This window comes from Melopsittacus undulatus, chromosome 2 (assembly GCF_012275295.1).
Source record: "Melopsittacus undulatus isolate bMelUnd1 chromosome 2, bMelUnd1.mat.Z, whole genome shotgun sequence".
Classification (NCBI taxonomy): Eukaryota; Metazoa; Chordata; class Aves; order Psittaciformes; family Psittaculidae; genus Melopsittacus; species Melopsittacus undulatus.
Window position 1 is genome coordinate 113985557 of NC_047528.1, and position 57777 is coordinate 114043333.

A 57777-nucleotide genomic window follows, 5' to 3' on the forward strand; every position below is an offset into this window, starting at 1 on the left:
GTTTGCTGATTAAAGACGACTGAGGGACGCAGAGGTGGGGATCTCCATACAAGGGCCAGGCTGCAGATCTCTTGGTGAAAACGCTGCCGCGGGCACACTCCAGATGCCCGAGGGGAGCACGGGTCGGTGAGATCTCAGAGGTTATACAGGGTCGGAAGGGACAACCCGCTGAAAAGGGCAGTTTCAAGGGCAATGACACAGGACCCGTAAGGAGACAGGCGAGACACCCCACAAACAACGTACAGCCTGACAACTCCGCTCCCGGTCGCCCCTACAACGGTCACGCCTGCGCTAACCACGCTCAGCGGTGCTCAGCTGTCACCTGATCGCTTGCCTTCCGCTGTCAGCATTACGCATGCGCATTCGCATTAAAGCCAACTGTGCGCCCGCTGAGTAGCGCATGCGCGGAGGCTTTAGGGCCCCTGCCCTGTCTTCTTTTACCCCTTCACCCCCCCAACACCCTTCCCGCCTTTGCCATGGCGACACCGAGTGGCCTGATCCGGGCCCTGCACCGCGGGACCCTCGGCCAGGTAACCGGCCTGGGGCATCAGGCACGTCCCGTGGGGTCCCTTCCAGGGCTCCCCGGCTTCGGCTGAACCCTGCGCTCCGGACGCGATCGGTCCCACCATCAACCCGCCCCCTGTGGAGCAGACTGGCTCCGCGCATGCGCGGTGAGGAGGCCGGGGCGGTAGCTGCGTGGGGTCGGGCAAGGCTGGGGGGGGCTGCTCCTCTCTCCGCTTTCACCCTGCCCTTCAGTCTGTCCCGTCCTTTCTGCTGTCCAGGCGGTTGTCTCTGGCGCTTCTCAGCCGTATGGGCTGCTGCTCTGCGGGCACACGGAGCTTGGGGCACGGGAATGAGGGAGGGAGAGAAGTCTGAGCCAGCGAGTGAGATGTGGGGGCTCGCCTGGTCCGTGCCCTCGGGGTAGTTCAGGCGCTGAGTACTGCGGGACGTTATTTGAGGTTCAGCGTTGGTCTTTACGTTTTCCTTAGAGCATCATTTTCCGGCTTTAAATGTACCTACAGGCCACAACCACCCGTCTTCTCCAGCAGCATGGGTGTCTGAACATCAGAGCGTGTATGTCAACCCTAAGCCTTGCTACTTGCACATCCTTGATGGGGTGTAGTAGTAGTTAAACTTGCTCAATGCATATGGGATTTGCATTGTGAGGAGCAGGAGCTTGCCTGTCTTCCCCCCATTCAATGACAGATTTGAAATAGAAGAGCAAATGGTTGCATTGGTCTTATTTGGCATGATACTTCTGTATGGGGAGATACCCTGAGTCAGCCGGTTTGGGTAGGAATGTATTCAGTGAGTGTGTATTTATAGGCAGCCTTCTTCATAGAAACTTTTCTATCTGTGAATGATTTGCCTTACCAGTCTGAGTTTTTATGTTGCTTGTAGTTTTGCTTTTAAAATTAGTCAAAGAATTAATAAGCTGATGACAATAATACTACATGTTGAGTCATTTTACTGAATGTTTGTTTCTCTTAGCTGGACAATTCTTTGTCATTAACATTGTGCTTACATTCATGTATCATCCAGATCCTGAATGGTATACTATGTTTCTATGATGGAATGCTGTCCAGAATGGGGGCAGGATAGATGTGTCTCATATTTATTGCTTGTAAGGAGACACAGAATAAGGAGATCAAAAGTGGCTTTTGGTTTCTTGCTGTAATCCCTGCTAAGTGTAACCTTACAGCAGCTGAATTCTATCTGTTAACCACAGGGCTGTTACTCTGAGAATTTCAAGCTAAAGCACAGCACTCATACACAAAAGGTTGGTGTGTATAGTGGTGAGTAAACTACAGGTTCCAGAAATGCTCGAATTATTTCAGAGCTAGGTTTTTAAGGGTAAGCATAAGAAAATAAGGCAGTTACGTCTCAAGACAGCTAATAGCATGCGAATGACCTTGATTCTGCTCTGTTGAGGAGGTGGAGTGAGAGGAAAAAACGTATGTTTTCCCATATGAAACTTTCCTAACCAGTTTTAACTATATAGAAGGCCTAAACAGTCTTCATATGACAAACTCAATCAGGTTTTGGGTGTTCCCATTCTCTTAGGTGTTTTGATTTCATTTTACCTAAATCTTCCTAGGTTTTTAACAACATTTGAACAGTTACAGTGTCCCTATATTTTGTTTGCCAAATCAAACAAACTGCAGCTGTTGCAAAGATGCCTCAAAGAAGTCTTTAGTTTTAGACAAGAACTACAAAATGCCTTGAAAAATATTGAAAGGGCTTGTGTATGCTTATCTTCCAGTTACTCATGATGGCTCTTTGAGATCTATTCAGTGTCCTAGGAGGTGGCCTCCCCTGCCTTCATTCCTTTAGCAAAGGATTCCAGTTTATCTTACATAATAGAAAAATCTGCTATGAGTGAACTTGACTCTGTTACAACTTAATGTTTGCTCTGATATGAACTTCTTTGTCACTTCTGAATCACCCATCAGATCAAGTTTACTTCTCAGGTGCTTTGTCACCTGGTTACTGTTACCTGATGTCCTTTAGATGTGATAGGTCTGAGAATGGACTTGCTTCCTGCTATTCTTCAAATGTTTTCATTTAAAACCCAAGAAGCCCAAAGTTAGTGTTGGTGATGTGACTTCCTACTGCCTTCCCCCAGATAACAGCAGTGATCTGAGTTGCTTCTCTGTAAATATGCAAGTCCAGTATACTGTGGGCTTTTGTCACTTTTCTCTCACTTCAAGTGCCTTCTTCTGTCTGGAAAGAATTGCACTGGAATTGAAGTAGTACTTCAGTGCTTCTTCAAAGGAATTGGAAAAAAAAATCGCTTCCTAATTTATGCTGGTTTTGTTGCCAGACTGGACTTCAGAGTATTTTTACTATTAATAACAGACAGTTTGGAATACATCATGTATTTGCTGTGTGCTAATGAGGAATATTTAGATTTCAAGCTGGATATACATTTTTCTTCTAGCTTCAGCAGTCTATAGCTACTGGCACCCTTATAGCTTTAATGTTTAAGCTTTCACTAATGCAGACAAAGCTGTTTTAAGGAGTAATTTCTGTGGTTTCAGCTTTGTTTCATTGTAGTGCACAGTTCATCCTTATGCTGGCTTTATTATGCTGTGGAAAAGTTCCTCTATACTTTTTGTTGTATGTATTTTTAGTACACACTAAAATTTGTAGGCATAATATATGTGATTAAGAAAAAAGTAACATTTTGTTGGAGAGATTAGTTATATTATGGGCATCTTGACTTTTAAGAGCTTATTTTCAAACTCTTTGATTTACTTCTCTTAAGTGGTCTCTAAACTAGGGTTATACGAAGTCATTTTGTCAAGTCTGTTTCTTTGATAAGGCACTCTTAAAAATGGTAACTAACAGGTACGCCATGAAATAATTGATAACATGTTGAAAAAGCCAACTATGGTATAACCTGTCAGTAGGAAACTTTAATCCAAGGTGATTCAGTTGGTGTGTGACATGATAAAATAGGAATTAGGTTTAGTCCTGTCAACAAAGCTCTAGAATTTGCTGCTCGGTTAAATCTTACTAAATCAGGCCTCACACTGTGTCAGCCAGTGAATTACATCAGTATCTTCAACTGATAATCTCTCTGGAGCCTTACTGTTGCAAAGCCAAATAATTTAAGACCAGAAGCGGCCAGTAGTCAAATCCTAGCTTGTGTAGGCTTTCTTTTCTCCAGTTCAGACTTTAATTACTATCATATCTGCTGATGTTAACAGCAAAATCCTACGTGAATGAAGTAAAGATAGGGACTGTTTGTGCTTAGGTGGTTACAGAAGAAAATCTTACCTGTCGGCAGTACTACCAATGCCAGTGACTAAACTGTGGAGCATCTTTCTACTGTTGTGAACTCAAAACTGTTGGACAGGGTATCCCTTTTTCTTCTCCCTACTCCATGATGGACTTCTGATTTGCCATGGATTTGGGTTTGTGACTGTCCCCATTGTAGCATCTCTTTTTTTTTTTTTTTTCTAGTCAGCATAAAGTTTTGAAGTAAAGTGCTTTTGACTGAGAAAAAAAGCTGGAAATGCAAATAACCTGTTAAATGGCTGTTTCCTGGTGCACAGTATGGTGGGGTTCACCATGTTCTAAACTATGGGACCTTTAGGAAAGATCTAAGTGACTTGAGAAGTGCTTTCCAAATACAAGTGGCCTCTGTTGTGGATTCATATGTAAAAATTGGTAGCTTTTTTAGATTTACTTTTCCTGTTTTCCTGAATTATAACTTTTTTTGCTACTGTTGTTCTTGGGCACAAATACTAAAAGTTATTTAGTTAACCAACTTCTTTCAAAACCAGCTGCAGTTAGAAAAAGTTCCAGTCTTTGGATTAAAGCTCTTGTGTCCCCTGTCCAGCTTGGAATGCAGGTCTACGATTCTCTGATTCTTTCCTAATCAGTCATTTGTTATTATTTGAATCACTAATTGTTTTATATTTAATTCTCTAGGGAAACTAAATCTGATCTTTCAGTAAAGTATTCAAAACTTCTCTAGGCCAGAATGAACCCGTTAGTTGTGTATCATTTTCAGAGCTAAAGGGAAGTTAGTCTGCACTGTGAATATGTTTCTTGGGTCTTCACTGGGTTTGACAGAAATCGGCTTTCCACACAAATTTATTAGAACCTACTTATCTGCCTTACTTAATGCCTTGTCTCTGATGGATTCTGGACTCTGCTGTAGCTGCACAGGAGAGAGCACCCACTGTAGACAGAAATGAAGGATCTTTGAGGCGTGAACGGGTCCTATTCATTTCCTTAATGGACTTCTAACAATAAAGTCTGCCAAATGTAGATTGTTTTAGTAGGAAACAGCCCCTTCTTCTGGCATCTTGGCAGGGCTTGGGTAGAGTCCCACCATTCTTTCTGCCTCTGGCCCTTGTTTTCAGTCTCTTGGCTGAGCCTGTTTTTTCTCTTGAGAGACTTCTGGTTTTATTAACTTGCTTTTGTACAGTGAGGTTAGTGAAAGATGCAACTCTGGCAGTTCTGGATGCTGAAGGTCTGTGTAAATCTCTCCAGTACGTATGTTGGGCAAACATATTGTGAATTACACAGTCTGTAGTGGATCACCTCTGTCTCTACACCGCAGACTGGGGGTCTTGTTTCACACTGCTTCCTTGGCAGCTAGAATACAATTTACCAATACAACAAATGCTATTCTAGACATTAACAGTTCATTTTTCCATGACACAAGTTGTGGTTTTGCTGGGATTCTAGGTTAGATGAACAAATACTTTGTGGAGTTGACTCAAATTACAGGAGGATCAGAAGCTGACGTGAAGAAACCCCCTTACCACGAAGTCAGTTAAGTCATAGATTAGAGCACAGATCTTTTTGAGCTCTGCTGAGTTCGTAAGTAGTGAATTGAAATTGTTTTCCTTTTGGTTATTTGAGCCGTGTCTATAACAATGGCATTCTTGGAGTCCACAGCTCAGACAGCTCACAGAGAAGATCTGATGTTTTCTGTTGTATAAGACAAATCCGTATATCCACTGGACAGATTAAACACATTTTTGCTCATGGAGATAGTCACTTTGAAAGCAGGCTGAAGTTCTCACCACAAGGGAAAGGAAATAGATACATATTTGTACATATGTAGACATACAAATGAACAATGAAGTATATATACTTTTCATTTCCTTCATTCTTCTGCTGAAATGTGATGATTGCTAGGAGAAATGAAATGTCTGCTTTTACTGTTAACTTGGAGTTCTTTGAATTACACTTCTTGGAGCTGGCAGAAGTCATGGAAAGGTGAAGATTACCCCATTGCTTTGGTAATATCTGCGTGATATCTGACTGAAGAATGAGTGTTGTGTGGAGGGAGCACTACTGGGGTTTTCTCAGTTTTCATGGTGTTGCACATAGGTCAAGCACTGTGTACAGTTCTGGTGTCCTTAACGTAAGAAGGATGTGGAGCTGTTGGAGCAAGTCCAGAGGAGGCCACAAGGATGATCAGGGGACTGGAGCACTTCCTGTACGAAGAGAGGCTGAGAAAGCTGGGGCCATTCAGCCTGGAGAAGAGAAGCTGTGTGGAGACCTTAGAGCAGCCTTCCAGTATCTGAAGGGGGCTACAAGGGTGCTGGAGGGGGATTCTTCATCAGGAACTATAGAGATAGGGCAAGGGGTGATGGGTTTAACCTTAAACAGGGGAAGTTCAGGTTAGATATAAGGAAGAAGCTCTTTACTGTGAGGGTGGTGATGTGCTGGCACAAGTTGCCCAAAGAAGTGGTGAATGCTCCATCCCTGGTGGTGTTCAAGGCCAGGCTGGACAGAGCCCAGAGCCTTGGGCGACATGGCCTAGTGTGAGGCATTTCTGCCCATGGCAGGAGGATTAGAACTAGATGATCTTAAGGTCCTTTCCAACTTAAAGCACTCTATGAATCTATGTTATGAACTATTAGCAGGATGCTGATGTTATCTTCATAAACAGGCAATAACCCCCTTCTATGCTTCATTTTTATTTAGATGGCACTTTGAGAACTGTATAGACTAGGAACTTTTGTTTAAATTAACTTCTTTATAAATATGGGGTTTGCAGCCTTAGCGTGCATATTGCAACATGGATTGTGTGCTGCTTGTTGATATTCAAAGTGGGGTAAGCCTGTCTAGTTCACCTGCTTAGGTGGGTGTCACTGTTTAAATTCCTGTGCAGAAAAATCTCAGGGTTGGGTAATCCTGAGTTTCCATTTTTGAGGCTCAGAGCTCCTGTATAACTTCTAATTCCCAGAAGTATTCAGAAGTGGAAGTGATAGGAAATTCTATATGTACTTCCACTCTGACAGGTAGACTATCACAGAATCATAGAATAGTTAAGGCTGGAAAGTATCTAGTTCCAAACCCCCCTGCCATGGGCAGGGACACCTCACACTAAACCATGTCACCCAAGGCTCTGTCCAACCTGGCCTTGAACACTGCCAGGGATGGAGCATTCACAAATCCTTGGGCAGCCCATTCCAGTACCTCACCACACTTACAGTAAAGAATTTCTTTCTCATATCCAATCTAAACTTCCCCTGTTTAAGTTTTAACCCATTAGCCCTTGTCCTGTCACTACAGTCCCTAATGAATAGTCCCTCCCCAGCATCCCTATAGCCCTCCTTCAGGTATTGGAAGGCTGCTATGAGGTCTCCACGTAGCCTTCTCCAGGCTAAACAGACCCAACTTTCTCAGCCTGTCTTAATATGGGAGGTGCTCCAGCCCCTGATCATCCTCGTGGCCTCCTCTGGACTTGTTCTAACAGTCCCATGTCCTTTTTATGCTGAGAACACCAGAACCACACACAGTGCTCCAAGTGAGGTCTCACGAGAGCAGAGTAGAGGGGCAGGATCACCTCCTTTGACCTACTGGTCACGAACCTTTTGATGCAGCCCAGGATACGGTTGCCTTTCTGGGTTGCGAGTGCACACTGAAGCTGGCTCATGTTCATTTTCTCATTTACCAACACCCCCAAGTCCTCCGCAAGGCTGCTCTGAATCTCTTCTCTGCCCGACCTTTAGCTGTGCCTGGGATTGCTCTGACCCAGGTATAGGACCTTGCACTTGTCATGGTTGCACTTCATAAGGTTGGCATCAGCCCACCTCTCAAGCGCGTCAAGGTCCCTCTGGATGGCATTCCTTCCCTCCAGCGTAACAACCGAACCACACAGCTTGGTGTCATCGGCAAACTTGCTGAGGGCACACTCAATCCCACTGTCCATGTCAGCGACAAAGATGTTAAACAAGACCGGTCCCAACATCGATCCCTGAGGGACACCACTCGTTACTGGTCTCCAGCCGGAGATCGAACTGTTGACCACAACTCTTTGTGTGTGGCCATCCAGCCAGTTCTTTATCCCCTGAGGGGTCCACCTATCAAATTGATGTCTCTCCAATTTAGAGACAAGGGTGTCATGTGGGACAGTGTCAAATGCTTTGCACAAGTCCAGGTAGATAACATCAGCTGCTCCACCCCTGTCCATCAGTTCCATAGCCCCATCATAGAAGGCCACCAAATTGGTCAGGCAGGATTTCCCCCTAGTGAAGCCATGCTGGCTGTCACCAAGCACCTTGTTGTTTTACATGTGCCCTAGCATGCCTTCCAGGAGAATCTGCTCCAAGATTTTGCCAGGCACAGAGGTGAGACTGACTGGTCTGTAATTCCCTGGGTCATCCATTTTCCCATTCTTGAAAATGGGGGTTATATTTCCCTTTTTCCAGGAGTGGGTCATAGTCAGTGGGACTTACTAGACCAGGCAGCCTCTCTGCAAACATCCCTGATCTGTGCCCCTGGTAGGCAACACACCTCCCTTGAGGCTGGGTCAGGCTGACAGATGGGTTGGGTGCCTCTGTGCCTTACAAAGTAGAGCCCCTTACTACTATGACCTGCCACTTTTTCCTGGCAGCACCAGAAGTGATCTTAACCAGTGCATCAGCTGGTTGTTCATGTATATGTGGCTTTGAATCCCACCACTCTCGCTTCTGGTCACATAGAGTCAGTGACAATACCATACCTTGGTCTTCATAGTGTCTTCCTCACAATCTGGATGCTGAACTATTAATCTCAGTTGGAAGGTCATTGGCCAATATTCAAAAGCATGAAGTTGCCAATTTCTTCACAGCTCCCTAGGCTCACCATCTTTCCTTTGCCAGGTGAATGGCTCTGACTGGAATCCACCACATTAGCTGTGCTTGGGAAAAGACAGAGCAACATTTCTATGTCAATAAAAGACTCCAGGCTTCCTGGTGCCACAGATTCACATGGCAGCTACTTCTGTCACTTTCTTTAACAGTTGGAGATGCTCTAATAACCCTGTCCTTTAGCAGTGAGATTGCTAAATGGCATGTTTCAAGCTTATCCAACAGCAAGAGCAGGTCTTTTCAGGAATTCTACCTTAATCCTAGGTCTCATGGGCATTTACTTCCCTGCTCACCAACATTGCTTTTTTACATTAACAGCCACAAAGAAATAGAGGGAGGTACAAACTTTTGATGACAGAACCACTTTCTGCTATCATTCCTAGAGAGATATAGCCACATTCTTATAGCCACATCAAAGTTTCTTTCAAAGGTGGTCTTTGACTTCTACTTGAATTGAGTTATCCATTTGCAAATATTTTTCTTGAAATTGCATACTTGCCAAGATGTGGGAAGACTTTACCTAATAGGAGTCCATAGGGTGCTTTCCGTTTGCGTGGAGGAACAAAACCATTTCAAACATTTCAAAGCCTCTTCGTTGCTTATGTAAGGGGAGGGAAGGATCCAGCACCCTGAATTCCTGATCGAATCTCATTTTGCATCTCTGCTGGCAACAGATTAGCCTGTGCAGTTTCTGTCAGCAGGAATGAGTGCACATTCTGCTCTTCATACATTTCCACTAAGGTTTTTGGGGTTGTGTTTTGGGAGTTTTTTTGTTTCATTTTGTTCTGGTTTGTTGTTTTGGGGCTTTTCTTTTCTGGAAGATGTCCACAATTAAGGTCATTGCAGAATGGAAGTAATGTTAGAACTTTGCATGTTCATCAAGCATTAAGCCAGGTCAGAACAGCCAAAGGTTCAGTCACTCCCTTCAGAGGGACGTTGTTACAGCTGGCCATGCAACATTGATTGTAAGTCTCAAGTAGAATACTCACCAGTACTCAGAGTATTACACATCTCTGGGATACCTGCAGTATGAACAGCTTCTTTTACACTGACATACTCCAAAGGGTGCATCCAAACTGGGAGTTAGTCATTTGCCTGGTTTGCTGTGGGCCAGTCTGAGTAATACAGGTAAGTTAGCAAGAGGGCTCTCATCTTTGTAAGAGAGCAGCAAGCCTCACACACCAACTAGGGAAGTTTCATTTGCCATTTCTGGACTCAAGGTGTGTAAAGAAGCAGTTGCTGTGACTTGGCTGGCGTGTGCTGTGCCCATTCTAGTATTGCAGGTAATATGCTATAAACTTCTACGTGATTTAGGTCTCAAACATGATAAGAATTAGCTGTACTCCTATAAATCCTCCCATGTACTGCTTTTTGGTTTACATTCCTTAGACATTAGTGACTGAGGGACAGACTTGTTTAAGCAGTGGTTTATTGTACTAGTGCCTGAAGATGCCCATCAGATATCAGTCCTACAAGAGCTTCCTCTTATATAAGCAAAGAATCTGCTCTGTATATAGAAAACTTCATCAGTTATAAATTCATTCTGCTTGTTCAATGGCAATACAGACACTATACTGATCCTGGTTTTAACTCAACCTCAGATTAAATTCCTTAGGGAGAGAATATAGCTTATATTGACTTTTGGGGGTCAGTGCTTTTATCTAAACTAGGGCATCCAGATGAGCTTCTGTGCTCCTAGACACAGAGACATGCCTTGACCACATTCTCTTTGAGGCCAGGACGTGAGCACAAATGAACACCTCTGTGCCCCTCATTTATTCTTTAGCTGGTTTTTGTCCTTTGTGTGGAAATAGCACAATCTGGTGATTTCAGAACCAACCTGCACTGATAAAACCAGTTTAAATGTAGTCTGTGAGTACTGTCTGCCTTGAGAAAACATTTGTAAAATTCTCTAGAAGTCCCTGATACAAGATTGCTTGTTAGGTCTAAAATATTTAAATTGCTTGAGTGTGCTGTCAGCAAGTTTGCAGATGACACCAAGCTGAGTGATGCATGCAGTTGACACTGCCGAGGGACAGGATGCCACCCAGAGGGACTTGTACAGGCTTGAGAGGGAGCTCACGAGGTTCAACTGGGCCAAGTGCAGGGTGCTGCACGTGGGTCAGGGCAACCCCTGGTATCAATACAGGCTGGGGAATGAAGGGATTGAGAGCAGCCCTGAGGAGAAGGGCTTGGGGTACTGGTGGATGAAGAGCTGGACATTAGCTTGCAGTGTACACTTACAGCCCAGTGTATCTCAGGCTGCATCCAGAGGACCATGGCCAGTAGGTCAAGGGAGGTGATTTTGCCTGGCAAATAGCATCTTGTTTTCTCAGACCACTTCTTTGCTTTGTCAAGATCATTTTGAGGCTTTGTCATACTTCCATCTTTGTGAAATCAGCTGCAGATTTAATGAATGCTCTTTATTTCATTTATTTCAGTTTACTAATGAAGGTATTAAAATATCAAATAATACTGGACCCAGGACAGAACCCTTCAAAACTGTTTATCTTGCCACAATCACTGTAAGCCATCAGTAAGTTCTAGTTTTTTGGGGGGGATTTTTTCTGTCCAGTCCCACCTCCAGCATATAATACCATGTTCTAGGTGCTATTTCTCCATCTTGGTGGAAACAGATAATATTGGAACTTTGTGAAAATCAGGGTAGAACCTTTAGTACTGCTTCTCCTTGTGCTATAGAAGGGCATCACAATGATCTGGTATCACTAGTTCTTGAGAAATACATCTGGCTGCTGTTAAGAGCTCTAATTCCTTCAAAGCTCACTGTGTTTTCCCAGGAGTTAGAGTTGAGCTAACTGGTACAGAGTAGCTTCCCTTAGGTGAGTTCCCTCAGGAGTGTCTCTGCTCCCTCCCCAGCCCTGTTGCTACTGTGCCAGGACTGCGTCTGGATCAGCGGTTCTTAGACCTGGAGAGAACTGTTTCCAGAAGGCATTTGTGCCCTCAGATTTGAAAGTTTGCTTGCTGCTTCCTCTTCGCTTGTGCCACCTTCTCCAAGCAATGCCTACAGTACTGTAACTATCAAATATTCAGTTTCAGGCACTGTGTGCATCATCTAATGGACTTGGAGGCAGCACATACTGAACTGGTGTGACCTTCATGCCTTGCCTGGCTGGGCAGGATGTTCCTGCTGATAGATCAGGACACTTAGCTCCTGCTGCAATGTCCTGTCAGTGAGGCGCTGATTTAGTTTCTCTCTTCACACCTTTACTTGTGTGGTAGCTGTGACAACATAGTGTTATTAAATCCTTTGCCCTTTCACTGAGTCTGGGTGAAATGGGCTCTTAAGGCCTGCACTCAGTGGCAGTGCTTAGGTTGTTTGATTGGAGAAGCTTTATTGCCTTAGCTTAAGAAATACCAGTGAATGGTTTGAGAATAATTAATGCAAGGTTAAGGCTAATAGGCTGCTGCCTGTCTTGGACCATCTGAGACCATTAATTGCAGCTCTATATGCGTCTTTGAAACTCAGGAGGTGCAGAAGGAATGCATGTGTCAGCATGCATTGGACTTGCTCTGTAACTGAGCCTCTTTGTGGAATGACTGAGCTCTGAACAAGAGCCATCACATGCTGGCCTTCCAGTTGGTATGGAGAAGTGTAGGGAGCCCAGCACAAAAAGAGTGAGTTTGTCAGGCTGTGTCCTTGCTATGGAAGACATTGTGGTGTAGAATAAGATTGGTGACAGCCGCTGGGCTGCACACAGACCCAGTGCTTGATTCCTTCACCACCCCTGTACAAACCTGGCCTGCTCTGTCAAATGTTATCATCACTTCTTGTCCTGGGACCTCTGCAGAGTGATTGAGCCAGCCCTTATGTTCTGTAGACTGCTGGCTGCTTCAGAGTCCTTTAGGCAGGGTTTGTATAACCCATTTCACACAGTGGGGAGGAAAGGGTCTGAACTTGCCTTGGGTCCAGAGGTACCTTGTCTTGTGTGGCGGTGTGAACTGCTGCTGAAGATCACTGTGTCTGTCAGTACAGCTGTTGCTGCCACAGTGAGTGGCACGTGGAGCTCATAAAGGCAAATGAAAGAATCCATTTGTGGGACGCAGCATACCACATTAAAGGTTCCATTTGCTTAGTCATCTTTAACAAGGCAGCATGAGAGGGCAGCCTAACCCAAATACAGTTATACAGTGTTCTTTTGCTAGCCCTAGAGGGCAGAGTTAAATTTATAAGGTGGGGTTAGTATGCACTGTAAATGTTCCTCCTTTAAATGTGTTTCTCATTTTAAATATAAATATTAAAATCTTACATTGGTTTAAATATAAATGCATTTGACATTCAAGAAAGGGGCACCAGGCACTGCTGTTTGAATCTTAATTTAGTTCAGTTTCTGGGCAATGAGTTAATCCTTTCTCAGAAGTTGTCTGAAAACCTGCTCTGGTCTAAATATGTTTCTTTCTAATTTAAGATCTTTAATCCTAATTTTAAGAATTAAGCCTGATGAGATAACACTTGTACGAGCTGAATTTGATATATTGAATTACCAGATGAAGGTAAACATGTTTTAAAGGTTTCTACAGCAAGTTTGTGGACAAGAAATTACTTAAAGGCAATAACTGAAGTAAAGTCTGTCGTACATAGACTGCTTCTAAGTTTCCCTTTTCTTACATTTGTTTTTTTCTATCCCTAATAACATTAACACTTAAATTGTCCAAATTAGGCTTTAAAATTTATGCTTTAGCTAGTAAAATCAGACTCCTCTGTTTTCCCTTCACTTTGCTGTTTAATAACTATCTTAAGACAGGTTTTGCTAAGCCAGTGTTAACAGACAAGCATATCATTTTAGCAGCAAGAGCTTTGAAGTTGCAAAGTATTAATGAGGGAAATAAAAAGCCTTGTAGACAGATGCCAAAGATGCAGTACTTGGGGACTTTTGTCAGCCAAAGACGTTCTTTTGTCTCTGAGGTTGAGGTGCAGGTTTGGGGTTTGATTGGGTTTTCTGGTTTTGATTCCTGTTGGGAGGATCTTCACATTTCAAATGTCAACTTTTCCCATTTGTGTGCTTTACTCATCTCTGTTTGCTTAGTGCTGCTCTTTCCTCCCTTTCACTTTGCCATTCCCTTTTCCTCTGGCAAATCTGAACTCGCTTCAGTTTGGAGCAACTGGGGTGAAATGAACCGCCACGGATAAAAGTCTGACAAGAGCAGCAAAGTCTGTGAATGATCCTTTGCTGTTTCCTGAGTCGTTCCAGTGTCATTAATCAGCACTGGTGCTGTGGAGGCTAGGTGGTGTGGTATGTCGCCAGCACAGCAGCTTCTCCATCCCTTTCCTCCACCCCCTGCGTGCCTACACAGTGGGGAAAACTAGAGAGGGAAGCCATCAATCTTCCTTGTCCTGGATGTCAGCAGTGATTCTCCCATCGACTTCCTGCTCTCTCCATCGTGCCCACCACCTGTGTTTAGAATTAGCTCTGATGTTGCTGGATCTCACTTGGCTTTTCACCTGTTCTGCCCCAGCTAAATAGCTGTTAATGTAAAGCAGAGTGGCTAAATGCTATAACATGTGAAGAGCAACCACCACTGTGGGTTGGGAGGGAGGGGGGGCAGGGATGTCCTGGTGCAGCTGCTCTTGTAGCACTGTCATAATGTTCACTAACAGTGTGCAGTTTGAGATCTCCTGCTTGTGTTTCAGCCCAAAGGTGAGCTTCTGAGCAAGTCTCTTCGTTTTAATTCAAAGATGAAAATGTTTATTAGATATATTATAGCTAGAAGTATAACCTTATCTCCCAAGAGTTTGCTTGCTGGGATAGATTTATGAACAAAGTCCAAAGAAATTAATTAGTCTGAAGTTCTGTCCTTCCCTTCAGTTACTCACAGGGTACAACTGGCAAAAGACTCTTTGGGATTTGATTCTTCTATCTCTTTATCTCACTAGTTATGCTCTTGAAAACGCAAGACTCCATCTCCTCCATCACTTGAATAGATTGGGAAGCTGAGATGTAGTGCCTCTGTACTTCTAGGGCAGGAATAATGTCATCACCTTAGGGTCTGTTGTATTAAGCAATAGGTCTAAACTGGACTCTGACTAGCCAAATTTTGATGTATACTTTCATGTGATTGTGTAAATGTTTTACTATACCAAACTAGAAGGAGAAAGCAATCCTAAGAATTGTCACATTGCAGCTTTGTCATACCTCCTTGAATGGGTGTTAGCTTTTTCTGGGTTTAAGACCCACAAAGTGATAAAAATGTAGGCAGAAGGTTTCTTTATAGTTGTGGGTTGCCTGCTGTCATTAAGTGTAGGATGGCAATATTTCTGCAGAGTTACAAAGAGAGGCTTTGAAAATGGATCCTGTGAGTGCTTTTACTTGATTCTGTTTAACTCCTTTGTGAAGTGGAAAAACTATATTATGACTGATCTTACTACAAATTTGAGAAGCAGTTTTCTGTTGAAATTCAAGGCAAATATGTGTATTCAACAGGTAAATCCTTGTATTCAGTCCTCACAGAATTCATAAAGCTAAACATGAAAGGTATAGTCAGGATACTAAGAATTGACAAGATGACACGAAATGATATGCATGGATCTTTTCCTTAACTCTAGCAAGTTTGATGTGTTCTCCAGTTCTGGCACATTTGTCTCATGAGCAGGGAATGAGTGTGGCTTTGACTGCTGAATTGAGGACTTAACAGTTACAGGTCTCCTTATTACAAGCATGACATACTGAGAAGAGTTCTGCTTTGGTCCAAGAGAGCAGCACTGGATTTTGGAAGCTCTGGGTTTTTTCTAGTATACTGTTTTGCATTGAAAATAAATGTGCCCATACTTCAGGGTATCTTAAGCCATCCTACTCTGGAACAAGAATGTAATGCTTATTCCTCATTATTTGAGAGTATTTGAATATTGACAGTTTTTCATTATAAAGAGCAGAAGTTTATCTCATCATGAAAAAGGAGTTTAGGGAAGAGAACACCTGAATCTTAATGGGGTTTTGGCCAAGCTTCATTTAAAAATGCTGATGTGAAATGCACTGTGGTGTCTGGAATTGCCTTGCAGAAGTCTTATTGAGAGGAAAATAATAGATGTCAAAACATCTGTCAGATACTACGCTCTTACCAGGAGTGAAGATTAACATTCAGCACTACTGGTGTAGGTGCACACACCACACAGAGTTAAACACAAGAACAACAGGCTCACACTGTGCTTACTACAGATGTCTGAATGAGTGAGTGCCTGTGGGCTGGAGCTGCATGTCTTGTGGCTTTCACTCTGCTCCACTGGGAAGCCTTCACTCCTTTTGTTTTTATCCTTTTCCAACTCTAGTACTTGAGAGCACACAGCTCCCATCCCCTGACCTAAGAGCTCCATTGAAGTGCATTCCAGCCCCATGATTTCATGGTACCAGCAAAACTCCCCTGCCACGCTGCTATGCCACCCGCTGCTTCTCACGGAGTGAACAAACAGGGAACATAAACTCTCTCCAAAGGAGCAATGTTCTCTGTATATTTTTAGTGCTAGAAGTCCAAGATTCATTTAAGGTTGGGGTTTTTTTCTGGGGGGGAGGGCTTTTTTCAATATAGACTTCTGCTAACACAATGGAATATTTCATACCACCCCATTTGCTGTCATATCTTGTGCTTTATGTTGTTAAATGGAATCAAAGGAGTTAAAGATGAAAGACTTGTAGTCAACTGGTCCCTCAGCTGGGAGCCAGTGAGGGTTTGTTCTTTGTAACTTATTTGCTATGCTTTATCCAGGTCCAGCCTTGCTCAGTTTTCATTATTGGATTTGCTTGTTTCGGCAAATTCCAGACTTCAGGTTAAGTAATTGCTGAGTTGACTCAGTACAATACTGCTACTGTTTGTTGCTCATGTTTAACTTCTTACCTACTGCCCATATACTGAACAAACCTTTTCTAAGTAGTTGTTTACCAGTTGAACATACAAGCACATTAAAGATGCCATGCTTGCTTTCACAGATATTCTCCTTACTGGATAGACAGGGAACTTTGTTCTCTCTTTATATGAAACTGCCCATTTTATGTTGTACTTGGGTGTTTTCTTTCCAACATGTAGTGTGGCACAAGATTTCAGTTTACGCAGTATTACAAAAAACTTATATTTAATCTGTTTAATCTGCTTATTGTTACCCTTCATATCTTTGGAGTTAGTACAGAATTTGAATGTATAATTTATGTTGAAATTCTGATGTCTTGTATTTTCTTGGTGAAAAACATTCTCAAACTGCCGATTTAAATGTCAGTATTGTATCTGTACCAATATTTGAGTACATTATACTCAAATTAGGGAACATAATTTTTGCCAGTGCATCCAGTACGTCCACAGTGACATTATCTCCAAACTGGGCAGTGATCTGAGCAGGGGAAAAGGGGAAAATGGCATAGGAAGCATATGAAGTGGGGACTGTGGCTGCAAGGGAATGGAGTCTTTGTGACTTGGGGACTGACAAGGTTTGTGGAGTCCACAGGCTCAGAGCAGGAACACGGGAAGCAAAAGACAAATGTTATGCCTGTAAAGTACTTACTGCATTGCCTAGCAAGTGATCTATGCCCTTAGTAACAGACCTACAGCTCTGAAGCCCAGTGCATCCAAAGTTCCCGGAGTTTCTACAAGACTTCATCTGATATATGGATGTTGAGACCCTTCTCAATGCCAACAAGAAGCTGGTTGCAGCCCTTGGGTCAGGTAGTAGCCTAGTGGGAGGGGAGTGGGTTCTGTGAGTGGTTACAAATACTCTGCTGTAGTTTCCTGTAAAAACAAGAGATCAAATGGCAAAAAAAAAATTAAAAATAGAGTAACATAGTTCTATGTTTGTGTAATGCAGAAAAAAATCACGGATGGTCAAGGACTGGAGCACAACAGCTTGAAGTTAGAATTGCTGTTGGAGGAAATCGTGTGCTTTTCATTGCAGTGACTAGTTTGCAGCTCCTGTGCTGGAAGTTCTAGAAGAGATCTTAGAAGATTAATCAAGAATATACTAGAAGTCAAGAAGATACTTAGGATGGGATGAGGGGGGTTACCACCTGCACTGAAATGTGTAGATACTTATGTGAGCAGGAAAAGCCAGCATCACTGCTAGCCCAAACCTGCTCTTACCTGTCAGCACAAACACTTCAACACTGGATAAGAAATTTGGCTTAGCTGAAAACCAGGCTTACTTTGAAAGCAATGAGAATTATCCAGCACATTTTGAAGGACATGGCTGAACTGTAGATCATGTTTAAAAACACAAAGTCCTATCTACTAGGAAATTCTTACTACTTTTTTCTAGAGTCTGAGTCAAAACTAAGTCAATTTGAAGTTGGTTTGCAATTTTTTTTGGGGGGGAGGGTGTGGTTAATAGTTAATGGAACTTGGCCTTGTCTTTTGCTGCCTTTTTTTGTGGTTTTGTAGTAGTATGTAAGAGATTCACAGCAATGAAAACAGACTACCTTAGTCGCTCTACTTTGGTATCAATGTGTCTTATAAAATATAGCAGGAAAAATGTCATGTAGCCAGAGGCATAATAAAATTGGTATTCCTGCTGTACAAGAGACTGAGGGTTTGTATTGAGCAGCTTTGTGACTAGAGCTCCTTGCTGGGGTTGGTGGGACCCCCATTTGTGAGTCTTACATGCTCTTACATCTTGGCATGTAGCAAGCATTTTCACATGGAACATTGCTGAGTTACTTCTGGATATAGTGGAAGTCTTTGGGAAGGTCAGGGAGGTAATCGATCATATGCTGACAGCTTGGGGCTCTGAGAAAATGGTCAAATAGAGGGCTGGGATGCAGGAAAACAAACTTTCCAAGATGGTAACTGTCACTTAGCCAAGCTATACATTTTTCAAGTTTTTAAACCTCTACTCCCAGCCTTAGCTTCTTCATGATTTTTTTTTGCTGCTTCTCTGTGAAATCTCATCAGATGTTGACGTTTTACTGGTACTGGTGCATCTACAGTATTCCAGGTGTGACCTTGAGCTATAGCAGTATTTCTTTGTAGAGCCCTTTCAGAAACTCTACTGCTGCCAAGATGGGAAGTTTCAGGATTTTGATAATCTCTTCATTATTCTTTGACCTCTGGGACAAGGACTCAGTTTCTTTCAGGAACTGTTCAAAACGGTCTTTGCAGCTAGAAAAATAAGACTTGAGTGTTGGTGGGAGTTGAGCTGGCCGTCTACTGGGATACTGCATATGTTTACCACAAAAATGTTTGCATTTCTCTAGGCTGTGATCCTGAGTTTCTGTATCAGAGTGGATAATGTGCTGAAGAGAAACATACAGCTTTGGTTCCAAATCATAGACTCATAGAAGGATTAAAGATGAGGATCAAAAGGATCAAAAAAGGATGAAATAATCTATGACTTGTTTTCTGAGATCTAGTTTTCACTGACCTTATTTACAGCTGTGTCAGTTTGTATATGCATTCTGACAGCTTAAAATCAACTCTGGTTGTCAGCCTCTCTGCAGTACGATAGAGTATTAAGACTGACTTACTGCAATTACTTTTAGTTAATTCTGAGGTAATTTATAAATGAATACACTGATAGGAGCAGAGACAGGCGTGAGGCTTTATTAATGACTATGAAATGTAAAAGAGTCTGTCCCAAAATTCACTTGTTAATTTTACCAATTGTTTGCTAACAGAATATGGTCGTGGATCGGATTTTCTCTGGTATCCAGCCAACGGGGACGCCTCATCTGGGTAACTACCTTGGAGCCATTCAGAACTGGGTGAATCTGCAGGAAGAGTGCAGCTCAGTGCTATATAGCATTATGGACATGCATTCTCTCACCATGCCCAAGGAGCCAGCTGTCCTGCGCCAGAACATACTGGACACCACTGCTGCCATCCTTGCCTGTGGTGTTGACCCAAAGAAGTGTTTCCTATTCCGACAGTCACTGGTTAGTGCTCCTGTTACATGAGGTTTGTTTCTCAGTAAGTGGCTTTCCACACATGTTAATGACTGAGTATAGCATTGATCAGCTTTGTGTCAGTGTAGAAAATGTTAGCAATGTTGCATTGCAAACTTAGGCCTTGCTGCCATTTCAAAGTGCTGAAACCATGTTTGAGAAGTCCATTTAGGGATAAGTATACTTGAAATTTCCCAGGCAGAGCTAGGAGTTAATGAAGGTTATGAGTAAAACACTAAAAAAGCCTGTTAGGAGTCTGTTAATTTAGCTCTGTAAGTCCCACTTTAGTCACAAAAGGTTAAATCATAAATGCATAAATGTAGTCTGTGCAACCATAGAGCCAATAAAGGCAAGTAAAATACATTCCTGTGGTTTCATATCAGCACTTAGTCTGCCAGCTGCACAATTATCTCCAGCAGGTAGTTGGCATGGTAAGTTTTGTGTAGGTTCCATCACCAGGGAGTTAATGTCTTCTCTGGCATTTTTTTTTTCCCTTCACTGTAACCTGCTTTACATATGTACCTTTTTCCACCTGATCTGGTAATTTGTATGTGAGATATTTGCTTTTACTCTTGACCACCCCAAGGGGTACTGGGCTTACCTTCCTACTTGGCATATGTCAGCTTAGTCTATCACATGCTGCATTTTCCTGTAACGCAACTTCGTTTCTTGCTTCATTAACTTTCTGCTATTGACTCTAAACTGGCAAACTTATATGATTTCCAACAGAGGCAGATGTGTCATAGCTTCTGCTCTTATGAAGACATCTTTAACGGATGTCTGACTTGCAACAACTGCGAAGTTGATATGCATAGAGCCTGAACTGTATCAGTGCAAGATGAAATTGTGATATTAAATTCCTTCTTTGAACATGGTTCTTTACAGGCAGAGTTTCCTGTGGTTGTCAAACTTCAAATGACAATCATAGCTCTATATCCCTAGTGGATATTGAAATGATGAAGACAGATACACTTCCTGCTTCATTTTTCCTCTTTATTAAAAAAAATAATCTAAATAGGTTAGCTCAGAATTCCAGTGGAGAGAAATGTTTAAATTCATTTATCCTTTATTCAAATTTGTTTATTATTCTTAAGAAGTTACCAGCTTGGGTTTTATTTTGTCTCTGCTCTGGCTTAAATTCGTTCATATTGAGGCTACATAAACTGGAAAGCCAATGATGCAGTAAAAAACAACGTGGAGTTTTGTTTTTAATTCCTTTCAAGCAGTTGAATGATTCAGCTAGTTACAACACAGACTAGATACACAGACAGGACTCTTCAGCCTAGGAGATGAAGAAGGTTATGTTTAGAGAAGAATGAAGTAAAGGTTTATAAAACAGCGAGTAAAATGGAGAAAATAGGGAACGTGTAGTTTATCCATTGAAGAACATGAATCAAAATCATGTGTCAAAATAAATTAGCACCTGGTAGATTCAGCTGAATTTCATGAAAACCACAATTAGGCTAGAAAACTCCTTGGCAGAAGATATGGTGCATGCTGAAATGTGTATGAATTCAGGAAAGGACTCACTGAATTCATCTGAAATATCTGCAGAGGACTGTTACATACCTGAGGTACCACTTCTGCAGGTAGTGATGCTGTTTTGTACTTAGGCTCATTTCTGATGGTTGCTCTTGGAGATGAATATTTGAGCTGTTCCAGTGTTGCTTTTCTTACATTCTTACATGTTCAAAAGCTAAACTACTGCTGTTCCAGGTCTTGCTAAAGCCAGCACACAGACTTCCCTTGAAGCCAGCAGATTATCAGTGAGGCTCTTACATTACAGTCATTAGAATCCCAGACTAGTTTAGGTTGGAAGAGACCTTAAAGCTCATCCAGCTCCAACCGCCTGCCATGGACCAGGTTGTTCCAAGCAACCTATCCACTAGACCGGGTATCTCCAAGCCCCATCCAACCTGGCCTTGAATACTGCTAAGGATGAGGCAGCCACAGCTTATCTGGGCAACTTGTGCCAGCGTCTCACCACCCTCACAGGGAAGAACTTCTTACTTATATCCAGTCTCAATCGTCCCTCTGGCAGGTTAAAGCCATTCCCCCTTGTCCGGGCCCTACAGGACCTTGGAAAGCCTCCCTCAGCAGCTCTTTTGTAGACACCTTTAAGGTATCAAAAAGCCTCAGTAAGGTCTCCCCAGAGTCTTCTCTTTTGCAAGCTGAGCAACCACAGAAAGCATGCTATATCTTCCAGAATATAATAATGCAGAGATTGAGTCTTTGAGTCCCTAAAGATAAAGTATCAGACTCGGAAATGATGGGAGGACAAAACTGTAACTGATGCTTCTACAGAACCAGTGCAGTCAACAGCCAGTAAAACTTTAGCTAGCTAGGCTTGGAAAATGTTCAGCTTTAGCAAACAAAAGTTTCCAACACCAAAAATTAATCTGATTTCTGTTAATGGTGGTTAGGCTGGCCTCTGTTAAAGAGACTAACAGAGAAAAAAAGTTGTTCATAATAGCCAACCTAACTCTCCCCTGGCACAGCCTGAGGCTGTTTCTTCTTGTTCCATTTCTTATTACTTGGGAGAAGAGAATGATCCCACCTCACTACAATCTCCTGTCGGGTAGTTGTAGAGTGTGATAAGGTCATCCCTGAGCCTTCTCCAGACTAAATCCCACCAGGTCCTTCAGTCAATCCTCATCAGACTTGTGCTCCAGACACTTCACAAGCTCCATTGCCCTTCTCTGGACCTGAAGGTCCTTTGTCTAGTACCAAAGAAGGTCTTTTACAATTGTTTGTGAATCCAGACTGTTTCTGAAGTGGTTCTGGCTGAAGTGGTGTGTTGCCTACCACAGAACAAGTCTATTCAAGCCGTATGTAGTAGTCAAGTATACCCAGAGATGCACTATGGTCTGTTACAACCGCATTGGCAGGACCAGATGTTTCTCTGGAAGCAATTAAAAGGAATATCTGTGTGTAGTGCTTGATGCAAGGAAAGGAGACAGGAACCTTGCTAATGTGATTATTGTTTTAGTATGATAATGAAATAGTATAGTATGGAATGTCATAATATCGAGATGATTGTTCCTAAAAACAAGGGTGTGAAATGGATTGCAGCTATTGCTAATCAGGAAAGTTTATGGCTTGATCTTGGCTTGGTAACTGCTCCATTTTCCAAAGGAGCTGGCCTCCCCTTTCCAGCCACTGCAGCACTCTCCAAGGGTGGTCTGAAACCCCCCTATTTTGTTTACAAACATCTGGCTGAGGTGTAAAGCAAAGTGACCCATTTGTATCCTGAAATAGGCTGTATTTCCAGAGGTCCTCAGGAAAGCAATGAAAATCCAGCTGCAAATAAAGAACTGCTTTAGGTACTTGCTTATGGGCAAAGTAAATGTCTCTCTTCAATACCAGACCAAACTCATAAATGAGAGATTTCTCAGTAGATTGACTCTACAATTATTAATGTATTTTGAGTTCTATCTTGAGAATTAGGATAACTGTAGCTCACAGAAGTGCTACTGCAGTTTCTTCTGATTAACACTACAACTAATGGCTGGTAGTACCCTGATTCTGGAACAGTAACAGCAGAATTCAATACCTGCACTGAAAAAGGATGCTGGTAGTAGTAAGCCCCATGAAGGCAATTGCTCAGGCAATCATTGAATGCTGCTGTGGCCTCTTAACTTTCTCTGGATTAACCTGGGCAAGAATGGTCTACAGTTACTGAAGAGGAGGATGTGTTGGTTTGTTTGGCTTACTTTTTTTGTACTTTCTGTTGGCACTTCTGTTGCTTCTCTGGAATGTTTGTAATATGTGAAAAAGAATATTGATCTCTTTTTCTCCCAAAAGGTTTGTGCCTTTGGTAAGGGTTTCACTGCCAGTAGGCTGTTGTTTACAGCAGCATTTGTGCAGATTGAATCTGTAATGCAGAGCTCCAGACTTTTCCCACATTTTACCATCCTTTCCAATACAATCAAGAGATGGAAGGCTGTTTCTGATGTATCAGGTATACAGCTAAATTACCATTAAAGTGCTAGTTTTATGAAAATTAGTTTTGTATGCTTCAGAATCTACCATTTATAAACTACAGGGTTTATAATATATATAAACAGGAAGTTAATGGCTGGCTGTATATTTCGTGTCCATACATAGCAGTTCACCAAATGCCTCCCACACTTACATTAACATGTACAAATTTGAACTCCAGCTTAGGGGAGTAGTAGCTACAAAGAACAAGTGATGATACCTTCAAAATATTTAAAAGCAAGGAAGATGATGCTCAATATTTAGGGGAGTGTTTGGAACTGCATTGTCTGTGAAGGGTTACAAACAAGCACATTTTATTAGAGTATCTAGGAAAACCCAGTTGTTGGACTCTGGAGTGGCCTCCCAGTGAGAGCAGCTCTTCTGTTACAGCTTGTTCAATCCTATTTTCTGAAGTAAGAAGACAAGTCAACTTGTGAGGCAAGTCATAGAAGAGGGACAGTTTCTAAAACAATACAAATAAATGCAGATTTCAAGATGATGCCTTTTTCTTTGGAGCACAGCTGTGAGACGTGCAAACCCCAATTTGCTCTTAGAGGAAATAATGTCAAGATATGCTTTAACTGCCTGCCTTTGCTTATCAGGCATAAAAGAGAAGCAACAGAATAATGACACATCCAATATATCCTGAAAATCCTAGAAGAAAGAGCAAATATATTCTTTAAGTTGTACCATAACTAATAAAAGCTGTACCAGTTGCCTTTGATAAAACTTAGACTGTTTTATGAAAACTAAAAAGGACTACAGGGCAGAAGTAACAAAGACAGTAAGCAATCTGCACACATGGGAAGCTTATATAGTATAACCCATTTTCTCTGATTCCTGGTGAGTACAATACACATTTCAGTTCTTACCCATAACCATCTTGTATCTCATCTGCTTCACAGTCAAAACAACAGCAGAAACTGCAGTTGCTTTTATGTGGTCTCAGGCTGTTCTTCCTGTCCACCTACCTATTGTAGCAGACATATGCAGAATGTCCCAAGAGAAACTAAAATTCCCTCAGAGCTGATTTAGCAGCAGTGCCTGTTCTGCTGCACTCACACTTCTGTGAGGAGCATTGTGAGTTTCTGGACAACATAACATTCTGTTTCTGGGTAGAAAATTGCAGTTTTCAGCCTTCTGGAGGGGGTGATTTATTTCCTGAGTATAATCAGCTGCAGTATCCTTGCAGTGTGCAAGCAAATTGAAGAAGTAACTCTGGGATGTGGGAATTTGCCAATTTGTCTTAGCCTTGAAAAGCCAAACTACGATAATTTCAATGTGCACACTCTTTCCCTGCTATTATTTTCCAGAAGTATCCAGCTGTTTTGTTTTGTGGGCAGAGCTGGAATACATTCATGCTACTTCTTGTCCAATTTTCAGAGGGGCTGAAAAGCTTCCATTGCATCATAGCTTATAAATTCATTAAAGTCCATAATTTAGCATGGTCCATTGAAAACTTCCTGTCAGAAGAGGAAGTATGTAACTGTTTAATTTAGAAAATGATTCTGCTTCTCTCATCCCTGTTTTCTCCCCCATAGGACTGGGCTAGATGTAATTGGAGCTCAGTGTGAAGAAAAGTCATGGTTCTTTTTTTCCCTTCCTTCTTCATTAATTTACCTGGTTTATCTTATGTTGTTATGTAGCTGTTGGGTGCTCCTCTCCCCACCAGTCTTACGGCCACACCAAACTACATCCTCAGACAGTATTGTCAGTTAGACTAAGAGCTTGTTTCTGCAAATAATTTAATTTGAGAATGAATAAAGGGGAGGGAAAAGGGCTCCTTGGCCAAAACACTGTGTCCCATCTGGGTTTATAACCAAGTCACCTGATTCCAGTTGGGGTATTTTTGGTCAGGGTCTTATTCTGTAAGTTTTAACTAAATATACATAAAGATAAGTTGTGAACACTCAAAGGTAACAGTGAAAAGTGTAAATACTGATAGATAACCACCCGCCAGTTCAGCACATTGCTTCATGTGTTCTGTAAATCAGATGTTGCCTTTGTAACCATGAACTTATTCTACCCACACCTGAATTATTTCTTTGAACAGGAATTTGGGATACCACGTAAAATTTTCTGTCATGAAAGTACCTTGCTGGGTGTTCAGTTGCTGTGTGCATTTGATTCAAGAGCAGTCTATTTTGTTTTGTTTATGGCCCTCTTATTCTCTAGCTGTATGATACAGAGATGCATTACCAAGTGTCCTGGACATACTGCTTGCAGCCTTAGGCATTAATAAAATCCTGCCTCTTATTCAAAAAAAATAAATGTGAGCAGCACCTTCTTCTAAAAGGCCTTTTGGGAGCACTGGTACTTCTGGAAGAGACAAAAATCCTAATAAATAAGGTTTTGTTATGATTCTTTCTTTAGGACACTTTCCTTCCTCTGGTCAGATTTCTTTTCATACACAGCTATCCAAATTACCTCTCCAGACTTGTTTGTCCCCTACACTGTCAAAGTCAACTCTGATATTTATTGTCCATTTAAAATGTAGCCCTTCATGAGGTTACACTGCTGAGGGGAAGCTGGCTCCACATAACAGATACACAGTAAATTTGTAATTGTTTACAGAGAAGGGCTGTAGGTTGCAACTTAAGGAAGTCCATCTTGAAAATGGAGCACTGCATCTCTCCTTGCAGGTTGATTGCCACTTCAGCTGCTGACACACAACTATGTATATGAGCCTCAGAAAACTAAGTTCCAGTGTTGCTGGTTTGCCAGCTTTCAGAGCTGCTCAAAGTATCCATGTTGTTGAACCTCATTGCTTGCTGTCCTCCTGAGCTATATGTCTCAGCATGGAAAGTCAGCTAGAATTAGTTGCACTAAAAGTAGCTTTTGGTTATCCATGTATATCATCAACTGTGCTTGTGGCCAGGGAGTAGCAGCAGTAACTTGATAGGGAATAGCTAAGATCAAGGACAAAGTAATGGACCTGCAAGAAGAAGCCCTGAAGTTGTACTTCAGCATATAACATCTCAGAGGTGGTCCAAGTATAACTTGTAATCTGAGTTTAATAATGTCAAATGGCTGTAGGAGTGAACAACTGAGAAGGCTCTTTGACTGTGAAAAGGGAGGAGCAGGCCACTCAGCCAGCTGACGAAGCAGAAATGGTTGTGCCTTCTAGACAACTGCTTATTGTCACTTGTAAGTGGCCACCTCTGCTAAACAAGTGTGCTTTAAACATAAAAGGAATTTGACTGGGCAGCCTTGGTCTTGTTGGGCCACAAGGAATGGATGTAAGTAGTTTGTTCTGGAAGTAACTCTTCGATTAGTGATTAGTAAGCCAGGTTGTGAGGGATGCTTAATGCAATAGAAATTAAGGAGGAAATGTGGTACTGGGAGTAGCAGAGAGATGATCATCTCCACCCTTTGAGAAATATTGATGGGTTTTACAGACTTGGAACAAATTAGGAAAGAAAACTGTTAAAGTGGGCAAGAGCACAGGACAAGAAAAAGTTAATGATTTGATGTATTCACTCAGCAAAGGGTATGATTTGGGGTTACTATATGGATCTGGTTAAACTTGTTTGTGAAAACTGTTGATGGGAAGTAGTTGGCTTTATAAGGCAAACAATAAACACAGGACTTACAAGACTGTTAGTCCTCCAGAGATTTTCAGCCAAACTGCAAGAAATATTTCTTGAGAAAATAATGTTTTTATTGAAAATAAGCTATTATATTATTTCAGAACACAAAAGCTGGAATTGACACAAAATGTTTAATGGATTAAATAGCTAGTTTTCAGAATTAGAAGTGATTGTAGCAATCTTGGAGGTTGGTTGGACATACAGTTCAGGAACTGTCACTGGCTGCAAGTTCTGTTTGTTGGACATAGAATTATGGTTTTCTAAGTTTTGTAGGACTTCTATCATGGGGGATTTTGGGGAGATGACTGCTGAGAAACTGCTGCCTCCATTGGAAAAGCGCTAAGCTGCTTATTAGCTGTTCTCTTTCAGGAAGCTGGGGCATTCCTGAGGTATGTCATAGCTCCAGAGGGTACTGCTCTTGTCAGATGCAAACTAGATTCTTTACTGGTTCAAGTATATGCCGAATAAGCTGAATGGATTGGAACCCTGTATATTTTATTTCCTAGATACCTGGTTAGATTCTGAGTGAATCCTTTAAAAATAAAAAAGCAGAAGAGCTCCTACATTTTTAAATGAAAACTGGGTAAAGAGAGACCTTTGACAAAGGTTTTCCTTGTGGCACAATAAATGCAATCTAACACAATAGGAAGCAACTGCAAATCAGTTGACAGATTGATACAAAGATGAGATGTCTTTTCTGTTTAATTTCTATTTCCTAGAGCGATTGCCTCTCTCTGTGGTACTGTGGGAAAATGAAAGTCCTTGTGGGATTGAATCCAAGAGAAAATGTGCTACTGGGATTGTTACTGACCCACACATCAAGACGATCATAGTAATCAGAAGATGTTAAGTGAGATGGTGCCTTATGCTAAATAAAACTACATGAAGCATTTGATTCTTTTGGTTAAAAAAGGCATCTTTAGGGAAGGAGACCTTTTCCAATTAAATACATTTTTATTGGAATCCAAAAGATTCAAAGATTAATATTTAGTTCAATAAAATGCATGAGGAAGGTCAGGCTAAGATGTAGATGAATTAAGCACAGTAGTTTGTGTCCTTTTTGAAGATATTCTTACAAATGAAGGGAAAACAGTCTGAATAAAAGTGGTCACACTGACTTTAAATAATTTCAGTCCTGAAAGAATTCTCTAGGATTCTTGAATGGAGTCTTCTTTTGAAAGTCTTCAAAATCGGGTTTTGAATAGGAAAGTCATAGAATCATAGAATAGTTTGGGTTGAAAAGGACCTAAAGATCATCTAGTTTCAAACTAGACCATGTTGCCCAATGCTCTTCCAACCTCACCTTGAACACTGCCAGAGGTGGAGCATTTACCACTGCTCTGGGCAGCCTGTTCTACTGCCTCACCACTCTCACAGTAAAGAGGGTGAGGTTCCTTATATCTAACCTAAATCTTCCCTGTTTCACTTCAAATCCATTACCGCTTGTCCTACCACTATGGTCCCTGATGGAAAGTCCCTGTCTGGCATCCTTGTAAACCACTTCAGATACTGAAAGTCTGCTCTGAGGACAGAACACAATGATTCATTACACCAGTGTGTAGTAACATGTAGCACACATACATGCCAGTAACGAGTGGTGTCTCTCAGGGATCGGTATTGGGACAGGTCTTGTTCAACATCTTTGTCGCTGATATGGACAGTGGGATTGAGTGCGCCTTGAGCGAGCTTGCTGATGACACCAAGCTGTGTGGTTCGGTTGTTACACTGGAGGGAAGGAATGCCGTCCAGAGGGACCTTGACACGCTTGTGAGGCGGATTGATGCCAACCTTATGAAGTGCAACCATGACAAGTGCAAGGTCCTATACCTGGGTCAGAGCAATCCCAGGCACAGCTAAAGGTCGGGCAGAGAAGAGATTCAGAGCAGCCCTGCGGAGGACTTGGGGGTGTTGGTAAATGAGAAAAAGAACATGAGCCGGCTTCAGTGTGCGCTCGCAACCCAGAAAGGCAACCGTATCCTGGGCTGCATCAAAAGGAGCGTGACCAGCAGGGCAAAGGAGGTGATCCTGCCCCTCTGCTCTGCTCTCGTGAGACTTCACTTGGAGCATTGTGTGCAGTTCTGGTGTTCTCATCGTAAAAAGGACATGGGACTGTTAAAACAAGTCCAGAGAAGGGCCACGAGGATTATCAGGGGCTGAAGCACCTCCCGTACGAAGACAGGCTGAGAAAGTTTGGGCTGTTTAGCCTGGAGAAGAGAAGGCTGCGCGGAGACCTCAGAGCAGCCTTCCAGTATCTGAAGGAGGGCTATAGGGATGCTGGGAATCGACTGATCATTAGGGACTGTAGTGATAGGACAAGGGCTAATGGGTTAAAACTTAAACAAAGGAGGTTTAGATTGGATATGAGAAAGAAATCCTTTACTGTAAGTGTGGTGAGGTACTGGAATGGGCTGCCCAAGGATTTGTGAATGCTCCATCCCTGGCAGTGTTCAAGGCCAGGTTGGACAGAGCCTTGGGTGACATGGTTTAGTGTGAGGTGTCCCTGCCCATGGCAGGGGGGTTTGGAACTAGATGATCTTAAGGTCATTTCCAACCCTAACTATTCTATGATTCTATGCCAGAAAGGAAGTGTAGAATAGGCCTTTATTTTACTGGTATCATATACGTCTTTACTTCTTCCAGTTTCTTTGTATCTGAAGTTATGCAATCAAAGTGATGGAGTACTATAGCTTAAGGAGTAACCACATTCGAGCTGATGCATGGTAACCAAACAGATGCAGCAATTACCTGCCCCTCTTGCCAAGTAAAACACAGTAGCTTAAAGCATGATTAAGTCTGATAAATGATTTGTAGTTTAAGCCTAGTACCTCCTGATTCACATGCTAACATACAGTCAGTTACTGCAGTTTGAGTGATGAATGTTAACTCATTAGGCTCCAGTTCTGATTTTTTTTCCCAACTGAAATATCTGCCCTTCTGTGTATTTCTCCCCCTTTTATATTCAGTAGTTTAGCAAAGGACTCTGTGTGTTTGAAAATTAAAAGTGAATGTAACTTGCTAGAACTCAGAACTGCAGATTCAAGTCTACAAAAGCTGTTCAGAGAATTTGGTGGTTTGGCAACTGATGTAATGTCAAAGCCCCTGATGCCATGAAACACACATGCTGTCTTGACTGTGGAAGCAATGTCTGACGTAGCTGGATCAGTGGGCGCGTAGCTTTTTAAGGGAGTCCTTGTCAGCACAAATGCAGCAGAGCACCATCTCCTCTCTGTCCGTGACTGGAAGAAAGGAATGAGAAACCACTTTGAACCAGATGGTGTTGTCTTCTAAATGAAATAGGGGTCTTGAGCTTAGTATTTTCTGTAAAGTTCAGTTTACCGTTTGAGTCTTGCAGAAGGTACATTTGGCGCATCTTGTTGCACTTTGTCTTGTGGCAGAGAAAATCAGCATGAGGAAATTAAAATTAAAAAGACTGCAGGAAGGGCAGAAAGAAGGGAAAGAAAATCAACCTGGAATATTTCTTATCTTTAACCACTGAGCTGCTGCCTTGAAATCAGATACCCTTATACAACATTGACAATGATGTCTGTTAGCTAGGAAATTACTACACTTGAAATCTGACAACAAAGGAATTGCCATTAACAGTGCTGGTAATTCTTGTTTGTAAACATTTTCTACTGCCTTCCATCCGGGTTGCTATATACTGTTGCAAGCATGAAGTTTTGAACATCTTGGAGATGGTTTTTTAAGGTGTTCTTAAATAACCCAAACCTGCCAATACTGCGAAGAGTGAATCAAACATTTAAGCAAAGAGCAGAACATGGGTCATCATATATATAGCTAACTAATAATAGACAAAATGACACAAAAGAAACGAAAGAACTGCATATGCATCAGCAATACTTGCCTCTTTTACTAGTCCTAAAATGAGCATTTGAAATGCCAAAGCTGAAGAGTGTCTATCAAGAAGTTAACAGGTATATAGACATCCAATCCTTCTCTTTCACCTGCAGATCAGTATTAGTTTTGATAGGATTGCAGAACTGAGAGACAAATGGACAAATTAAGCCCCAGTTCAGGCTGTAGTGTAGTTTGGCTTCAGCTATTCCTGTTTTGCAGACAGGTCAGGTTCATTCAGACGTATTGGCACACCCAAAGCCCTGACAAGCTTCACCTCCACTCAGGCACTTTCTGCCCAGTGCCCCCAGTGCTCCACTTAGGTTCTTGTCCCCTGTCTTCATCTGAGCTATCTTAGCATGTGCCTGTGTATAACCCTGTTCTTGCTGCCCCAGTTTGCTCACTGGGCTTCCTGGGTTGACCTTGCTATGTCAAATGATCACCACACTCTCACTGTCACCACCCCTGTCCTGATTAAATACTGCAGGACATTGTCCTGCTCAGGGAGGTCACTGTTTTTGCTTGGCTTGGGGCTGTCTGCAGCCACAGCCTTGTGGAGCAGCCCAGCTCTTCTTGTCCCCTGACCCATTAGCTCAGGCTTCTGTGAAGGACCTGCTACTATTACACCACCAGACATCTTGTGGTTCAGTGAAGCTCAGGCAAGGATTACGAGCAGTCCAGCCTGACCTTAAATGGGTCTTGAGTCTCCTGGGGTCTTGGGCAGAAAATATGGGTGGAGGGCTCAGGTGAAGCTGGTAGGGACAATTAAGGGAAATGAGTGCATTCAGGTCCCTGGTGCAGAAGACAAGAAGCTTGAGTATCTTACTGGCACTGGAAATGAGAAAGGCAAAGAGGTTTTGTAACTATTCATGTGTTATCTCAAAGTGTGGGGATATCTCAAAGTTTTGGCATAGTGGCCAGCAATTGGGTAGTTTACATGTGTGTTCATCTCTGTTACTAAAGCATTTTCTTTCTCTTTTAGAAAAAGAGTGGATAGGATCAAGAGCCTTTGTATGCTGCTTGACTGTAGTGTATTCAATTTATGCAGTGTCCAGAACTTTCCATTAGCTTGTCACTTCACCTTACTGAAAAAATAAGACAAAAATAAATGATTTTCTGATCTCTAATACTATTTATCTCTATTGATTTTGGGAAAATAGACATATAAATGCAGAAGTCTAAATTCGATCCTGACTTTGTACTTCCAGGTTCCTGAGCATGCAGAACTTGCCTGGATTCTTGGGTGCTTAACTAACGTGCCACGTCTGCTACGCTTGCCCCAGTGGAAGGTATGGACAGTTTCATAAGTTCAATGGAATTATATGGGAATTCAGTAGAAATGCTGACCTTAAAATACTTGTTATCTGTGAAGTACCAGCTATATCTTCGTTACCCTTGCTTTACGTTTAAGTCCTATGGCAGAAAAAGGAAAACATCTTTCCAGGTCTGTTGCTATCAGTAAACGTTTTCCTGCTGGAAGCTACAACATAATACTTTTTGCAGAGACTTGCACAAACTGTAATAAATAGGAGGTTTGTTCAGTCTAGTTAAAGTCATTTTGCTAGATCCTTGGAGTTATTTCAATGCTTTTTTAATATGCAAAAACCCGACAAGATATTGTAGTGGAAACCATGAGCCTTGCTGATGAAGGAGTTCCATAAACAGCTTTTCTTTTCCTACCACAAAGAGTGGTGGCTCTGTACTTCTTATGGAAGAGGATGCAAAAGAAGCATATGTTGGAAGAGGAGTATAGAAATTATAAACATTAAAAACATGCTGAATGATAAAGTTAATGCACCTTAAATGTTTGCCTTTACAAATTTCAAATGTTCATCTTCTTAATCTTAGGACATCATCAACAGGACTACATCAATGGAGTTCTTGCATTTAATTTCATTGTATTTTATTTTAGCATTTTGTAAGTAGAAAAACCAAAAGGCAGGAGAGAGAAGTATCAAAAAAGGAAGAAAAAAACACTATATTAAGAGCAGTTTGGCTTGCAGAGTTCAGAGCAGTCTTAAATACCTCCAGATGTTTTGCTTTCTTAGTGTTTTTCTTCTTAATTAAATAAAAACAGTAAAACTTAAATACAGCAACCAGCATTAATGCAGGGCATAGATTAAAGCCAACCTTTTCAAACCTCAGGTTCTAAAGTTAAGCTTTTAAATCCAACTTTGACTGGATTGACTTTCCAAGCCCACAGATAGGTGTTACAGGTGCTAGGCTTTGCAAATTAGGTCCCCTGAATCTTAGGCACTTAGCCATGTGGACAGAAGACAGAGGATGAGAAAAAAATAAAGATATTTGAATAGTAATGATGAAATAATGAAGATTCTAAGGAGCTTAATATATTTAACTGTTATTTGTTAAAAGCAAAAAGTAGATATGCCATTTCTAGAACAGAATTAGAAACAGTAGCCTGACTACCTTGAATTAATGATACATATCCTAAAGCAATGTGGATTTGAATTCATTTCTATATCCTAAAATGTTATGTATATGAATTAATTAAAATCACAGCCTGGGATACTATTAGCCAAAAGCATGATTTTGCTCTGTTTTTCGTTTGCAAACAGATGAAGCGTGCCAGCCAGAATAATGAAGGAACTGTTGGGTTGTTGACCTATCCTGTGCTTCAAGCGGCAGATATTTTGCTGTACAAGTAAGAGGCAGAATGTGAGCCCATGAGCAATGTCTGTTCAGCTGTAGTGGAATGAATGTCTGTCAGGTCAACATGGTAACTTCTGAAGTGGGGGAGCTGGGTGTGATTAGATCAGAAGACTGGAAATGGATGACAGCTTTTTACCTCTCAAGTGGCTGGTTCAAATCTAGCCTGGTTTGAAAGCAGATGACAACGCTGTAAAGAGAAAAAGCTGATCGCTCCAGAATAATTATTAGGGAATTTTAACCCATTGATGCTTAATTATATATATTACATGCTCACACACATACATATACTTTTTATTTAAGTAGCTATGCCTTATGCAGTATACTGAGAGATACTTAAACTGGTTGGATGAAGCCTTGGGTGATATGGTTTAGTGTGAGGTGTCCCTGCCCATGGCAGGGGGGTTGGAACTAGATGATCTTAAGATCCTTTCCAATCCTAACTATTCTATGATTCTATAGCATACCCATATTAGTGTGTAGGCCTGTTGATACTGGTGAGTAATTTACTGCATCTTGTGGTACCTGAGCTAGTTCAATTTCTTTTGTGGTTTCCCATGTGCGTGGAAGTACACCCTGGTTAGGGTTAAAATTCTCTTCAAAGCAGTGACTCCCATTTGATTGTCAAGCAGCATTTAAGAATGAAATTTAGACAACTTTATCAGAAATCACCTTTTTTTTGTTGAGGTCAACCACCTATGTTATCTCTAATAAGATTGTGTGATTCCTTAGTGAAGCCTGTGATTTGTTTGCTACCATGTGTATTAACAGCAGGCTGTCCAGGCAGAGCAAAAAACAAGGAAGTGAAAGACAAACAGTATCTCTTTGAGGAAATTTGCATAATATCTCTAATAAAAAATGTTTTCTTGTGAAAACATAATATAGGGAATAAGAACCAGGAAGAAATGGAAACACAGGAAAAGCATGGCAGTCATGAAGAAGAGTTAAGAACTGGAGGGTGGGCAAAACAGTACTGATTCAGATGAACCAAGAATAAAAGAGACATTAAAATGGACAGAAGGTAAATATATGACAGAAAAGAATAAAAATAGGACAGAAATATATATATAATATTTATATATATATATAAAAGCATCAAGGAAAAAGGCAAAGAATCATGCAGGAGCATTTATAAAGATGTTTAGTGGCCAACTTTGTGAATATGGAACCATTTTGGCATATGGAAACATTTCTTTTGACCTCCTTAAAGTATATTGATAATGGTAACTGATTTTCTTTCTGTTAGTTGTAGGCCACTGGGATTTCCTATTGGCTACTGTAACTGTTTTTAGGTTGCCTTGCTGATTGTTTGGTGGGGGATAAAGGTGGACAAATTGATTCCTGGATGTCAGCCCAGTAATTCAGGATCGGAAGGAAGGAGTGCCGTGTTGAACTGAAATTTTCTGGGAATTTAAAAGATGCATAGTGAGCTTTCTTACACTGGAACAGATCCAGGATTCAGAGCTTAATACCCGACAAGCCTTAGGAAAAAATCAGCTGGGGAAGGGAGAGTAATCAGAAGCTGGCAAGACTTCAAGTCTGCCTCATCTCAAAGAAACAGACGTTTTTAGTGAGCATGATTAACTGTGGGAAAGAGTCACCAGGGGAAGTAATGGATTCTTCACCTCCTGATGTCCTCTGATGCAGATTGTGTTTTCCTTCAGACCTGCATTCAAGCTATTCTGCATTCAATGCAGAAGATCAATTGATCCTTTGATCCTAACAGTCCTCATCTATGAATGATAACACTTGTGGCAATAGAGGCACTGGCCCACATGATACTTATACAGTGGTGACCCATGAGGAAGAACTGCTCTCTTCTTTCTTTCCCTTGATAAATCCACAGTATAAACTTCTCAACCTGAGAAAACAAGGCAAGGTGCTTGAGCTTTATGCTTTGCAGATCTTTCTTTGTTTGCAGGCTGTAACACATGCTCTTTGATCTCTAAAGAGACAGCAGGAGATAATACAAAAACCTTTCTTTGAGCTGAATTTAATTATTTGCTCTTATTGCTATCTTCACTGTATATGTTTTCACAAAAGGCTATTTTTGCCCTTGGAGATGTGCTTCTGTTCAGCACAAAAAGCAGGCTCATCCTGGGATACAGTCAGTTTGGGATTTTGTTGCCACATCACCTATATCTGACTTTGACTGTGTGGCTTAGTCTGGCCCTCAGTCATGGCAGTTGTGACAGTCTTGAGTGACATTTCAGCAGAACCAGAAAGCTTTGCTGAGTTTCCTGTATCTGTCTTTTATTAAAAGGTCGACACATGTTCCCGTTGGAGAAGATCAAGTCCTGCACCTGGAACTAGCCCAAGATATAGCACAACATTTCAACAAGAAATATGGAGAATTCTTTCCTGTGCCCAAAGCCATTTTAAGTGAGCTGGTCTTGGTTATTTTTTTTTATTTTCCTTCCCCCTTAGCAGAACTTCAGGGTTGAAGATGGATTTAAATGTTGTAGAAGTAGTTTCAGAGACCAAGAAGAGGGAGCAAACTGATGCTAAGGGAGTGGAAAATTAAAAACTGACAACAAGACACTAGAAGCTGTGAAACTAAACTCCCAAGATAGACATAAGGCATTACAAATCCCCAGTAGAAGAATGTATGTGACGTCTGGTATTCTGGTCCCGGGGGGGGGGGGGGGGGGGGCGCAGATGCACTCTGCTGCTGCCTATCAGCCTTGCTCTTCAAGTATTGAACCTTTTAAGAGTAGGGTCTCTTCTCCATGTTGCTAATTCAGCAGACATGCAAGCAACAAGACGAGACCTCTAGCAAGCAGAATTCTTCAAGGTCTGAGTGGTAGATGTTTACATTAAGCATGCTAAACAGCTTGGAGGTACTAAAAATCTTTGAAGTATTTAATATATACTTGCATATTTCAGTAAGGGTCTCTTACAGAGCTTAGACTTTTGGGGTTTGATCTTAGACTCAGGGAGACTTACAAGGAAAATCTTCTCAGCCATTAGGTCATAGGCCGGGGGGTGAGGAGGAGTCAGATGGCACAAATGGCATGTTTGTTAAGAAACGTGAAGAACTGGGCAAGGAAGAAGCATTGCATCTTTGTTGTAAGTAATGTAGAGGAATGCACAGCAGAGACCTTCGCCCCAAAAGGGCAAGGAGCTCTCACCTTAGAAAAGACAGGCAGTAATAAACCTTTCTCACTTTTCAAGCCTCAGTGACAAAAAGTGTTAGACTCAGAATGGAGCTCAGAGAATACTCAATATTGCAAGCTCTGCAGTTTCTAATAAGCAATTCAATACTGAGCACTGTAGTGAGGAGCTGAGTGTAACCTATGGTGCAGGTGAGACTCTTTCCTGGGAAATAAAAAGCTCAATTTGAAGAAAAAGAACTTTTCATTTTCCTGTGCAAAGCATACCTGCATAGGTTCACAAGTATATATGCAAAGCAATGAAAATCTCCTTGATGAGTGAACTTAGGGACCTATTCAGACTCACTGGCTGCAGACAGTTAGATTACATGGATTCCTTCAAATCTACAGAAAAGAGGCAGCCTCTTCCAAAAGCTTATTCAGAACCGAGCACTTCCTAGGGCAGTCTGAATTGGACCCTGGAAGAGCACTTACTCACTGAGTACATAAGGCTGTCTATGAGGAGTGAGTAATTTAGTTGGCTATATTAGATGTCTAAAAAAACAACTGGTGTGAGTACTTTCTAGATGAGTGATACTTCATGTACTCTATGAGTTATGTTTCTTGGTAAAAGATTGAAACAGTTTGGTTTGATGCTCATAAAGTACTTTGCAATGTTCCCTTAACACTGCTATTTCATGTACACACATACATCTCAATAGATTGTACAATACCCACACCTTTCTAAGCTGAACAGAGTTTTCCCTCTAACAGAGCTGTTTAGTGTTTATTTAGGGAACTTTTTAATAACTGTCTTTATTAATATTTAGGAGAATAACCAAGAGAATTTGGGTGAAAGAGCTTCCTCAAGTAAGGAGATTAACTGTTCTGGGATTCTTTATTACCACTGGATTTAACCTGTTTCTCCACTGTTAGAGAATCCTTCAATAATGTGCAATCTGCTGTCTAGGTAGCTTGTCCCCAGTGCCAGAAATACAAGTGAGGAGAGAGTTTTTGAGGAAAATCACTATGTAGGCACAGAAAATATTAGGAGCTGGCCCAGCAGAAGTTTCTGCTTACCAGGAGGGGAGAAATGCATTTAGGTTTACGTTCAGTTTATGGGAGGAGAAAGGTAGCTTAGGGGGACAGAGAGGGCATATGGACTAAATAGGAATATATGTGATTGCGCTCACAACTCATTTTTAAGCAAGGAGGGCTTGCCCATGGGGTGCTGGTCAGGCAGTGGAACAGGCTGCACAGGGCAGTGCTGGAGTCACCATCCCTGGAAGTGTTCACAAACTGTGTAGATGAGGCCCTCAGTGGCAAGGGTTAGTGGTGGCCTTGGCAGTGCTGGGGAACGGATGGACTTGATGATCTTAAAGGTCTTTTCCAACGCACTTGATTCTGTGATCATGCTGTTGCAGTGTTCTTCTAGCAATTGTCATAGGAAAACATTGTCTCGGTGTGTTCGGAATTGTTCATAATTATTCCCTTTTCTTTTTTCTTAAGGTACAACAAAGAAAATAAAATCCCTCAGAGACCCAGCAGTGAAGATGTCCAAGTCAGACCCGCAGAAGTTGGCCACTGTGAACATAGCAGACAGCCCTGATGACATAGTGCTGAAATTCCGCAAAGCCGTGACTGACTTCACCTCGGAGGTGACCTATGATCCAGCCACTCGCCCTGGTGTCTCCAACCTGGTGTCCATCCATGCTGCAGTTACAGGGCTTAGCATTGAAGAGGTACTGCACCAATCCGTTGGTCTGGACACTGCTCACTACAAAATGGTGGTAGCAGAGTCAGTGATTCAAAAATTTGCACCTATCAGGAATGAAATCAAGAAACTCCAGGAAGACAAATCCCATCTGATGAAGGTTTTAGAGGATGGAGCACTGAAAGCCAAAGAACTGGCTGCCCCCATCTACCAAGAAATAAGAAGACTGGTGGGATTTCAGTAGACTCTGATGAGTAATCACAAGGACTTGTTTCCTGGGTCACACATTTTGATATTTGTATCTTCTTAATGATTTTGGTTTGAAACAAAAGCTTTTTTTCCCTGGAAAATCCAAGTAGGACATTGAAGGTGTTTGCATTAAAAAAGGTGCACAAAACTATATTTCCAGTGGGACCAGCATTAGGCTTGTCTGGATAGTCAAAGAGGGAGGGCAGAAGGAATCACAATTCATGGAGAAATCATGCAAAACCAGAATAGAAAGTTGCCCAAATAGGGTTTTGGTTTTTCAATTGGCCACTGCAAGAAGCTGAAGTACAGGTGGGAGATCAGAATGTAGCAGAAAGATCTGTCATCTTCTGAAAAAACATCCTTACCTGTGCATGTGAGCTCATTACAAACACACAACTCTTCCCATTGGTAGTTATTCAGCTTTGATATGGTGGTTGAATATGTTTGTGGATAACCAGAATAAAAGTACAGGTGATGAAGAGAGAACTTCCTGCTTCTCCCTATTTTGTCTTCAAATTCGATGTGATTTTATATCTGCATCTAGCTGGTGTGAAGTGTGTTATACAGATTTCCATACTCTAAACCTCACTGTAACTACTGTGCTAGATGGTCCCTTTGATAGTTATGCGAAAGAACACAGAGAGTGGACATGAATTCCACTTTCTGCCACCTGTGCCATCCTGCTGATCAGGTCTAAGGTACTTCAGTGAGAAAGGACATGTGCTTCAGCTGCTGCTATTTCACCCGGTGTTCAGTTTGGCAGGGAGCTCCAGGATTTGCAGTTCAGCATCCTTTAGAAAAGGTACAGGGGGAAAGGATGTAATTCTGTGTGAAAGGAATATTAGGTTGAGAAAATAGTTCTTACTTGCCTGACCTGTTTCCTTCAAGTAAGGAAACATTCCTGGTTTTCCTTCCTTAGGACAGTTAAGCTTGTGAAAAATGAATATATTCACCTACTGACTGTTGACATAGCTTTTTATTTTCATAGCTCTTGCAGAGGAATTCTCAAAATGAAAGCTGTATCTACCCAGTGAAATATCTGAAGTACATATACAGTCATTGGGATCTGCAGTATCAGATCTAGCATCTCCAGGTAACTGAAGAGATCAGCTTACCTCTAGAGATAAACATCAACTCTGCAATAAATTACTTTCTAAGATCTCACTAGAATATTTATACACTTGAGACATTTATCTTTGTGGCTCATGGTTTGTATGAGGTCGTCACTTGCAGGAAGATAGTGAGTCTCAGTTCTGTGCTCTGGAATTTTTGATGCAGGGACAATGTTTTCTTCAGCAGAGATGATAATTGGCATTATAAATTAACTCTGTCACTGCTCCAGGATACATCCCTACCTCAAGTAAATTGAGTGTATGTATACTTTATAATGGAATTTGTAACTTTTAAAGGTGTGGGTTAAGTATCCTTAGTTTTCAAACACCATGATCTGGGCTCTTAGAGTCTCCAGGCCTTGTGCATACTTCTGATTCACTGTGTGTTTATCTAGAAAGTGTTTAAGCAAAACTCCTTGGCAAGATTGTGGTTATCTCCATTCAAGGTTAAGGAAATTCATATGGGTGAGCTGAAAATTTAAGTAAGGAGAGTGAAATGGAACCCTTGAGGACTGTTCAACTATAGGTTACCAGAGCAAATATTTTCTTATCCTTGGTGGGGGTCCTCATGATCCTGACAACAGTACAGCAGTAAATACTGCTGGCAAAAGCCTTTATGTCAGCTTCTGTAGGAATTCTGATTTGTTGATGACAACCATATCCTAGATTGCATCAAAAGAAGCATGACCAGCAGGTCGAAGGAGGTGATCCTGCTCATCTGCTCATCTGCTCTGCTCTTATGAGACCCCCCCCACTTGCAGCACTGTGTGCGGTTCTGGTGTCCTCAACGTAAGAAGAACATGGACCTGTTGGAGCAAGTCCAGAGGAGGCCATGAGGATGATCAGGAGCTGGAGCACCTCCTATATGGAGAGAGGCTGAGAAAGTTGGGGCTGTTCAGCCTGAAGAAGAGAAGCTGTGTGGAGACCTCAGAGCAGCTTCCAGTAGCTGAAGGGGATCTGCAAAGATGCTGGAGAGGGACTCATCATCAGGGACTGTTGTGATTTGACAAAGGATGATGTGTTCAAACTTAAGCAGGGGAAGTTCAGATTAGATATAAGAAGTTCTTGACTGTGAGGGTGGTGAGGCACTGGCACAGGTTGCCCAGAGAAGTGGTAAGTGCTCCACCCCTGGAGGGTTCAAGGCCAGCCTGGACAAAGCCTTGGGCGACATGGTCTAGTGTGAGATGTGCCTGCCCATGGCAGGGGGTTGGAACTGGATGATCTTAAGATCTTTTCCAATCCAAATCATTCTATGATTCTATGACTGTACTAAAACAGGAGTCTAACTTTTTTGGTCTCCACAGTTTGCTAGCTATTTGTGGCAGCAGAAATCTGTCTAAAAACTGTTAGCCAAGCCAAACTGAATCTTCAGATCCAAAGCCTTTCGGTGTTTTTCCAAAGTGGGCATTTCCCAAACCACCTTATTTTGATTCACTACACCACCAATTTCAGTAGCTGCTGTAAAAGCAGTAAGGATCAGTAAGAGACAGAGATCCATTCTGAATGATTCATTTATATTTTTCATTACTTCTATAATGCATGTTCTATTTCATATGGCTCAAGGATCATGACAAAGCTCAGAGAGGGTCATGTGGTTCTGGTAGCAGCATCAATATGGACCCATGTGGGTTTGAGTCTCGAGTCTAATGAGTGTGCTCTTTCAGTAGTCCAGGTAGGTTAGATTTATGTTTAAAACTACAGATGGGTCTTTCACCTTTACTAATAGCTCTGCATTTGAGTTCACTCAAATGAGATGCTGCCTACCTGTTTGCTTATGACTGCTTTGCAGAGAGAAATAGTCTATCAAGCTAGCACAGAGAGTCTAATGGAAAAGGTTTTCTGTTCAGGAAAGATGATGTCTGTTCTTGCCAGAAAAGCTATACTGGACTGTCTAATTTCCATAAACTTGACAGTAATAGCTGCAAGAATAATGTATGTCATGGTGGAGCTAAGTAAGCCATCTCATCTAAGTAAGGCCCAATGCAACCAATGGAAAGAGAATATGAGCCTCGTCTGAAGGGATAATGGGTCAACCCTTACAGGTGGGAAGCAACAGCTTATGGGCTGGTGGTACCAGATCTCTCTTGGTGTCCTAAACCATTCTGAAAGTAGGTGCTCACAGTTCAGGAGGAGACTTCAGGTTGTACAAAGCGTAGGCAGGATCCTGCATGGACAGTGTAACTCATCCTCACGTGCTGTTGGATCTATGACTCTGATGGGTCTGACACATGTCTTCATTGCTGTGTGTCTTCATTGTCATCCATTGATGTGAAATAATGAAATTTCTGTTAAAAACATTGAATGTATGTTCTCTACTATCTTTGGTGAAAACTTCTTTCCTGATGCCCCAGGATTTATAGAAACATATTGTAAAGCTTAGTACAGACAAAACTTACCAAAATAAGGCTGCTCTCTGGCATTACCCAGTGTTTCCGATGTAGGTGCTTTCTGGCTTCAATCACCTTCATGTTTCCTTCCCTAAACCACATCCCTCTCTGCGTAAAGTAAAATCTTATAGAATAGTTTGGCTTGGAAGGAACCTTAAAGCTCATCCAGTTTCAACCCTCTGCCATGGGCAGGAACACTTTCCACTAGAGCAGGTTGCTCCAAGCTCCATCCAACCTGGCCTTGAACACTGCCAAGGATGGGGCAGCCACAGCCTCTCTGGGCAACCTGTTCCAGTGCCTCACCACTCTCACAGGGAAGAACTTCTTCCTTATATCTGATCTACATCTCCCCTCTGGCAGGGATTCCCCCTTGTCCTGTCCCTACAGGCTCTTGTAAAAAGTCCCTCAGCAGCTCTCCTGTAGACACCCTTAAGGTTTTGAAAAGCCTCAATAAGGTCTCCCCAGAGCCTTCTCTTCTGCAGGCTGAACAAGCCCACATCTCTCAGCCTGACTCCAGAGCAGAGCTGGTCCAGACCTTTCCTATGAAGCATCTTCATGGCCTCCTCTGGACTTGCTCCAACAGGTCCACATCCTTCTTCTGTTGGGGGCTCCAGAGCTGGACGCAGTACTCCAGTAGTCCATATCTTGTATGTTGAATGCTATGAGACTGAGTTTTTATTGTGACTGGAAACAGTTGTTCAAATGCATTTCAAGACTCTTCGTGGTGTTTGCTGAATGAATAACAAATATCTCACTAAGTGCCTCTTGAGTGTTCAAACCAAGAAAGACGTTTCTGAGTGGGCTGAGTCTTGCTCTGCCCACACTTACTCCTTCACTGCCTGCCTGGCAGATGTTCCTACAACAAGAAGGGGGGGTAGGTGGGAAGGAGCATTTTTCTCTTAGGCTTTGGGGCCAAATGTAAATGATGAGTAGCAGTATGGAATTCATTCTTTTTAGGCAACCTTCATCAACTTTCTGTTGCTGACATAAGTGCTTGCAAACCCCCAAATTGAAGTTGTGCTGATATCTTGGGGGGGGAGGGAGGGGGGAAGGTGTGTATTTACCTTATAGTAGCTATGTTTCTTCAGGACTTGTTATCCATATGTGTTGTGTGTCCTGCCTTCCATCTGTTCTGATCAGGAAGTTACTCCTGAGGTTCTTACTCTTAAATATAGGTTATACTTTTTTCTTGAAACAGGAAGGAAGGTATGCAAAAGTTAATGCTGAGCTTCAATGGCTTTGTCTCTTCAAAGAATCCAGTCATACATTCCTGGGGCATATGTGGAATCCACGTGGACAAGGCATCCCAAAGGTCCGTGGTTTAACTGGTTTTGATGCACAGAAAGCTCCTCCCCATCATACCAAGAACACTTCTCAAGAAGCTCAGGAGTTACTGTCTATGTATGCACTGGATGTGAACAACTAAACCCATCTATCTCTCGGAGTTAGTGCATTCCTGCATGTTGGCATGCAAGGCAGAAGGTCTCTGGGAAAATGTTGGTTGGGAAAGGATTACTGCTGCTGTTGAGACAGCCGATCCAAGCTGCGGCACTCCTGGCTTGTGTTCAGCAACATGAACCCTGCTAGAAGGAAACTGAAGTGGATGAATTTACTGTATGGGCTGCATGAAGGCTGCAGGTTGCATAGTACAGATGTTGGGAAAGCATCATTTTGATGTTTAATAGCGGTTGCAGAAGTGGCTCAGGGATGTGCTGGGATTCTGAAGATCTTGGATGCAGGTGTGTTGCTGACTTTTGTGAGGGAGCCAGTTGTTCTGGCTCCACTAAAGGTGATATATGCTTTTGCAGGGGCTTGTTTCTATTTGGGGCTTAATTCTTACAAAGAAACGGTGTTGTTAAACTGGACTTCAGGGTTAATATATATGTTTGTAGAGTAACACTGCAATTGAGGTGGTGAGCATCACCATTGGTTTAATCCATTTTGCTTACCAGCATCACATACTGGCAGGAAGAGAAACTGCTTTTTTCCTTCTTTAAACCGGCAAAGTCCTGCCTCAGAGGGCTTCACTGCTCTCTGCTTGCTTTTGGGGAAGATGGATTAGCTGAAGTGTGAATGTCATCTTTGTGGCTTATGAGGACGTTGTAGCAGATGATAAGCAGGTTGTCAAGGGAGATCTCTGGGTGGCCTGGGAAGGTTTAATGGACGCTGGAAGGTTGGGGGGGGGAAGGTGTTTTAGTTCTCTTTAGTTAAGAAAAAAATCAAGTGTAATGTATCTGCAGCTGAGAATTAAAACTAATAGAGAGGATTTCCTATTTCCTGGACTGTTTTGCTACAGCTTCATAGAAAACAACAAAATATGCATCAGTAAGACCATTTTGGTCCATTTTTAATCTGGTTTGAGCCTTTGTCTGTTCCTTTGGTTTTGTTTCTGAAGGAAGAGTTTTGTTCATTGGTTAATCAAAGGAAATCTAAAAACATTTTTTACTTTCTGTTTCTTTGATGCCTCAGTTTCCTTTGCTATGAAGTGAGACATAGGAGACTACATTACACACGTGTTGGGAAGCTAAACTAGTATTTGCTGTGCATTTTGAGCCTTCAAGTTGAAGATACCCTCACTGAGTGCTGAGTTACAGTATTTCTTCCTGAGATGCTCTATTAGTGGTGCTTGTGGCATAAATAAAGAGAGTGAAATGTGCTTGAGGGCAGATGGTTCAATCCAGAGTAATAAATAACGGATCCAGTGAAAGCATCAAAGCTGTCTGCTCCGCAGAAACCTGTAGGTTATTGCTTAATAACTCAATACTTTTTGTTCTGCTGAAAAAAAAATGTCTGAAAGTGTCCCAAAACAAACTTTTGCTGCGGTCCTACTGCAGCTCCTGAATCATTGCCTCCTCCCTGCAACTTAAAGGCAAGGGTAATGTCAAAAGAAGGGTAGTGCCACTACAGTGAGGGGGGAAATAGTTTCCTGGATTGCAAGCGGTTTGGTTTTGTTTGTTTTGGTGGAGTTTTATAAGAAGCTGGTCCCCCTCCCCTTCTGGCCCTCTACCTGCCGGCGGATGTCTCTAGGGTGGATGCCCCTCTCCTCCCTCACCACGTCGCACACAGCAGCCAGCGGAGCACAGGTTTGACGGGAAGCTCAACGGAGCTCAGAAGCAGCGGCTAGCGCGGCTCCTGCTCTCCAAAGGGGAAAGCGCTCGTCCGCCGAGGAGAGAGCCGCAGCCGGAGGGCGGGGAGCGCAGTGTGCGGCGGTGGGCGCCAGGGGGCAGCCGCGGGCCCTGGGGGGGGAAGTCCTGCTCTGCGTGTGCTGCTGCTCGGGAGGGCTCCCAGAGCCTCGGGCGCAATGAGAACCCCCACGGGGAGGGAGCCCTGCTCGGCCCCTCTGTGCGGGGTCCATACAGGAGGTCTCCCGTCAGCTCTGCGGTGGGCTGTGTTCCCGTGGCCACTAGGCACGCACCGAGCCCTCCCAGACGCCAAAACCAAACAGGAGGCGCCTTGACTCTTCGCCTCTCCGAGCCCCGGTTTCTATCCGTTCCTCCCTTCTTTCCCTGTGACGATGCTTGTTCACTGCATGGAGCAGAGCCCCAGCACTCAAAGCCATCCCGACAGTTCGGCATCCTGAAGGGCTCTTTCCTCGCCTTCCCATAAACTTCAGAGCAGAAAACGGAGCAGACCCTGCCCCACCTTAGGGGTACTGAAGTTCTGCGGGGGAGACGAGGGTGATTCTCGGCCTTTCCCTCTCCCGACGATTATCCCCCAGCGCTTTCCTTAAAGTGAGCCAGAGGCTGGGGATGATTTCAGTGGTTTGAAAGCATACGGGAGGGCAGCGATCAGATTTGTTTGTCGCGGGTTATTTGCTAAGCACTTCCCGCTTCCCTAAACACGAAAAATACTAGGCGAGCCAAAGACTGGCCCCTAGCCGTCGCCTCTGTAGCGTGGGGAAAGAGGGAGAAAAGCATGCTGCACTTTGTTGTCGAGACTGGGCAGGAGTAAATACACCTGATCCTGCTAAATGCAGCGAGGACAGGATGAATCCATCATCAGATAAAGACGGCCGTTTTCTGTAGTTGCAGAACGAGCTCCGAGACACAACCTTTTTCTTTTTCTCCTCTCGGCTTTATTCTTTCGCCGCTGCTTCTTGCTGGGGTTTAGCTAAACATCCCTTCTAAACAAAAGCAGAGACGCGGGGTTTGGAAAGGCACGTCCGACCCTGGCCGTGTGTCCCAACCCTGAGCCTCTTTCAGACGTGCAAGAGGCACGTGTGACCCTGCACCTACTTCCTCGCCTCCACCGGGTAGGAGCGTTGCAAGTCTCCGAGCCCAGCAGAAGCGACGGGGAAGAGGGGCTTGATGCGGGGCCTCCTTCTCGGGCCCCGCACTCGGGTGCGCAGAACTAAGCGCTCCTGCCTCCCCATCCAGGCGCTTTCGGGGGAGGCTTAGACTAAGGCAATGATTCCCCTCGCCCGATTTCTACTAAAGCGAGCTTGTTGTGCTGAGTCAGGGAATAAATTTCGGAGCTGTCGAGCACTCCGTCATGTCATATTCCCCGCAGTGTTGCGCTCTTTCAGATGAGCGAGATGTTAAACTCCAGGTTCACATGAAAATAGCCCGGAGACGCCTTGCCGGGGTCGGGAAAGGATTGCATTGCTCTTTCTTCTCAAGCATCTCAGTGGGGAAAATTGCAGCAACTTCCCTAAGACGAAAACCAATTTAGGAGAGAAAAGAAAACGGAAAACAATTAGTGAGTTGGTACATTTCGAGAAATGAAGCCTTGAGCGGCCGGCACGTCCCTTGCGGGGCGCAGCCTTGGCTAAACCCCGCTGATCGTTTCCACTCTTCTCTCGGCAAAGCCAGTCGGGTACCTGCGATCTCCCCGTGCTTTCAGGGGAGGCTACGGGTGGTGAAGCCGCAGCGCATCACATCACTCGGAGCAGCCGTTTTCCCCCATCTTGTGTCCCGTGTGTCCCCCCCCCGGTCTGTGCTCACGCCGAACGGGAGGTTTCCGCTCCCGGCTTCTCCCGGGATTGCGTGGGGATTGCGCCAAGTGTCTTTTCTGCCTCTTTTATTTCAGGAGACTGAGGTGCCTGCACCAGCTGTTTGCGTTGTGCCTCGCTAAACTTCACCGAGCCTGGCTGTGTCCGAGATGTTTTAAACAGCATTTGATTCCCAAATACAAATATAACCTTCCCGGGCTTTCTTGTTAATGACTTCCATTGAATCAATGCTGCAAAGCTCTTTATCTTATAGTGCAATACTGAATGTGGCGTTGTACACATATGGTTTAGTTTTTTCCCCCCTTAATTCTTGTGAGCTGGGCAGCTTTGAGCCAGGAAAGGCATATTTATACATATTTGTCTCCTTTCACATTCTAAGGCGCTGCAGTGGTATAGGATGGTTTGGGCAGAGAGATTAAACTAAGGCTGGGCCGGACGCACTTATAAGCGAATTCTGAGGAACCCGCTCTAACCCTAAGACAGAGCCAAAAATACTCTGGAAAATGGTTATTGCTGTTGCTGAAAATTCGCTGAGGAGCAAATTGTCATAGCAAATAGAGCGAGAATGGGAAAGAAAGTAAGAGAGACCGACGGAAGGTCCTTGTGAAGCCGCGTACAGAAGAGGGTTTGTGCGAAGCCGGTGGCGCTGCTGGGAATGGGTGCAGGCAAGGCCGGTAACGCTGCGGGGTGAAGGCAGGGGCAAGCGGGGGAAAGGTGTTGGTCCGCCAGCCCCTGGCCGCGCTCAGCTACAGTCACACCGGAGCCGTCAGTCCCATTGCCTTTCCTGATAGAACCGGAGGCTTCTCGCTGGGGCAACCCCGCAACAGACACAAAATCACGCCGGGAGAGCAAGGGGGCTGCGAGGGCTCCCGAAACTCATCCTAGCTCGGAGCCTGCACCCAGGGACTCGGCTGCTTCTCAGCCGCATGTGTCGCTGTGTGAGTGTGTGTGGAGGAACGTCCCGTATGTGTGTGTGTGTATGCTGCCGTGTTCGTGCCTGGTTTCTGTTTGAAGGCATCTACAAGTGTTGTCTCTGGTCTCCACACGACCCGCTGGCAAAGCAGAGGGGTGAGTAGTGATGTAACCCCTGGTTGTGACCCTCCTTTGTGCTGTGCCTGAGCTGCCAGGCCATCTTGTCTGGAGTGTGATATTTGTGTTCAGCTGCTCAAGGAAAAGTTTATTCCGCGTTCTTCTACCTCTGAATTTGATACAGAAGTGTCAGTGCAGTTTCATTTCGTGCCTGCAAAAGTGGTATGTGCGCCCATCCAAATCAATAAATCAGAATGAAACTCCACTCTCTAAACTGGGCCACCCCCTTCCAGGCTGAACTCAAGCTCCTTTCCTAACCTGCAATATCTGTCCGTGTCCTGCTCGCCGGTCTGTCCATTTGTCTGTCTATCTACCTTTGGGGTGGGATTTCTGGGAAAGGCAACCTAGGTCAAACCGCTGAATACTCAAGTGTATGTCCAATCCCGTACAAGTTTGTTTTCCCCCTCAAGCCGTCCCGAATTCGTTCTTATTTAAGTAACGAGACAAAGAAAGACCCGTCTTCTTCCTGAGCAGCTAAAGCCCTCAATCCAAAACCCAGTCACAGCAGTCAACATTTAGAAGGCGTCTTTGAAAGAAATGTATTTATACTTATACACAAGAACACAGACGCGTAAAAAGCTGCCGAGCCGCGCCGGCGTGTAAACGAGGTGTCAACCTCTCTATTGTGTGAGAAAGGAATAGCATTCGTCTTCTGGTAGGCGCATTTGAAATAGGTTACCGGTTTACTGTTGGTTTGTTCCTGTGGGGTTTTTTTCCTACAGAAATGAGCATGAGCTGATTTCTGAAATAGTCGTGTGTGCCCCCCCCCTCCCCCGGCATTTCTCATTTTCTCTGATGCAGCAAAGGGGAGATGATCGATTTCGAGATCTCGGGTCATGGCTAGAGGACGGGAAGTTAATGCCGCAACCCCAGCTCTGTTTCTAGACAGAGTCTGGGAAATGCCAACAGGCTGACGGAAAGGTGCTCTCTGAAAGGACGAGCCCGCACGGCGTTTAGCCGTGAAGCAGTGGAAGAGGGAAGCTCTGCAGCTGCGGAGATCCCGACCCCAAAACCTTTGCTCTGTAGCTCTTTACGATGACGATTTGCACCGAGTGAAGGACAAGCTCTTATCGAAGCTTTGCTCGTGTTCACGGCCGGGACCCGTTGGGGACTGCGCTGTAAAGCCGTGAACAACCTCGGGAGCCGGTGGGACGCCGGGTCTCCACGCTTCGTGGCGTGCAACCGAAGTGTCTTCTCCCCAGCCAGGCTCCGGGGCTTGTGCGCTATGTTGGGCTCTAGGGACCGGATGGGTATTTGCCGAGTTGGCTCCCACAGCCGAGGTTAGAACGAAAAGGCGGCCTTTGAAATGTCTCTTATGAGAAGTGCCGCGCAAACCTGGAAACCAAGTCGCCGGGGATAGGTCGTGAAACTTGAAGAGGGGATGAGGAGTCTGGAAATGTTTGAGGCAGCAAGGAGGATTAATCGCATAACAATGCCTAGACGGCGGCAGCCCGAGCCGGTTTAGAAATCAAAATTGGGGGGAAACCCCAATGCTAAAACCAGAGAAGATGGGGCTACAATAACCGCTGGTCACGTCAAATCCGCAGAGCTCAGGCCGGCTTGCCCACCTCCCCGGTGTCGGGGCGGAGGGAAAAAGGTGTGACCTAGGCGTGGGGCCCTCGCTGGGGTCTCCGGGCCGCAGGGGAGGTGATGGGCGAGGCCAGGGCCGCGAAGCGGGGCTGAGGGTAGCGCAGCTCCATCGCTCTTTCTATAAGCGCTGGGAGGGGAAGGGTCGCCTTGGGGGCAGACCTACAGCTGAAGGCCCAGAGCCCTGCACGTCTGTGAGCTGCTCGTTCGCTCTTAGTGACCCAGCTGGGACTTTTTCTGTACTGGAGCGGAGGCTAGGGGCTGTTCTTGCTCACTAAGCGGTGCTATTTGACCCCCGCTGCTCTCTGGTGATTCTCGCTCTCTGCTTTCATACCCTTGACCATTGACTTTAAAAGCTTCGCGAAGGTTTTCTGTTCTCTTCACACTGAAGAGTCGCGATCGGCTTTTTCCCTCCCTCAGGAAATCGCCCAGCTCTTGGGGGTTTCTTCTCTTCTGCTCCAAGTTCAAAGGCACGGTCCTGAAGTCGTTAAGGGGGCAAAAGGGACAAGTGCGGGGGGGCACGGGGTCAGGAGTGCAGGGCGAAGCCGTCAGAGCCGCCGCCTCTGAGGGATCGCCCTTTTCGGCCTCTTCGTGTCCCTGCGGGCATTGCGTCGTCCTTAGGATTCAGGATCTTAAGGGGCACGGCGGGAGGCAAAGGGCACGGTATTTCTCTGACGAAGAGGTGGCACTGAGGACCACCGAGCTCCCGAACTGTGACCCTGCCAGGGAGCGGGGCTAGAGGAGAGAGCGGTTTCCCCACCCGCTCTCTTCTCCCTTCTTGGGATGGATCCTAAGGATCGCGAGGAAGGCATATCCCTCCCAATAAACGGAACAAACATTTCTCTGCCGCTCCTGGGACCTGGCTCTTTCTGTCCCCTGCATCCCCTGTCAGCCCAAAGGCATCTGCTGGTGAAATCTTTGCTCGCCGCCGCCCTACGCTCCTTCAATGCAAGTTATTGGGTTACACTCGGCTGCTGTGTTATAACGGGGCATGTGCTGGGTTGTTAGAAGCCTCTATAAAAGAATAAAGACTTAATGGCAGCCCGAGCCTGAAACTCGTTTCCCTACACGTTATAACACAGTCCGCAGACGCCGTTTAGTAGCGGCAGCATTAGGGCCAGTAGAAAGATGAGTCTCGTATTATTTCTATTTGATCGAAAGAAGAAAGCCGTGTAAGGTGTTTCCTGCCTACCCGAGAGTTTGTGCGGACCTTTAGGCAGGTTATTTCTTTGGAAAACAGCCACGAAGCCCATTGTCCTTATCTGATGCTTGAAAGATTGGGGAGGAGAGGAAGGAGAAAAATCATTGTTAAAAACCACTTTGAAGTTGTGCAACTGTTGCTGCTCCAATTTTTTTCTCCAGTTTCCAGATGCACCAGAAATCGTTACTTTGATCTCACAAAGCAGCAATTTATACTTTTTTCTTCCTTTTTTTAAATACTGGTTGGGTAACTCGAAGCGTAATGGCAAACACGCCGAGAATGGGGTCACCGGGCAGTCCGGGGCACGGAGCCAAAGCCGACAGAGCAGGCATGAGGCGACGGGGAAGGACGGGACTTGCTCGCCAAACGGGCCGGCTTGCCGGAAAATCTGCACGGGGCTAGTTTTACGTCCCTGCTACTTCACAAGGGAAAAGCCTCTGCCAATGCACAGAGCTTGCGGGGGCTTTCCTGGTGGAGGGGCGTAATGCCACGGAGAAGCGTGCACACACGGACGGGTTGCGGGCGGCCCAGGGGCTGTTAAAAACGCGGCTGGGACATAGCAAGGGCCAAGACCCAGAGTAGCAGAGGGTCTCGACCTTCGTCAGAGCAGCCGGGAGATGTGAGGGAGCACTCTGCTTTCGCTGGCGCGTGATCAACCCTCTTTAAGCCCTCCTCAAAACCGAGATCCCCATACAAAACCCCTCTTACAAGGCTGCCTGCGCAGGGATGCGTGGGGCGGCTTTACCAAAGCCAACCCGACCCGGTGCCTGCGCCGCTGGGGTGGGACAAGTTCTGTCCTGTCTGATCCCTCCTGCCCGTAGGCGTCTGGACCGGCATCCCGGTCTCTACGGTCACGGCCACTGCCGCCGCCGGGCCCTCTGGGACCGCAGACGGGAGCAGCAGGCTGCCAGCTACCCTCCGCTCGGAGGGTCTGGGGGTTTCTCGGGCTGCCCCCTCCCTGACCGAGGCACAGCCACCTGCCCAAGGGCTTGACTCTGGGAGAGATCCGCCAGTGCGGAGGTCGGAGTCAAAAGCAAGGGAAGAGAGGGGCGGATTCGAGAGACACGGACCCCATCAATCTCCTACTGAAAACAAACAGCGCCGTTTGTCCAGCGTGGGTTGTGTTGAACCCGGCGTTGAACGCGGGTCATTTTCTTACTAAGCAATCGCAGCTGCTGCATGGCTTTTCCATCTCCAAGATAGACCTCCAGGTCAGCCCGCTGTCCCTACATCCCAGTGTGAAGGGAGCCCGTCGTGCCCCCCTGGGTATGTTTCCAGAGCCTGTCCGTCCCGGGTGTCTGAGCTGGAGGGATGCCCGGTCCTGACTCTGCTTCTGCAGTGCCTGGATGCGGAGGATGCACACTTCTGTCTCTGCGCGGACGGAGACAAACCCGTCTGTGGACAGGATTTCGGTGTGGGGCAGCCTGGACCCAAGCGAGCCATTGGCACCACGAAGACCTGGCTCCTGTTGCTGGCGAAAGCTCCCAGGCAGCGCAGGGCAGACACCTCCCAGCAGCATGGGCTGGCACAGGGCCGCCTCTCACCGCAGCCTCGGGAGCTGCGGGCGGGGAAATCTGTGGTCTCCAGGGGAGGGGGGAGATGGTGGCGCTGAAAGCGGCCTTCCCATGGGAAATGGGACCGCAGTGACCCGCGGGCGAGGCGGCGGGTCTGCCGCGGCCGTTCCAAACCCGTATGTTTAAAAGGGGAGAAATGGTGGGGAGAGGGGGGAGAAAGCAACAGAAAAGGGATGCTGACACTGGGGAGTCTCAGGGAGTCATCAACAATTGGTGCCTATAGACCACACCAAAGGACTGCAGAGCAACAATAATATGCCTTGAAATACTTCTTAATGCAATGTTTGCATTGGGCAAGTCCACAAATGACGCCGAATTTGCCATCACAGGGGAAAGAAAGCAGCAGATGAGGAGGTTTAGCCAACATTCCTCTGAAACCCGGCTTTAGAGGGAAAAGAGAGGAAGGGAGAGGAAGAGATTTTTATAATCCTGAAGGGCAAGAGGAGAAACCACATCAGCGCAGAGCCAGCAAATGCGGCAGGGCAGGATTATCGAGGCACAGGGGGATTTTAACAAACGGACAGATCTGCAACGAGATATCTGTGAAGAAGAAAACTTCCAGTCGGGATTGCTACTGGGGCATTTTTGACTCAAGCTATTGCTCGGCCTTGCTATTTTAAAAGAGGCCACAATTGTCCCTTTTGTGCGTTACCCTTCCCCCCCTACCCCGAGAGGAGTAACGGGATTTGTGGGCACCCACAGCCTGAGGCTCGTCCCGGTCTCCGCACAGAAGGGGAAGGAGGAAAACGGGGACAAATATGTGTTTGCTGGCGAGGGGAAAGCCTCCAGGTTCCGGTCAGCCTCTGCCAAACAAGCAGTCACACTCAGATGAGCGCTTAATTGCCATTGTGTTTTTATTTTCCAGAGGCAGAGCTCCTATTCCCCGAGCGCGGCTGCAGTGTGGCACACGCTGGCTCTGTCTGGTTGCTGTTGCGGCCGCGCTCGTCACGCCGGTCCCTCTTAACCGAAACCCCAGGTCAGGAAGAGAATCAACTGAGCCCCTCAGGCACTGAGGAACCGCTGGATGCCGGCGGCTGAGCATCCCCTGCACGGGCGGCGGGCCCGAGCCCTGAAGCGGGTCTCACTCCTTCCCTCGTCCTTCCCCTCCTCCCTCGCTGGCTTCGTACCCCGAGGAGATGAAGCCGCCACTGCTTTTCCCAGAGCCAGAGACGGTTGCGCCGGTTTCACACAAACCTTCCCGGTTGCTGCGCCCATCCCGGGGAGCCTCGGGAAGCGCTGCCGGGCTGCCTGCCTTCACAGGGGCCAGGGGGATCTGCTCCCCACAGCCGCAGGGATGTCACCGCCATTCGGCCCCGCGGGCAGGAGCTGGCTGCTGCATCCCCAGCGCCCGCAAAACATTGTTCTGGGAGAGCCTGAAAGGCGGCATTGCACGAGAGGCCGAGGGAGGAGGCTCTGGCGGGGTCGGCCCTGCAGCTCTGGTTCCCCTCCGGCCCCCCTATCTCGGTCTGGCTTCACCGCGGCTGCCAACCCAGTGCCCGGCCTCACGGCCCCTGCCCGAAAGCGCTGAGGAGTGGGCTCTGTGTTCCCCGAGGGTGGGCTGTGGGCTCGGCCCTCGGGCTCCTCCTCCGGGAATGCCACACGCCACTCGCTTGACCCTAGGCGACTCCGTGCTCCCCCCGGCAGGGACGCTCAGGGGGAGGGCACGGGGCAGGGAGAGGCCTTGTGGCTGGGGGAGCACCGCACACGCTGCGGAGTCGCGGGATCGCGTAGCCACGTCCCCTCCGAGGCATAAAGGGAGGAGATAAATTCACTCTTAGTACCAATATCGTGACAGAAAATGACCCCGGCAGGAAACCGGCCAGTACCGAGGAGGGAGAGGGGGGATCTTTGCAGGTTTCCGCGCCTTTGCTGGGAATGACCGGGATGGGCTGCAGAGAGAGGACAAGGCTGCCCCGAGGGAGGGATAAAAGTTCTGCTGAATCAGGGGGTGTCACACAGTGGCATCGCTCCCTATGACACGCATCCGTTCGCTTCCATGGTTTCTGTCTTCCAGTCGGGAAAAAGCCCTGAGAAGTGAGCAGGGCTCACGGCAAACGAGAAACCAGGAGCAAATCCTCCCGTGACAGCCCAAAATTTCTACCTGGGATAGCTCGTGCCCGGCAGCTTTTTCATTACTAGAAACTAATAAAAACAGTATTAGAAACTAATAAAACCTCGCTTAATACTAAATCTGGGTAAAATCCGGGAGCGGAGCAAAAGCCAGTGAGGTTTGCAGGGCGGAAAGGGAGCCCGGGCCGGAGCTCGGTGGATCGTGACCGGTTTGTGGGGACCGGAGCCAGATTCTGGCACTCCCGCTTTACAATGCAGCCGAGTTTCACGTGGGGAGAAATAAGCCGAATTGGAAGTTCCGGAGGCTGTACATTGCTGGGGAACGTGTCCTGCTTCTGCGTGGTGCCTGGCGGGGTAAATCCCGGTTGGCGATAACGGGGTAAGCACATCCCAGTCACCGCTCTTTTGAATAGTCCCATTAAAGTCTGGTGCGTTTAGGGTCGGCCCTAACCGGGATTGTTTACAGTATAACACATCGTGTATGAGGTAGGAGAGCGCACAGACCTCTCTTGGTTCAAAGAGCTGTGCCTTGAAGAGGGGAAAAAAAATCCCCATATATTTATTTATTTGACTGAACACACATTGAAATGTTCTGCGCAGCTCAGCTTTCTTCCCTGAAAAAGCGGACTTGGGATTCCGTTTCGGTAACAAGGGGCCGGTTGTCCGCCTGCAGCGCCCCATACGAGAACCATTGTGTGCGAGACCTGCAGCGTTTTCTGGGGGACGCCGATTTTTCGCCTGCGCGAGGTGTGGGGACAAGGAGGGGGAATTAGGGGGGACCGTGGCTGCCAGGTGGGTCTGGCCTGCACCACCAGGAGGTGACACCTCCCGATCCTCCTTCCAGCCCGGCAACTCCGGCAGCAATGTACCGTGGGCCCCGTGAGCGGGGGAAGCCCCACATCTCCCCCCTCGTCACACTTAATCCTGCGGGTTTGGGAGTCAAGAGTTACATTGGGGCTGAGGTGGAGATCAACCAAAAACTCCCCCTAAACTGCAAAACCTCAAACATCTTCAATCTACCCCAAATTATAACAGCGGCAATAATCCGAAGTACCTCTTCAACGCTCCGTAGTGTAAATGCTGTTCGTTATCGGTGTGGAACTGATTGATTTTTCTTTCCCGAAGGAAAATTAACGCCCGGCTGAGAAGAGCCACCTTTCGGACTGAAATCTCCCTGCCACGACTCTCTGCCCCACTCGCTGCCTGGACCTGGCCCGGCTTTCCCGATGCTTTTCGCGTCCCTCCAGCCGCGCAGTGGGGCGCTGGAGAAGGCAGCCGCGGCCTGGCCCGGACAAGGAGCAGCAGCAGTGCTGAGCCCAAGTACAGTGTGGGTAAGCCCCTCGGCCGCCGGGAGATGCTTGTCGCCTGGTGGGCAGCATTCCCGATGCGCCCTGGCTCTGACACAGAGAATCTGGTCAAAGCTCTTGTCCTAGAGATTGCTGGATAGAGTCCGGCTTTTGGCTTCTCTCCGCTCTTTCCAATGTCCCCTAACCCCCTGGATGTCCTCCGAAATCTTGTAAGGATGGTTTATGTCTTGGGAAAAAAAAATAAACTCAACAAACCAAACTAAATCAAAACAACCCCAAAACACACCAAACACAAGAACCGCTTTGAGACTTCTCTCAATTCCTTCTCTCTGGCCAACATCACACTCCAGGTCCACCTGTAAACGGGGCCAGAGGCAGGGAAAATGAGGGCCCGAGAAAACCCCAACCACCCGCTGCAGACGGGGCCAGGGGGGAGCTCAGGGGGCAGTGGAGCACAGAGAGAGCCCCCCTTCTCTTTGGCACCAGCCGTATGATGAGCGACCTCGTACGGCTTTGCCATCTCTTCTCGGGGGGCAGGAGGGGACATACGGCTGTCAGGAGGGTAACGTGAGCAGTGGCAAGCTGTGGACAGGCTGCCATGGCTGATTTAGACCCTTACAGGTCTCCTAAAAGAACCGAGAGGAGAGCAGCCTCGGCCTCCTGGCCCTCACCATCCGAGAGTTGCAGCCATGCGGATTCACCTGTCTGGGAACACATCAGCACAGGGCGAGAACATCTGCGGAGGAAGGATTCTCCAGAAGGAGTAAGGAAGGAAGCAAATACAGTATAGAAATGCGGCAGGAGCGGCCAGGAGTGGGATCCGGGATGCCCGTGGGTATGGAGCGGGGTGTCCCGGGACACTCCTGGGTGAGAATGGGGTGTCCCGAGGTGCCCCAGGGTGTGAGGCGGGGTGTCCCGGGGTGCCCGTGGGTACTAAGCGGGGTGTTCCGAGGTGTGAGAGGGTATGAAGGGGGGTGTCGGGGCGGGCGCACCCTCAGGCTGTGCCCGGGGACTGCAGCGCACAGGGAGCCGGGAGCAGAGCAAACGCGACCGTGTGTGTCTGTGAGGCTCATTCAAGCAGCTAAAGCTGAAAGCTGAGGAAAATCTGCGAGACTGCTGACAGCCAGGCGAGGTGGGTTTGCAGGCGGCAAACGAAGAAAGAGCCCCGCTTATCCTTCCAGGTTATCCTGAAGTTTGGCGCGGTAAATACAAAATGCGTGGGTTTTAACCCTGCCTGTGGTGTTCCAAGTGAGTTAGCTGGGAAGGCAGAAGGGTCTCTAGCTGGGATTTTGGTCTTTGTTTGCGGGGGGGACCTGCTTTGTTTGAATTATTCATCATAATTGCTTATTTCCAAACAGCTCCACGGGGAAGCTCCGAAATGCAGTCAGGTCTGATTAGTGCCTGCGAAAAAGCAACGCCCGGAGCTGGAGGAAGTTCAGGGACAATTTAAGTTCCCGATTCGTCCCCCCCCCCCCCTTCCTTCTCCCGGGAACACTGGGGCCGGGATGGGGCTGAGCCGGGGGATACGGGTCTGGGGACACGGGGCATTTTGTGGCCTTAAGACCAGGAAACCTTGCCAATGAGTTTCTGTTCTGCCTGACCTCCTTCTGCCACCCCGAAAACAGGAGTGACAGAAATAATGTGCGCGCCTTGGTCCGCGGTGCCAAAACAAGAGGTGGATAAGTCCTGGTAAAATGGAGGGAAAGTAGTGGCTGGCTTTTATAGTCCAAGTGTATAATCGGACTTTTTTTCCCCCTCTCCTGATAGAAAGCAGATAAATTTAGGAAGGGAGAGCTAAGAGAATAATTACAGGGTGAAGGTAGTTAAATTTTATTTTGAGTCCCAAAGGCAAAACCTGACATTTTATTGCAAAC

At 45.1% G+C, this 57777-nt stretch overlaps 1 protein-coding gene across 4 annotated transcripts; it reads left to right on the forward strand.

The window, feature by feature from the left end:
- Window positions 1-435: 435 nt before the first annotated feature.
- Window positions 436-39618, forward strand: WARS2 (tryptophanyl tRNA synthetase 2, mitochondrial). 4 transcript variants are annotated; one of them, XM_034074432.1, is made up of 6 exons: window positions 436-530; window positions 19211-19468; window positions 32112-32192; window positions 33480-33565; window positions 35834-35952; window positions 38172-39618. In XM_034074432.1, exons 1-6 carry the CDS (start codon window positions 477-479, stop codon window positions 38618-38620), a joined length of 1047 nt encoding a protein of 348 aa, XP_033930323.1. In that variant the 5' UTR covers window positions 436-476; the 3' UTR covers window positions 38621-39618. The 4 variants fall into 4 exon arrangements, with proteins under 4 accessions (XP_033930323.1, XP_033930326.1, XP_033930325.1 ...); XM_034074434.1 differs by lacking the exon at window positions 436-530 and adding an exon at window positions 926-1074; XM_034074433.1 differs by lacking the exon at window positions 436-530 and adding an exon at window positions 17214-17270.
- The last annotated feature ends 18159 nt before the right edge of the window (window positions 39619-57777 follow it).

Excerpts from the sequence above, each read along its gene's own strand:
- WARS2 (XM_034074432.1), top strand. The coding sequence starts at position 477 with ATGGCGACACCGAGTGGCCTGATCCGGGCCCTGCACCGCGGGACCCTC. Across the intron at positions 33,566-35,833 it reads GCAGATATTTTGCTGTACAA|GTCGACACATGTTCCCGTTG; the intron begins GTAAGAGGCAGA and ends TTTTATTAAAAG. Across the intron at positions 35,953-38,171 it reads TGTGCCCAAAGCCATTTTAA|GTACAACAAAGAAAATAAAA; the intron begins GTGAGCTGGTCT and ends TTTTTTCTTAAG.